The sequence below is a fragment of the Hyperoodon ampullatus genome (assembly GCF_949752795.1).
Source record: "Hyperoodon ampullatus genome assembly, chromosome: 2".
NCBI classification, from domain to species: Eukaryota; Metazoa; Chordata; class Mammalia; order Artiodactyla; family Ziphiidae; genus Hyperoodon; species Hyperoodon ampullatus.
In genome coordinates this window covers 47,101,290-47,173,082 of record NC_136915.1, presented here as the reverse complement: position 1 = coordinate 47,173,082, position 71,793 = coordinate 47,101,290, and the positions used below count along the sequence as shown (strand labels likewise).

Here is a 71,793-nt window from a genome sequence, read left to right as displayed (position 1 = left end):
TTCAAAAGCCAGTGTCCATAAATAATGCATTATTGGACACAACCATCCTCATTCATTAACATATTGTCCATAGCACGATGATGGCAGAGTTGAGTACCTGTGATAGAGACCATGTGGCCCACAAAGCCTAAAACCTTTACTCTCTGGACCTTTACAGAAAAAGTTTGCCAACCCCCATTCTGGACAGCCCGAACAATTACCATATTTTATTGACATTAAGATGTCATCAAACAGGGAGGGTGGGAGGGAGGGAGATGCATGAGGGAAGGGATGTGGGAACAGATATATATGTATGACTGATTCACTTTGTTATAAAGCAGAAACTAATACAAAATTAAAAATTTAAAAAAAAAGATGTCATCAATCATATGACACCATTTTTTTTTTATTAGTTTCTGCTTTATAACAAAGTGAATCAGTCATACATACACATCTGTTCCCACATCCCTTCCCTATTGCATCTCCCTCCCTCCCACCCTCCCGATCCCACCCCTCCAGGCGGTCACAAAGCACCGAGCTGATCTCCCTGTGCTCTGCGGCTGCTTCCCACTATCTATCTACCTTACGTTTGGTAGTGTATATACGTCCATGCCTCTCTTTCGCTTTGTCACAGCTTACCCTTCACCCTCCCCATATCCTCAAGTCCGTTCTCAAGTAGGTCTGTGTCTTTATTCCCGTTTTACCCCTAGGTTCTTCATGACATTTTTTTTTTAATTCAATATATATGTGTTAGCATACGGTATTTGTCTTTCTCTTTCTGACTTACTTCACTCTGTATGACAGACTCTAGGTCTATCCACCTCATTACAAATAGCTCAGTTTCATTCCTTTTTATGGCTGAGTAATATTCCATTGTATATATGTGCCACATCTTCTTTATCCATTCATCCGATGATGGACACTTAGGTTGTTTCCAGCTCCGGGCTATTGTGAATAGAGCTGCAATGAACATTTTGGTACATGTCTCTTTTTGAATTATGGTTTTCTCAGGGTATATGCCTAGTAGTGGGATTGCTGGGTCATATGGTAGTTCTATTTTTAGTTTTTTAAGGAACCTCCATACTGTTCTCCATAGTGGCTGTACCAATTCACATTCCCACCAGCAGTGCAAGAGTGTTCCCTTTTCTCCACACCCTCTCCAGCATTTATTGTTTCTAGATTTCTTGATGATGGCCATTCTGACTGGTGTGAGATGATATCTCATTGTAGTTTTGATTTGCATTTCTCTAATGATTAATGATGTTGAGCATTCTTTCATGTGTTTGTTGGCAGTCTGTATATCTTCTTTGGAGAAATGCCTATTTAAGTCTTCTGCCCATTTTTGGATTGGGTTGTTTGTTTTTTTGCTATTGAGCTGCATGAGCTGTTTATAAATTTTGGAGATTAATCCTTTGTCAGTTGCTTCATTTGCAAATATTTTCTCCCATTCTGAGGGTTGTCTTTTGGTCTTGTTTATGGTTTCCTTTGCTGTGCAAAAGCTTTGAAGTTTCATTAGGTCCCATTTGTTTATCTTTGTTTTTATTTCCATTTCTCTAGGAGGTGGGTCCAAAAGGATCTTGCTGTGATTTATGTCATAGAGTGTTCTACCTATGTTTTCCTCTAAGAGTTTGATAGTTTCTGGCCTTACATTTAGGTCTTTAATCCATTTTGAGCTTATTTTTGTGTATGGTGTTAGGGAATGATCTAATCTCATACTTCTACATGTCCCTGTCCAGTTTTCCCAGCACCACTTATTGAAGAGGCTGTCCTTTCTCCACTGTACATTCCTGCCTCCTTTATCAAAGATAAGTTGGCCATATGTGCGTGGGTTTATCTCTGGGCTTTCTATCCTGATCCACTGATCTATCTTTCTGTTTTTATGCCAGTACCACACTGTCTTAATTACTGTAGCTTTGTAGTATAGTCTGAAGTCAGGGAGCCTGATTCCTCCAGCTCCATTTTTCGTTCTCAAGATTGCTTTGGCTATTCGGGGTCTTTTGTTTTCCCAAACAAATTTTGAAATTTTTTGTTCTAGTTCTGTGAAAAATGCCAGTGGTAGTTTGATAGGGATTCATTGAATCTGTAGATTGCTTTGGGTAGTAGAGTCATTTTCACAATATTGATTCTTCCAATCCAGGAGCATGGTATATCTCTCCATCTATTTATATCCTCTTTAATTTCTTTCATCAGTGTCTTATAATTTTCTGCATACAGGTCTTTTGTCTCCTTAGGTAGGTTTATTCCTAGATATTTTATTCTTTTTTTTGCAATGGTAAATGGGAGTGTTTTCTTGATTTCATTTTCAGATTTTTCATCATTAGTGTACAGGAATGCCAGAGATTTCTGTGCATTAATTTTGTATCCTGCTACTTTACCACATTCATTGATTAGCTCTAGTAGTTTTTCGGTAGCATCTTTAGGATTCTCTATGTATAGTATCATGTCATCTGCAAACAGTGACAGCTTTACTTCTTCTTTTCCAATTTGGATTCCTTTTATTTCCTTTTCTTCTCTGATTGCTGAACTTCCAGAACTAGGTTGAATAAGAGTGGTGAGAGTGGGCAGCCTTGTCTTGTTCCTGATCTTAGTGGAAATGGTTTCAGTTTTTCACCATTGAGGACAATGTTGGCTGTGGGTTTGTCATATATGGCCTTTATTATGTTGAGGAAAGTTCCCTCTATGCCTACTTTCTGCAGGGTTTTTATCATAAATGGGTGTTGAATTTTGTCGAAAGCTTTCTCTGCATCTATTGAGATGATCATATGGTTTTTCTCCTTCAACTTGTTAATATGGTGTATCACATTGATTGATTTGCGTATATTGAAGAATCCTTGCATTCCTGGAATAAACCCCACTTGATCATGGTGTATGATCCTTTTAATGTGCTGTTGGATTCTGTTTGCTAGTATTTTGTTGAGGATTTTTGCATCTATGTTCATCAGTGATATTGGCCTGTAGTTTTCTTTCTTTGTGACATCCTTGCCTGGTTTTGGTATCAAGGTGATGGTGGCCTCATAGAATGAGCTTGGGAGTGTTCCTTCCTCTGATATTGTTTGGAAGAGTTTGAGAAGGATGGGTGTTAGCTCTTCTCTAAATGTTTGATAGAATTCGCCTGTGAAGCCATCTGGTCCTGGGCTTTTGTTTGATGGAAGATTTTTAATCACAGTTTCAATTTCAGTGCTTGTGATTGGTCTATTCATATTTTCTATTTCTTCCTGAGTCAGTCTTGGTAGGTTGTGCATTTCTAAGAATTTGTCCATTTCTTCCAGGTTGTCCATTTTATTGGCATAGAGTTGCTTGTAGTAATCTCTCATGATCTTTTGTATTTCTGCAGTGTCAGTTGTTACTTCTCCTTTTTCATTTCTAATTCTATTGATTTGAGTCTTCTCCCTTCTTTTCTTGATGAGTCTGGCTAATGGTTTGTCAATTTTGTTTATCTTCTCAAAGAACCAGCTTTTAGTTTGGTTGATCTTTGCTATTGTTTCCTTCATTTCTTTTTCATTTCTTTCTGATCTGATCTTTATGATTTCTTTCCTTCTGCTAACTTTGGGGGTTTTTTGTTCTTCTTTCTCTAATTGCTTTAGGTGCAGGGTCAGGTTGTTTACTCGAAATGTTTCTTGTTTCTTAAGGTGGGATTGTATTGCTATAAACTTCCCCCTTAGAACTGCTTTTGCTGCGTCCCATAGGTTTTGGGTCGTCGTGTCTCCATTGTCATTTGTTTCTAGGTATTTTTTAATTTCCTCTTTGATTTCTTCAGTGATCACTTCGTTATTGAGTAGTGTATTGTTTAGCCTCCATGTGTTTGTATTTTTTACAGATCTTTTCCTGTAATTGATGTCTAGTCTCATAGCATTGTGGTCGGAAAAGATACTTGATACAATTTCAATTTTCTTAAATTTACCAAGGCTTGATTTGTGACCCAAGATATGATCTATCCTGGAGAATGTTCCATGAGCACTTGAGAAAAATGTGTATTCTGTTGTTTTTGGATGGAATGTCCTATAAATATCAACTAAGTCCATCTTGTTTAATGTATCATTTAAAGCTTGTGTTTCCTTATTTATTTTCATTTTGGATGATCTGTCCATTGGTGAAAGTGGGGTGTTAAAGTCCCCTACTATGATTGTGTTACTGTCGATTTCCCCTTTTATGGCTGTTAGTATTTGCCTTATGTATTGAGGTGCTCCTATGTTGGGTGCATAAATATTTACAATTGTTATATCTTCTTCTTGGATCGATCCCTTTATCGTTATGTAGTGTCCTTCTTTGTCTCTTCTAATAGTCTTTATTTTAAAGTCTATTTTGTCTGATATAAGAATTGCTACTCCAGCTTTCTTTTGATTTCCATTTGCATGGAATATCTTTTTCCATCCCCTTACTTTCAATCTGTATGTGTCTCTAGGTCTGAAGTGGGTCTCTTGTAGACAGCATATATATGGGTCTTGTTTTTGTATCCATTCAGCCACTCTGTGTCTTTTGGTGGGAGCATTTAGTCCATTTACATTTAAGGTAATTATTGATATGTATGTTTCTATTCCCATTTCCTTAATTGCTTTGGGTTCGTTATTGTAGGTATATTCCTTCTGTTGTGTTTCTTGCCTAGAGAAGTTCCTTTAGCATTTGTTGTAAAGCTGGTTTGGTGGTGCTGAACTCTCTCAGCTTTTGCTTGTCTGTAAACGTTTTAATTTCTCCATCAAATCTGAATGAGATCCTTGCTGGGTAGAGTAATCTTGGTTGCAGGTTTCTCTCCTTCATCACTTTAATTATGTCCTGCCACTCCCTTCTGGCTTGTAGAGTTTCTGCTGAGAGATCAGCTGTTAACCTGATGGGGATTCCCTTGTGTGTTATTTGTTGTTTTTCCCTTGCTGCTTTTAATATGATTTCTTTGTGTTTAATTTTTGACAGTTTGATTAATATGTGTCTTGGCGTATTTCTCCTTGGATTTATTCTGTATGGGACTCTCTGTGCCTCCTGGACTTGATTAACTATTTCCTTTCCCATATTAGGGAAGTTTTCAACTATAATCTCTTCAAATATTTTCTCAGTCCCTTTCTTTTTCTCTTCTTCTTCTGGAACCCCTATAATTCGGATGTTGGTGCATTTAATGTTGTCCCAGAGGTCTCTGAGACTGTCCTCCATTCTTTTCATTCTTTTTTCTTTATTTTGCTCTGCATCAGTTATTTCCACTATTTTATCTTCCACCTCACTTATCCGTTCTTCTGCCTCAGTTATTCTGCTATTGATCCCATCTAGAGTATTTTTCATTTCATTTATTGTGTTTTTAATCGATGCTTGATTCATCTTTAGTTCTTCTAGGTCCTTGTTAACTGTTTCTTGCATTTTATCTATCCTATTTCCAAGATTTTGGATCATCTTTACTATCATTATTCTGAATTCTTTTTCAGGTAGACTGCCTATTACCTCTTCATTTGTTAGGTCTGGTAGGTTTTTATCTTGCTCCTTCACCTGCTGTGTGTTTTTCTGCTTTCTCATTTTGCTTATGTTACTGTGTTTGGGGTCTCCTTTTTGCAGGCTGCAGATTCGTAGTTCCCGTTGTTTTTGGTATCTGTCCCCCGTGGCTAAGGTTGTTTCAGTAGGTTGTGTAGGCTTCCTGGTGGGGGGGACTAATGCCTGTGTTCTGGTGGTTGAGGCTCGATCTTATCTTTCTGGTGGACAGGTCCACGTCTGGTGGTGTGTTTTGGGGTGCCTGTGGCCTTATTATGTTTTTAGGTAGCCTCTCTGCTAATGGGTGGGGTTGTGTTCCTGCCTTGCTAGTTGCTTGGCATAGGGTGACCAGCACTGTAGCTTGCTGGTCGTTGACTGAAGCTGGGTGCTGGTGTTGAGATGGAGATCCCTGGGAGATTTTCGCCGCTTGACATTATGTGGAGCTGGGAGGTCTCTTGTGGACCCGTGTCCTGAGGTTGGCTCTCCCACTTCAGAGGCACAGCACTGACTCCTGGCTGCAGCACCAAGAGCCTTTCATCCACCCGGCTCAGAATAACAGTGAGAAAAAGTAGAAAGAAAGAATTAGTAGAAGAAAGAAAGAGAGAGGGAAAGAAAGGAAGAAGGGAAGAAAGGAAGGAAGGAAGGAAGGAAGAAAGAAAGGAGGGAGGGAGGGAGGAAGGATGGAAAGAAAGAAGGAAAGAAAGGAGGGAGGGAGGGAGGAATGAAAGCAAAAGGAAGAGTGAATGGAAGAAGGGAGGGAGGGAGGAAGGAAGGAAAGAAAGAAAGAGAGGAGGGAGGGAGGGAGGAAGGAAAGAAAAAGAAAGTGGAAAGAAGAAGGGTGGGAGGGAGGGAGGAAAGAAAAAGAAAGAAGGAAAGGAGGAGCGGAGGGAGGGAGGGAGGAAGGGAAGGTAGGAAAAAAAGAAAGAGCAGGTAAAGTAAAATAGAACAAAGTATGAAATATAGTAGCGTTATTAAAATTAAAAAGTAATTATTGAAAAAAAAACACGGACCGATAGAACCCTGGGACATATGGTGGAAGCAAAGCTATACAGAGAGAATCTTACACAGAAGATTACACATACACATTCACAAAAAGAGAGCAGGGGGAAAAATCAAAAATCTTGCTCTCCAAGTCCACCTCCTCGATTTGGGATAATTCGTTGTAAAAAGAGGAAAAGGGCGAGAAGTCTGAAATCTTGCTAAGTCCACCTCCTTAATTTGGGATAATTCGTTGTAAAAAGGGGGAAAAGTCTTAAATCTTGTCCTCAAAGTCCACTTCCTCAATTTGGGATGATTCGCTGTCCATTCATACACTCCACAGACGCAGGGCACATCAAATGGACCGTGGAGCTTTAATCCACTGCCTCCGAGGCTGCACAGAGAGATTTCCCTGTCTCTGCTCTCACAACTCCCGGGTCTCAGCCTTGGACCCGGCCCCGCCTCTGCGCTTAGGTCGCTGGAGGGCGTCCGTTCTTCCGCTCAGACTGGACGGGTTTAAAGGAGCCGCTGATTCGGGGGCTCTGGCTCACTCAGGCAGAGGGGAGGGAGGGGAATGCCCTCTCCTCGCGCACCAGGCAACAAAAGGGAAAAAAAAGTCTCTTGCCTCTCAGGTAGCTCCAGACCCTTTCCCCGGACTCCCTCCGGGCTAGCAGTAACCCCTTCAGGCTCTCTTCCTGCCGCCAGCCCCAGTCCTCTCCCTGCGCTCCGACTGAAAGCCGATACCCGAGCCTCAGCTCCCAGCCCCGCCCGCCCCGGCGGCGAGCAGACAAGCCTCTCGGGCTGGTGTGTGCCTGAGGGCACCGATCCTCTGTGCCAAAATCTCTCCACTTTGCCCTCCGCACCCCTGTTGCTGTGCTCTCCTCCGCTACTCCGAAGCTTTCCCCCTCCTCCACCTGCAGTCTCCGCCCGCGAAGGGGCTTGTAGTGTGTAGAAACCTTCCCTCCTTCACGGCTCCCTCCCACTGGTGCAGGTCCCGTCCATATCCTATTGTCTCTGTTTATTCTTTTTTTCTTTTGACCTACCCAGGTATGTGGGGATTTTCTTGCCTTTTGGGGGGTCTGAGGTCTTCTGTCAGCGTTCAGTAGGTGTTCTGTTGGAGTTGTTCCACGTGTAGATGAATTTCTGATGTATCTGTGGGGAGGAAGGTGATCTCCGCGTCTTACTCTTCCGCCATCTTCCTCCGGCATATGACACCATTTGTTTGTGTATCACCAAGAAAGAGATGCTGTCAATTAGACCATTACAATGACTTCCGATATCAGAGATGTGAACATCTGGAGGGAAAATGCCTCTTGGAATTGATTAAATAAATTGTTCTTCAATGCTTATTACGTACCAGACAATGTGCTAGTTATTTTGTATTTATTTTTCCGATTAATAATTCTTAGTTATTCATTATCCTTAATGAAACTTTTCCCAAGAACAAAGAACTATTATCTCTATGTTATGGAAGAGAAAAATAGCTCAGAGAGGTGAAGTAACTCACCTAAGACCACACAGAGGAGTCAGAGCCGTCTGACTCAGAGCCTGACCTTTTCCACTCCACCAGGTGGCACTCTAAAACAATGCCTGTACAGACCCTCCATCCCTTCCCCCGAACTCTGTGCTTCAGCCATAATCATAGGGAATGGAATGCTCTCCTGCCTCTAAGCCTTTGCAAATGCTGTTCCCTCCACTGGCACACCCCTTGCCCTTCTCACTCTTTCCGTTCCAGCCAATGCATCACTTTCCAGAGGAAGCCTTTCCAGATTGGATGAGTGCCCTCTTTGGGGCTCCCAATAAAGTACCAGCTAATCTCTCTATTTTTCCATGACCAGACCACGTTCCTCAGAGACAGGAAATTTCCAACCCTACAACCCATACCTGGCACAGTGCTTCATGCAGAGTTGAGATCTGGTACGTGTGAACTGCATGACTGGAGGAGGAATGGATGGACTCCTACACCAAGCACAAGAGGATAAGCATTTTAAACTACACAACGGTCCACTTGGTCCTGGTTCTTAAAGCCAGCCTCACCCCCTATACCTCCCACACTTTGAAGACCCTAAAGGTGAGCACTGAGCACAGCTGGTGCTCCAGGCAATTGCTCAGGGCCCTTGTGTCTCCCTGAGCCACCTCAGTTGAATGTCATCTCCCCAACACTGCCCCCTTGGTCCCTGGGACTCACTCTGTTCTCCACTTCTTCTGTCCCTTGTTTGCCGGTCCAGCAGCACCTCACTTCCTGTCACTCAGACATTGCTGCCAAGATCCCAGGGGCCAATCACAGTGATGTTGTTAAACATTTCCTCTAATTCTCAGTCGTGCACTCAGAGATCCCTATTCTCCAGGATTATCTGCCCTCCGGTGGCCTGGGATCTTCTCCACTGCCCCTTGATTGGGCTCTGAGGATTTGGGGTCACAGGAATCTCCTGCTCACACCACCAGCCTTTCCCCTCAGGCTCCTGGAAATGTCCCCTCCCACCTCCAGCAAAAGGCAGCACCTGAGGGTTTTTTAATATTATATCACAACCAAGTTGGATTTATTTCCAAATTGCAAGGTTTATTTAACGTTCAAAAATTAATCAGTGTAATATCCAAAAAAAATTTGATTAAAAAAAAGTGAATAAATAAATGCTGCCATCTCACAAGTTAAAAAAAAATCACCTTGTCTAAAAAAAAAAATTAATCAGTGTAAATCAGGGTTTCTTAATCTTGGCACTATTGACCTTTTTGGTTGGATAATCCTTTGTTGTAAAGGGCAGTCCTGTGCATTGTAGCTTCTACTCACTACGTGCCAGTAACACACACACACACACACCAGTTGAGTCAATCAAAAATGTCTCTAGACATTGTCAAACGTTCCCTAGGGAGCAAAATTGCCCTCAGTTGAGAACCAATAATAAAATCATCTTATTAACAGAATAAACTAGAAAGTTTATAAAATTATCTTGGTAGGTATAGAAATACCATTTGATAAAATTCAATGCCAATTCATGTTTTTTAAAAAGTACTTGGCAAACTAGAATGGAAGGAAATAATTTGATAAATGGTATCTACTAAAATAATCTACAGTAAATATTATACTTGCTATGGTTGGAATTGTGTTCCCCAGAAGTTCATATGTTAAAACCCTAACCCTCAATATGGCTGTATATGGAGATAGAGCCCTTAGAAGGTAATTAAGGTTAAATGAGATCATAAAGGTGGGACCCTAATCCAATAGAACTGGTCACCTTATATGAAGAGACCTCTCTCTCTCTGGTCATGTGAAAACAGAGCAAGACAGCATTGCCTACAAGCCAAGAAAAGAGGTCTCAGAATAAAACCTATTTTTCCAGCACCTTGATCTTGGATTTCCCAGCTTCCAGAACTGTGAGAAATAAATTTCTGTTGTTTAAAACCACCCAGTCTATAGTATTTTGTTATGGCAGCCCAAGCTAATATAATTCTTAATGGTGAAAATTTGAAAGTTTTCCCCATGAGCTCAGGAAAGAGACAAGGCTGCTTGCCATCATTGATTCAGTTCCATTTTATTGGAGATCCTAGCCAGTGCAACAAGGTAAGGAAAAGAAATAAAATGTATAAGGATTATAGAGGAAGAAATAAAACTCATTATATGCACATGATATGATTGTGTTGCAAATCCAAAAGAATCTACAGGTGAATTGAGCAATTTCACTATACACAAGTTCAATAAACAAAATTCAAAAATTTTAAAGTAAACTGGCAATAAACAGTTAGACAATATAAGAAATGGGATCATAATTCCTCCTTCACTGGGCTGCTGTCAGGGTCAGGCTGAGTCATTCCAGGCTAAAATGGCCTGAACATCAGTGCTTCCAAGGACAGAGGGAGGCTCCCTATGTCCTAGAGTCCTGGAGAGGAGGCCTGGGGCTGGTACTTGAAGGATAGGAAACAATGAGGAATAAGAACCTTCAAACTCCAGCCCTGGTTACCTCTCTAGCCCCATCTCCCCTCCCCCCACCTCCCACTCTGTGACCCTGCCAGGCTGGCCCTTTACCTTTCCTATCCATGTGTCTTTGCACATGCTGTTCCACCCTGCCAGAATACTCTTCCCCTCCACCTTATCCAGAGACCTCCTGTTCATCCTTCAACACCCAACTCAGATGTGTCCTTTTTGGTGAACACTTCCCCACCTTTCCTGGGCAGAGTTAGGTGTCATCTAAGCTCCCCCATTTTGAGCCCCTCAGTTCAGCAAACATGTATTTCATGTGTCCTGGGTGGGGTGAGATTCAGATGAAGCAGACGTGGTCTCTACCTATAAAGCCCCTTTACACAATCGCTCTTCCTCTGTTGACTGACAAAATGCAGAGGATCCAGGGGGGGACTCTGAGCCCCTGGAGGGTGGCAAGGTCACTAAATGAAAGGTCCCTGGGTTCTTGAGTGGCTGTATGGAGCAGACCCCCTCACCATACCTGCCCTTCATTAAACTGTGATGTGAATAAAGAAATCTCCAGTGTGGTAAGTGTTGAGATTTGAGGGCTATTTGTTAGGCAGTCAGTGTTATTTACCCTAACGGCCCCCAGTGTCTTTCCTGACTCCTGGGTCAGACAGATTAGAGTGAGGGGGCACTGAGAGGCAGCTGAAGGCTGAGGGGGCTGGGCAAGAACATAAGGACAGAGAAGATGCCCCAGCTTAGGGGATGAAGATGTGGGTACTTCTTGGCAGCACAGGTGACCTAGTATTAGTCACTTCCCCACATGAACCTCTGTTTCCTCCTTGATCAAATGAGGGTGAGAGTTCCTACCTCTCATGGCTACTCAGAGCATCACAAATTACATACATAGAGTGCTTCAGCTATAATGCTGCTTTATAAATGTTTGTGTCCCTTACATGGGTGGACCTAGAGACTGTCATAGAGAGTGAAATAAGTCAGAAAGAGAAAAACAAATATTGTATATGAATGCATATATGTGGAACCTAAAAACATGGTATAGATGATCTAATTTGCAAAGCAGAAATGGAGACACAGACATAGAGAACAAACATATGGATACCAAGGGGGAAGGCGAGGGGGCGGTGGGATGAACTGGGAGATGGGGATTGACATATATACACTATTGATACTATGTATAAAATAGATAACTAATGAGAACCTACTGTATAGCACAGGGAACTCTACTCAATGCTCTGCGGTGACCTAAATGGGAAGGAAATCCAAAAAACAGGGGATAGTGTATACGTATAGCTGATTCACTTTGCTGTACAGTAGAAACTAACACAACATTGTAAAGCAACTACACTCCAATAAAAAAAATTACATAGAGCTACACACATACACACATATGCACACACACACATTCATGAATGCATATGTAACTGATGAAATCTGAATAAACTCTGTGAATTGTACCATCAAAAAAATTAAAAATAAAAAAACAAATGTTTGTGTCCCTTGCTCTCTATTGCATCCCCATCCACAGAGGGTGAAGCAAGGCAGGTAAAGAAGATACAAAATAGCTCACAGTTACATACAGCTTATTTTGTGACCAAGCACTTTACAGAAAGGGCTCATTTAATTCTCACAACAGCCCATTTCACAGATGGGGAAACTGAGCCACACTAAAGTTAAGTCACATGACCAAGCTAGTAAGTTGCAGAGCTGGGATGTGAACCCACACCATCTGGCTGCAGGGTCTGTGCTCCTAACCATAATGCTATACTTCTAAGTGAGCAGAGCCTACCGAAAAGGGACAGAAAGAGCCACTGATACCAGGCACCTACAAAGAGCTGGTGACAGCCAAATCCTACTCCCAGTCATTCCCTTGCTGAGCAGACATCAAAGAAAAGTCAGACTTACTTGGTGTTTCTTTCCTCAGAAAAGAAAGCAGACCAAACTGTCTGCACAGAGGGGAGCCCTTCCTGGGAACTTTATTCAGTGAGAAGCACATCCCGTGCTCCACCGTCCGGGAGGCCCTGAGTCACTGAGTGGACAATGGCTCCTATTATGGTTTTGCAAAGGTCCAGACCTGCAGGAAACCACGTCATTTCTGGAAGCAATCTGACTCTGCTTCCTTGTAAATCCCTTCACTGGAGTGCGAACTGGAACCTCACTCACCAGGACCTGCCAACCTAATGCCAATGTGTTAACAGGCATGGGGCAGGTATCAGAGGAATCTAGTTCCACCTGGGAGAGCTGAGGTTGCTGTTCTGAACACCTGTCACCTTGGGCAGGCAGTTAGGACACTCAGTCCAGCTCCGGATGGGCCTCAGTTAGTCTGTGAGACCACAGGGGCATCATTCACAATCCTGGGCCCAGGGAGGGCCCATCCTCATGGGAGACTCCCCCAGGCTGGGGGCCCCTGAGGGCGGCCACTGCCTCACATTCATCTCTGCTTCCCCAGCAGCCGGCACAGGGCCAGGGACCAAGTGGGGACTTTGTAAATGTTGGCTGGAAGAATCCAACTGAGGTAGTAGCACAGGGCGGGGTTTGAGGGATTCGGCTAAAAAAAATAATATAGTACTGCTTCCATGTGTGCTCACTTCCCACAACAGCTGTGTGTGAAAAGAATGATCATCGTCCCCATTCTTCATTCTAGGAAAGCTGGGGTTCCGAGAAGTTAAATGATGTGCCCAAGGTCACACAGCCAGTGGGAGTGTTGCATTATTGTGCCATTGGAGGCTGCCATCCAAACTGAGTTGTTGAATGAGGACCTTTATCTTGGTCTTGGAACCCTAGCCTGTATTCCCCAGGCTGGGGGTAGTTGCAACATGGTAGAATAGGAAACACCACAGCACTTGGGGTCAGCCTTATAACTTGTGAAGGCTAAGTCGGGCTTCTCTTTGTTCAGCAGCACAAGAAATCCCAAATTTGTCATGGGAGTTTGAAATTAAAACTAAAGAAAGCCTATGAGCGCCCCCTTGTGGCGAGCTCCACCATCATGCATGTAATCCGTGCTTCTTGGTTCTCAGGTCACATGGGCCACAGGAAAAGGAAGGGCTCCAGTGACCACCACACGGCCACATCCCCAGGGCCAGGAGCCCAGTCTGCCAGCCCCAGAGGGTTCACAAATAGTCTTTAATGGCTCAGGGCCTCTCAGGCACAATGGGGTCAATTGCCCATCCACTGGTCCCTGCTGTGCCATGTGTGGGGGCCCACAGCTTCAGTTTTACTCATTCCATGCACATCCACTGAGGCACTGTGCCAGGCTCTATGCTAGGTGCCTGCTGCCTGGTCATCTCCAAAGCCTGACCCCAGGGTGTCCCATGTCTTGTGCTCCTGCCAGAGCCACTTCTCCCCTCCCTGCCCCAGTCCCCCTCCTCCCAGCCCCACATGCCCATCAGTGGCACCCACCTCCACCCTAGGAATCCTTCCCAAGCCTCCCCTCATTCCAGTCATACCCCCAGTCACCACACCTCAATACTGTGGCATCCCTCTGCTTCTCTCCCCTCCCATCACTATCCTAGCCCAAGCCACCACCATCTCGGCCCTGGACAACCTCTAAGGCCCGCTCACTGGCCTCCCCACCTCCATTCTTGACCCCTACACTTACTCTCTGCACTATGACCTGAGTCAACTTTCTAGAAGGGAAATGTAGGCAATGGAAATTTCTCTGTAGAAACCCCCATGGCAAGCTCTCAGGTCTATAATGACTGAAATGGGAGGGGGAAGGACAAAAGTAGGGAAAATGTACAAAATGGATATAGAAAGGAGACGTAAAAATCAACATGTAAAGAGGTTATTTTTTAAAGGGCCCGGTGCTCAGCATATATCCACTAAACCTTGCTCCTCAAAGTTTGTCCACAACCAGCAGCTTTGTATCCCTGGGAGCTTGTTAGAAATGCAGCATCTGAGCCCCACCCAGATCCCTGAGTCAGGACCCACATTTTAACCCACTCCCAGGGCTTCATGCACTGGGGGACACCTGCTGCAGAGGGGGAGCCCCTGAGGGGAGGCCCTGCCTCAGCTATCCTGCAGCCCTCATTGCCAGCACTTGGCCTCCTGGCAGTACCCTGTCCCAACAATGCCACCACCAGGCTGATCCCTGCCACCCTCGGATGTGGAACAACCCTGCCTGGTGACATGGCCAGACTCAGAAGGGTCAGTTGTACGGACCTGATCACATTGACGGCCACTGTGTGCAGGGCTGAAGGGCGGATGGTGACAGCTGCAGACACACTGAGAAGTCGCCAGTTTGTTTTGAAAGCTTTCTCATTAAAAAGACAAGAATAGGGCTTCCCTGGTGGCACAGTGGTTGAGAGTCCGCCTGCCGATGCAGGGGACACGGGTTCGTGCCCCGGTCTGGGAAGATCCCACATGCCGCGGAGCAGCTGGGCCCATGAGCCATGGCTGCTGAGCCTGCGCGTCCGGAGCCTGTGCTCCGCAATGGGAGAGGCCACAACAGTGAGAGGGCCGCATACCGCCAAAAAAAAAAAAAAAAAAAAAAAAAAAAAGACAAGAATAAAAAACCCATCATTTGCTCTTTCCAGAAACCAGGGTAATGGTCGAACCCCTCTTGCATCGCTCCTACCAAGAACCCTTTTCACCCTCCAGGGTCTTTTCTCTGTTTTGTTCTGGTATTGGGCAAGGGCTCTTTTCACAGTTAAATGCATACAAAGTTCTTAATGACAATTGTCTAAAATCAGGAAATTGTGGTAGTTGAATGGGGCGTGTGGAGATCAGGGTGGGAGAGCGGAGTTAGCTGGCTGTGTGACCCCACAGGCCACTGGCCCTCTCTGGGCCTTGGTTAACTTTACAATAAAATGAGGGCAGGCAACGAGGGCGGGTGGACTTCTCTTCCTCTGGGAGGTCCCTGATGCTGAGCAGCCAGGCCCTGTGTTTGTTCTGTGGCTCTAGGCCAGCGGGGGTGATGGAAGAAGCACAGGTATTGGGGTCAGACAGACAGATGTGCATTTCCATGTGATTCAACCACCATCCAGCTGGGCCACCCTGCCAGCCGTGTACCTTAACCTATCTGTACCTCAAATTCCTCTTCTAAATTGGGCTTTAACAGAAACTACTTCTTAGGGTTGTGGGAGCTCTTTGTGTGTCCTTTTCTGCAGTGCTTACTCATAGGAGCCTGGAGTTTGCTTCTTTTCCCCTTCGTTTCCCTGAAATGAGCACTAAAGTGGCTTTGAAAACAAATCACCAAAGGCTCTCGGGGGGTTGAGGTGTGCGTGCAGAGTCCAGCCCCAGACGCCTGGAGGGCCAGAGCTCCAAACCTCCCCAGCCCAGTGAGGGAGGGCGGGGTGGTCTATGGATCGATTTGTGCATAAAGGAGTCGGCGGCTGCAGGTACTTTAGCTGAGTCACCACCCAGCCAGCTGCCAGCATCGCTGGTGTGGGTGGGAATGGGAGAGAAGAAAGGCGTGGAAGGGGTCGGAACTAGCCATATTTAGGTATCCAAGGTGGGCTGGATGCTTCACAGACCAAATTTATGATCACAACAATCGCATGACAGATATCATTTCCTTGCTGTACAGGAGAGGAAACTGAGGCCCAGAGAGGTGAAAGGACTTGCCCAAGGTCTCACAGCTCCGCTTCTTTTCCAACACAGTAAGTACATTTGTCCATCCTCCTGGGTTCCAGGAACGTAGACCTCATTCACCCCATTTTTCAAGCCTGGGACGGGTCTCATGAGCAGGAGGGAAAGAGCTTTGCTCTGTTCTGCCCTTCCCTGGAAAGTACTGGCTCAGGGCAAGGGCTACCAGAGGGAAGAACAGGGTCCATCCACCCAGAATTCATGCATGCATACAGACAGGCATCACTACTTAATGTTACCCAGGTACCTCCGTGTTGCAGGAAACCCCAGGAGGGTTCTAGTTCCTCCCTGGAATTTTTTTTTTTTTTTTTTTTTTTTTTTGCGGTACATGCGCCTCTCACCGTTGTGGCCTCTCCCATCGCGGAGCACAGGCTCCGGACGCGCAGGCTCCGCGGCCATGGCTCACGGGCCCAGCCGCTCTGCGGCATGTGGGATCTTCCCCGACTGCGGCACGAACCCGTGTCCCCTGCATCGGCAGGCGGACTCTCAACCACTGCGCCACCTAGGAAGCCCTCCCTAGAACTTTTGATTCCAGCCCCAGCTCCTCAGCCTGGGACTGACAATGTGTAATCTCATTGTTTTCTTGCTGGTCTCCCTACCCGACGCTGGCGGCCTGTCACTGTCCCTCCTCCTTATCTCTCAGAAGCCTCCCACAGGAAACAGTCCAGGTACCACCCGGAGTGTTCCCAGGACCTGGCCACTCCCATCGCCCCCTCACACTGCACAGCAGCCCTCCTGAACCCCTGGCTTCTCTCCCTCAGCCCTGTTTGCACAGGCAGTTTCTTTTGCCCAGACCACCTCCGCTCACCCACTCTCTATGACGTCCCCCGGACCACCGCTCACCCCCTGCCCCTCCCAATGACTCCTGTCCTACTCTGTGCCTCCTGCCCCTTTTGCAGGTGGTCAGTCAGAGCTTCTCACACTGTGTGGAGAGGGCAGGCCGGTCTGGTTCACCTGGGGCCCAGCCAGGCCTGGGAGTCTCCCGATGTTGGCTCAGAGATGAATGAATGAACAAATGGATGAATGAAATGAATGAATGAATGGTGAGGTAGGCTTCTTGGAAAGCGGCCGTCTGCAAGCCAGGAAGAGTCCTCACCAGAACCCGACCATGCCGGCACCTTGATCTCAGACTTCCAGCCTCCAGAAATGTGAGACATAAATTTCTGTTGTTTGGGGAATTCCCTGGTGGTCCGGTGGTTAGGGCTCTGCACTCTCACTGCTTAGGGCCCAGGTTCAATTTCTGGTTGGGGGACTAAGATCTTCACAAGCCGCACAGCACGGCCAATAAATAAATAAATAAATAAATAAATAAATAAATAAATAAATTTCTGTTGTTTCATCTCACCCAGTCTATGGGATTTTGTTATGACAGCTCAAGCAGACTAGGATTCACTGCATCTTTAACAGCCCTGGAGTTGGAGGAGTGGGGCAAGTAATTTAGTTGCTGGATTATTTCCATCTCCTGCTCTCTCTGGTCAAAGTCCACCCCGTGGGCACTAGCCCCCTGCACGGCCAGCTTGTACTACTTGGCCCCCCAGGAAGCTGCTGGGAAAGCCAGGGCCTCTGAAGTTTTGGTCCAGACCAGCTAGTGGGCAGGAGCAGCAGTCTCTCTTTGTCAGCTGGCGCTGACAAGGGGGCTTCTCGGTCTGTGACGAGTGTCCAGGCTTTAAGGCCAATGTAAGGTGGGACTTGTCACTAAGGCCACTCCGGACAGGAAGCAAGTCACGTGAGCTGAGCAGATGTAGGGGTGGGGACGCTTGAACTGGGTCTGGGGCCGTGCCTCTTCTCCCTTCGGAGCTGAGTGTTCCGTGAAGGCAGGGGCCATGGCTTGCTCCTCGCCCGCCCCTAGTGCCATCACAGAGCCTGGCACAACGTGGCTGTTAGTGAATGTTCATGGATGTGGCAAACATCTGTCACTTTGGTTGCTACAGAGCATATGAAAAATATCTGTGTGTTTCTGCACAATTAGGGCTTTCTGAACAAATTTTCCTGAAACCTGGGCCAGACCTAAGAGCAAAACTTAAAGTTATTTACAAAAGTTTAGATGAGAGAGCTCCAGAGAGATGTACCTAATCGTGGAGGAATGTGTTTACATTTCCAGGGAGAATGGAGTTTCTCAGGTACTCAGTCTCTGCCGGGCTGACTTACATACCACAGGGCTGCAGTGAGGACTCAGGCCCATCCAGTTTCCAAGGAGACCCTTCCAGGAGGGGTAGGGGACAGCTGCCTCCTTCCCCTCTGTAAGCAGAGAAACTTCATTTTTCATTCCTTCCTCATTATGAAACAGATTTTGTATACACAGGAGCTTTTTCTGACTTTCATTATATTACCCCAAGGGTGAGAATTGGGGTGTAGGGAGTCAAGTGATTATTATTTGTCTTTTAAGTGAATAATGATAATCTGATGTAGTCACCTTGTGTGCACATTCAGTATAAAATTAATAAGCATGAATACTAAAAATCCAACAGCTGTCCAGTATCTGAACATCCTTCCTATATTTTAAGGACTCCCAAACAGGGAGAAACAGACAGAAAACCTAAGGAGGAGAGAGTCCCATCCAGCCCTGTGGCACTGGAGTGTGGGCACACATTCTAAGTGTAGCTGATTAGCTGCTCCTTCCTGGCTTTGACCTTTGAAAGACATCTGGTCATTAGGGACTCTTGAAGATGGGGGTGAGGTCTTCAGTGGCCCGGCAGCAAGTGTCCAGACAGCAATACAAGAAGGCTTTATCCCTCAGCAGACACTTCGTGGGCAGCGTCTTCAGTGTGTTTGGCCTCCCTTACTTCCTGTCAAAGTCTGGCTCTCAAGCCATCCCATCATGTCTTACAGCTTCCTGATACCCTCCACAGATTCCTTTTCCTCTTGGATTAGCCAGGACCCATTTCTGAGTTTGAGAAAGAGAGAGAGAAGGAAGGAAGGGAGGGAGGGAGGGAGGAAGGAAGGAAGAGCCTTACTGACACAGCTGAATTTCACTTGCTGTTGAATGTGTATGATTAAATCTCAAGCCAGCTGTAAGGTTGAAAGGTTGAGGTCTATGTTTCTCTTTCTCTCTCTCTCTCTCTCACTCCAGTAGAGATAAATAGCAGCACCAGCCTTGGGCATGTCCTGACCTCTGGCCATCAGCCTTCTGGAATGCTGGAATGCCCAGCTGTGTTATCTGATAGTTGGTAACATTCTCTCTACCTTCAGGAGCAAACTATTATTTATGCCTGCAGGACCTCAGGAAATCAACTGGCTGAGATTAACACCATCATAGGGGGCTAACCTTGGAGAAGAGCTGAAATCTATTATTTGGGGCGATCAAGATTGGCCCCTCCCACCTGACCCCTGTCTTCATCAGTCTGGAGAGTTCACCACCCTCCCAGCCCCTCACACCTCTGCACCTTTGCTCAGGCAGGGCTCCTGGAAGCCGACCCCCTCCTCTGCCTAATGGGATTATGCCCTCCTACATGGCCCAGGTCACCTCTGCAAAACACCACCCATTCCCACTCCAGAATGAACACTTATCATTCACTCTTCTGTGTTCTATTTCAGTGTTTTTCGTACTGATTATACACACAATTGGTTCTGTGCCCTCTGATAACTTTATTGAACTGCAAGTCTGTTGAATCCTTAGCAACTATACACTACTGGTCACCTACTAATGCTCAATAAATGTTTGATGATAGAATAAATGAATGGATTCAGTTTAGTCCTCTCATTTGACAGATGAAGAAAGTGGGACTCAAAGAAAGAAGTATTAACTTGCTCCAAGTAATAGAGCAAGTAAATAGTGGAGCTGGGATTTAAAATCAGGTCAGTCTGAATCCTCAGTCCTGTGCTCTTCCCATTTCTGTGCCTTCACCATGATCATCATCATCACTGTGATTGCCATCGACATCACCACCTCCACCACCATCACACCACAATCATACAACCATCATAACTACTATCACAACATCACTACCACCAGTACCACCATCACCACCACCACCACAATTACCACAATCATCACCACAACCACCATCACCAGCATCACTGTAATCACCACCACAGTTACCACCATCATCACCACAACCACCATCAGCAGCATCACTGTAATCACCACCACAATTACCACCATCATCACCACAACCACCATCACCAGCATCACTGTAATCACCACCACAATTAAGACCATCATCACCACAACCACCATCACCAACATCACCATAATCACCACCACAATTACTACCATCATCACCACAACCACCATCACCATCACCGTAATCACCACCACAATTACTACCATCATCACCACAGCCACCATCACCAACATCACTGTAATCACCACCACAATTACCACCATCATCACCACAACCACCATCACCAGCATCACTGTAATCACCACCACAATTACGACCATCATCACCACAACCACCATCACCAACATCACCATAATCACCACCACAATTACTACCATCATCACCACAACCACCATCACCATCACCGTAATCACCACCACAATTACTACCATCATCACCACAGCCACCATCACCAACATCACTGTAATCACCACCACCTCCTCTACCGTCACCACTATCATCACAATCACAACCATTACCATTGCCACTATCGCCATCAACACAAACATCACTGCCACCGTCATCAGCACTGTCACCACCACCATCACCACCACTGCCGCCACTACCAACACTATCAGCATCACCATGAGCTTCACAACCACCACCAACATCACTACTACCAACACCTCCATTAACCTCTCAATTACCCCCATCATGACCATGACCACCACCACCATCATTACCACCGCCATCACTTCTACCACCAGTTCCACCACCATCATCATCATTGTCATTGTATCCAAAGCTCATTCAAAGAGTTTTAGAGTGCTGAGTCCTCCTCACTTTCTCAACTCCTGTTCAGTTGTTAACAAAGTCAGCTTCCCCAATGCAGTTTGTCCCCAGATGTGTCAATGCCAATCTTTCTCTGGTGGGTTTCCTACAGGACTTTCTGTGGCTGTATCAGCCAGACGGTCGGTACACATAGAGTGTTGTGTGGATACTAAACAGGGCTCCCTGTCCACAAGGACCACATTGAACAGCCAGGAAAGCGTGCTCAGAGCACATAGTTAGGCAGCATGGCTCCTCGCTTCACCTGAACTACCTGACGTCGTGAGTCCTAAAGTCAAAGTGGCCTGGTTTCAAATCCTGACTCTGCCTCTAAATGGCTCCATAACTCTGAGCCAGGCCTCTCCACACTTCATCCATAAAATTAGATGAGTGGCACCTATTCCTAGACTTGTTGGGAGAAGAAGCGAGATAACGCCTGTAATGTGGTAGCTCAGAGCTGCCAGGCGTCAAGTGTCTACTATTAGTGCTGTCTGCCCCGAGTCTAGCACAGAGCTTGGCCCGTTGGTCCTATTGATTGATCTCCCCTGAACTCCTCTCCCCAGGCGGTGTGATCAATCTCTTACAAAGGTAGAAAGAGCCACAAGTGTTGAAAGGAAGGAGTGACAGAACTCAGCTGGAAGCTGCAGGTGGGGCAGGAGGCACTGATCAAAGGGGACTTCACTGGTGATTGAGCTCACTTTGAGGAGCAGGCAGGGTTTCCCTTGGCCCAGATGGATGGGAAGGAAAGGCAGATTTATTGTCCCTTCTCTGCCTTATTTTTGAGCCTCGACCATTGTACCGTTCATGCTGCAGGATGCCCACCACAGAGCTGACTTGCAAAAAAGCTGTTGAATGAATAAATATAAGGTGACTTTATTTACATATTATGCTATGACCACCACTAAACTGGGCACCCCTGAGAGCAGGAACCGCACCTTCTTCCTCTCTGTACCCCAGCACCCAGCAGGGTCCAACACATTGGCAGTGAGCTGTGTTTGCAAGCAACGTAACACAACTCCAGATAATTAAGCAGAAAAGGAACACATTAAAGGATCTTGGGTATCTCACTGCATCTCTGGGAGGCCCGGAGAACCTGGCTTGGAGACTACACAGCCTTGAGCAAAGCCACAGAAGGTGCACAGGCTTCAGCAGTTGTGGCACGTGGGCTCAGTAGTTGTGGCTCGCGGGCTCTAGAGCGCGGGCTCAGTAGCTGTGGTGCACAGGCTTAGTTGCTCCGTGGCATGTGGGATCTTTCCGGACCAGGGCTTGAACCTGTGTCCCCTGCGTTGGCAGGTGGATTCCTAACCACTGTGCCACCAGGGAAGTCCCTGTGCTGAGCATTTTCCACACTTTCTCTCCCTTAACCACCAGCACATCCCTGTTAGGTTGTGTACTGTCCCATTTTACAGATGAAATCCTCCTTAGACTTGCTCAAAGCCACACAGGTAACAAGAGGAGGAGCTAGAATTTGAACCCAGATGTGCCTGTGCCCTGAACTAGAGTTCTCGCCTGCTAAGCTCTTTTTCAGAGCAGAGCTTAGCCTTAGGGATATGGCTGCAATGGCCATGAGTTAGCAGGATGGGCTGCAGAGGGAGACAGGGGCTGCAAGACCATTTAAGTAGCAGAGCATCCTCCAAGCTTTACGTGCCTCCTATCGTTTTGGTCTCACTTGCCCCTTACTCAATTCTGAATTCCTCAGGTTGGAGACTACTTTAATTTACCTTTGCCGCCCAGCCACTGGCTCAGGGCCCAGCCCCCAGTAGACCCTCCGTGATGTGAGTTGAGTGAATTGATTGGATGCCCTGTGTGTTTCCAAGACAACAGGCCTGTCCCATTCATCTCTGCAGCCCTAGAGCCTGGCACTGGGTCTGGCAGGTGGAGGGCCCTGAATGGCCACTTGGTGCTCACCAGGCTCCTCATAAACCTAAAACCTTCTCCAAGGAGACTTTAGGCCTCGACTCCCTCCCTGTCTTAACCTCGTCAGAAAATTACCTCCCATTTATCTCATCCTCGTGGACAATTTAACCTTCCTAGGTCACCATGTGCTTCTTGTTCTTCTCCGCTGGAACCTGATTAGAACATCGACTTGATCCCCTTTTAACAGCTTGTGTCCTGGCAGCTCTCCAAAACATGGTGTCAGCTCTTTGCCTGCATCATTTCTAATTCTAACAACCCAAAGGGGGGTATTACCTCCATTTTCCAGAGGAGGAAATGGAGAGGAAGTGCAAGCAATTTGTCTAATAATCGAAAAAGTCTGATTAGAAACCCAAATCCTGTTAATGCTAAAACCTGGACTTGAAGGCCTGTCTACGGGTCTCGCATTAAAAGAAAAGTGTGTAACAGCTTCATCCATTCTGTGTGTGTGTGTGCGCGTGTGTGCATGTGTGTATTTGCTGCTATGCCCACGCACTCACTCGGATAGACGCCAGACTCATCATAATGACCCAGTGGCTGCCCTCCAGGAATTCAGAATCTAGAGGGGATGTTTTGTTTATTTTTAAATTAATATATCATAGAGTATCTTGGCCAAGGTCCAGTTATTTTAACAGAGAGAGTTTAGTATAAAGAAATATAAGGTCAGTTAATGTTGTTGACTCGGTAGCTGAAGAGTCAAGAAGGAAACACTTAGGAGAGAGTAAGTGCAAGAAGCTGCCGACTCCGAGGGCTGGGGGACTAAGGGAAGAGGTTGGAATTATTCAAAGTAAACACTTGGGGGAGGGCCCTGTGGGCCTGGGACCCAACCCCTGGGGAAGGGGGGCTGGTTGCTGCTGCTGGTGCCTGTGAGGATGTTCTGCAAGGACTGGGAAAACTGCAGACTGGATCCAGCTGCTGCTACAGGGAGGAACTGCTTCTGCAATAGAAGCACTGCTGGGTTCTGCTCACAGGGAGAGGATGGCAGACACAAGTCCTCTGGAAGCAAATAGGAGGGAGCAAGTCCCTTCTTCCCCCTTCCCCTCCCCCACTCCAACTGACGGCTGAGCAGCCTTTCTCCCTCTCCCCCCGCCCCCGTCTCTCTCTTTCTCTCTCTGTCTCTGTCTCTCATCTCTTGAGCACATGCACAGATCCTAATGTAGAGCCAGTGGGCAAAGCGGAACAGGGTAGTTTGCAGAATCCCATCTCCAGTATCCAAAGCCAAGCGTAGAAAGACAGGGTTGGAGCCGAGAGGCGATAACTTACTAACGGACACACAGGATAGGAAAGGGTCTGGACTGGAAATCAGCGTTCCTGAACCTTCTCCTGCCCCTTCCACTAACTTGCCATGTGGCTTGAAGTATGTTGCTTTACTTCAAGCTTTGGTTTGTTCTGCTGCAGAATGAGAGGGGTGCTCTGAACTCCTGCTTCTCAAACTGTGGTCCTCAGACTAGAAGCTTTGGAATCCCTTGGGAGCTTGTTAGAAATGAAGACGTTCTGATCCCACCCCGGCATCCTGAATCAGAATCTGCATCTTGGCGAGATTCCCAGTGCACGGTCAAGTTTGACAAGCAGTGCTCAGAGTGCCCCTCCTAGCCAGGCCCAAGGCTGGCAAGCATAGCAAGGCCAGGGACAGGACCGAGGCTCGTGGTCAGACAGGTCTGACTCAAATTCTGCCATGGGAGCGGCAAGTTGCTTAGCTTCTCTCAACTTCAATTTCCTCATCTTAAAAAAAAAAAAAAAGAAGAAGGATTTAATGAAACTCATGGGATCACAGTAAGGATGAGACAAGGTGAAATATGCAAAGTCTCCAGACACCAGCAGGAGGGCCTTAAGAAGACTTTTATAGAATCTGTTACAGAAGCAGTGTAACAGTGTGGGTCAGTACATCAGGACAGTCAGTCTTCCTGGGAGCAACACTGAAACCGGACCTCAATGAATTCACAGGACATCAACAGATTAACCACACTCCAAGGAGACTGGCATCTGAAGAGACTTCTTAAAAAGCCAGAAATGTCAAACATTTGTTCTCGTCTCTAGAATAAACAGTGTGCACCTAGGAATGCCTCGTATTGGTTGTGTGCTCTTGAAGTCATGATGACTCTTCTCCTGGCCTCAGTTCCCACATCTGTAAAATGGGATCATTTTGTAATTTTCCCATGGTGGACATTACTTATATAATGAAAAGACATTTGCAGAGTCGTTTATTTTTTAAAGAGTGACTCCAATGCTTCCGGCTTGGGGACTGTACTGGTTGTGCCACATTCCGGGATAGGGCCTTTGGAAGGTTAAACAGCAAGAACTCCAGGCATGCTGAGGTTGGCGTTCCCGCAGGACTCCAAGAGGAGATGTCCAGTAGCATTGTCTATACAGGATGAGAATGGGGTATGTTTCTATATGTGTGCCCGATATGTCTCACTCACTTCCTCAGTGTACAAATGTGGTCACATCTTTGTTTTTCAAATTAACTGCTCAAGCCCCCACCTGCCCTTCTTAACAGAGAGTCCAGTATCTCTCTGTTAAGAGACCTGTTTCCTTCCCAAGGAGGATTGAAGTCCTTATGTCACTGTTGTAATGACTCACCACTGTCAGATGGTGTCACTGTTCAACACCACTCCAGCTGCAGCCCATAGAGGCCAACAGCCCTCTCCTTCATTTCCCCAAACAGAAGAGCAGAGCTAAGCACTGCCCCGAACCAGCCCTCCCCGTCCCTCGGTGGATGCTCGTCCACTGGATCCCTGTGGCAAGCTGTCGGTTGAAGCTTTTGCCCTTTCCACCAGCTCCAGGACCAGGGACAAGCTTGTGGGGTCCACCTGCTGGGTGTCTCTACCTTCAGATCTCAAGGAGAAGGGGCTGAGGAGGGGGCCCTCTTCTCCCCAGCGGTGCTGGATTCTTATGTAAATTGGCCCATGTTCCCCTCAGATCCTCTGCTTATCCGAGCCTGAGTCCAGAGACCCTGCACAGAGCCAAGGTCAGTGTCAAGGCGTCTTACTTGGGAATGGCATTTCTGTCTTGCCGGACACCTGGTGCCCAGAAAAGTTTAGGAGCCTCTGCGTATGGGTGAAGAGTGAGGTCACAGCAGGGCTGGGGGTTGAGCACTAGGAGAGCCATGGGCCAAGGAGGGGGCCCTGAGCCCCACCAAGGCTGGGAAGATGGAGGGAGGGGGCAGTGCCAGGTGGGAGGCTGAGCAGACTGGTGGAAGGAGGGCATGGGTCACAGGCCAGGGGGGACAGGGTTTCAAGGAGAGAGGACCAAGAGGGCAGGGAGGAGGCCTGAAAGGACCCTCTGGGTCAGGCAATTCTAAAGTCATGGGTGGTCTCGATGCAAGCGTTAGGAGGGGGTCACAGCAGCCTAAGTGAGGTTGCAGTGGGATTAGGAATGAGGAAATGGGCAGAAGTATGTGTAACTTACCCAAGGAGTGTGTCTGTAAAGAGAAGCCAGAGTCGGGGTAGGGAAGGGGGCAGGTCCGGAGAAGGCTTTGCTATCACAGGGGGGTGCTGTGAAGATAGCACACAGAAGGGGTAATTGACTTGACTGAGGGAGGAGAGAGAGGGATTGAGGGCAAATGTTGGGAGGAGACAGAGAGGAACAAGAAGGGTAGGTTGGCCCCATCTTGGGTCATCATGTGATACCAGCTTAAGGAACCTGCTTGTAGCCAGCAGGGAGCCATGGAGTTGGTAGAGCAGGGGCTGTGCTTGGAGAAGATCATGAGGCTGGATGTTTACTTCACATTTAACCAAGCTGGAGATCTCTGGGGTTGACGTTATGTTTTAAGCCAACTTACCGAATGAATACCAGTGATCTAATTAAGACATATATTTCTACACTCTGACTTCTCAACCCTATCATCTCCACAACAATCTGCGCCACATTTCTGTGCTGGTGAAGAAAGGCAGGACTTGACTTGGGCTAAGGTATTCATTCACTTGACCTTTATTACAAAGATAAAGTTGTCAGTTTCTTCTGGGGAATCAAAATGTTCTAATTCGATTAGATATGATGATGGTTGCACAACTCTGTAAATATACTAAAAAACCATTGAAGTGTACACTTTAAACAGGGAAGTTTTATCATATGTAAATTCTATCTCAGTAAAGCCGTTAAAAATGTTTTCATACCCAACTAATGGGCAGCCGCCTGTGAAGCACCAAGTCAAGGAGAACAATAGGTTTTCCAAGCTATGATGAAAGAGTACTATCTTCCTGGAGGCTCCGGCTCTCCCAAGCTGCCTACACACATTGCTCTCTGCTACTGACATCTGCGGCCCGGCACTGCTAGCCCACACTCCACCGGTCCACAGCCAGCACTAGGCTGAGTTTTCATTCCTGTGGACCAGAGTTCTAATTATAGAACCTCTGACCTTCCCCATGGCATCCCCACAGCCTAGCAGATTGTCTAACACATTGTAAGTGCTCAGTAGATATTTACTGAATGAACGAAAGAATGGCATAGCTGGAAGGAACATAAAGATTTCTTTTTAATATCACTAACTTTAGGGACAAGAGTACTGATGCTCAGAGAGGTTAAGTGAACTGACCCCTTAGCGAATAAGAGGCAGTGGGTTCAGTTCAGCATGTCCTTAGTGAGCATCTGTCTATAAAGATTTATTCTGAGGACTGTGAGTGATACCAACACAGTGAAGGTGAAGTCCTCGGTCTCCACAAATAGGGGATTTAAACTGCGTCGTGCCCGTACAGGAGAAGGAAAGAGACGCTGAAAAAGTCCTTGAATCAGGCTCTGAGCCAGAGCCGTATATTCGCTAGTCTCCTTCAGTCTCCTTCAGGCTCCATAATTTTATTTTCCCCAATTTACAGATGAAGACAGTTAATCTCAGGGACATGAGACACTAGAGGAAGATTCAAAATTGGAACGCAGGTCTATCTGGTGGCAAAATCTAAGCTCTTTTCCTAACACTATTATAATTCAAGAAATAAAGGCCAAATTAGTTCAAACGAAGAAGTTGCCTGCATCCCTTGGAGATGAGAGAGTACTTGATTGAAAACTTTGACAGAAAGCCATGAGGTGGAGGGAGGGTAAGGAGATGGGTGGCCATTTTGGATGGAGAAAATGCAGAAGGAACTTCATGTATGAAGAAAGGCCCATAAATCAGTTTAGCTGGAACTAGAGTCCATGTCAGGCAATAGTGGGGACAAGGGGGGAGTGGGAACTTAGGGCCATATCATATGCAGACCCTTGAAAGCCAGGAAGAGAAACTTGGACTTACTTTGAAGATAGTGTTTCAACAGGGAGATGGCACACATAATCAGAGCTGGACTTTGGGAAGAGTAACATATCAGTGTATGCAGGCCAGCTTACAAAAGTGAGAAACTGGAGGGAGGGAATCAGGAAGTTGTTGAAATCATGCAGGGCCAGAAATAAATGGGTGTTCGGTGGAGTTGGAAAGGAGACAATGGTTTATATTGCTATAATGTACACGTGTGTGGATGTGATCCATCTGTGCTATAATTATATAATTGCTGAGTACATCTACTCAGTAACAATAAGAGATATTTACTGAGTACTTACAGTGTACCGGGCACTTTGCTAAGTGCTTTATAAGCACAAATTCATTTACTACTCATAGCAGACTTAAATGGATGCTGTTATTATCCCCATTGTACAGATGAAGAAATTGAGGCTTACACAGAATAGGAAACACACGCCAGGTCATATAATTAGCAACTGCAGAAAAAGTAACTCAACCCAGATCTGTGTGACTCCAGAGTCCATACTGTTACCCACCTGTTACATACTCAGTCCTCATGGCTACCTCTTCCTGGCTCAGCACCCCCTAAAATAAGAAGATTTTGATGGAAATTTAAGGGCAACCTCATACAGTGGAAAGAACATGAGACCAGGAGTGCCACAGGCCTAAGTGTGGTAGAATCCTGGCTCAGCTACTCACCAGCTGAGGGATATTGGACAGTTACTTGACCTCTCTGAACTTACTCTTTCTGTAAAATGGAGATAAGAGACCAACTTCCCAGGGTTGTTGAGAACTTTAAAAATGAGGAGATATGGAATATCCCTAGGCAGTGTGTGGCACATAGTATCAAGTGTTCAATAAATGGTGGTTGTTAATAATGAGAATAAAGGGGCCTTCACATGAGGACAATCAGGCTGATGAGAGGACTAGAGATCGAGCCATGTGAGGACCACTGATGAGCAGTGGCTGTGCTCACCTGGAGAAGGGAGCTATAATCGTCACCTTCAAATGTAGACAGTGTGTTGTCAAGTGCCAGGAGACAGGGAAGAATCATTCTGGGTGGCTCAAGAGGGTAGAACTGGGACCAGCGAGACCCATCCAGGAGTTTCGAACCACCTGAGCTGACTCACATTGAAACAGGCTTCTTTGCGAGGTGGTTGGGATCCTGTCATTGGAGGGTTTCCAGAGAGCATCTGTGCCATCCATCTAGAAGGGATGCTTTGGGGAACATCCCTGGCTGTCCAGTGGTTAAGGCTCCATGATCCCAATGCAGGGGGCACAGGTTCAATCCCTGGTCAGGGAACTAAGATCCTGCATGCCACAAGGCACAGCCAAAGGAAAAAAAAAATAGAAGGGATGCTTTGCAACCGTGGTTCTTCTCAAACTTGGGTGTGTCAGCATCCCATGGAGGGCTTGTGAAAGTACAGGTTGCTGGGCCTGCTTCCAGAATTTTTGCTTCACTAGGCCTGGGGTGGGGCCTGAGAATGTGCCTCTGTAACCAGTTCCCAGGGGTGCTACTGCTGGTCCGGGCCCAGGCTTGGAGAACCTCCACTCGAGAAAGCAGTAGTTTCTAAATCCCAGGCCCATTTGGTCGGTACATAGCAACACTTCCAGAAGGTGCAGCAAAGTCAGAAAAGTCATGAAATGCAGCAAGTGTTTTGCAATGCCAAATGTGTTCAGTTTGAAGGACTGTCCTTTATTCTGAGACTGTGACTTTCCTACTTTCTCCAACGTTAAGATTTCCTTCCTTTCGTGGAAAGATGATAACAGATGGCGGTTCTCTCGTTAGTTTCTTGGTTTCTTTACATGGCAAAATAACAAGCTGGCAGCCCTGTCATGGTCTTCAATTTTTTAAAACATCTTTTTGGTCCATGTACTTCTAAAATTGAGGACACGCTGCTCCTGGGCATGTAAGAGTTTAGACTGAGTTTCTCTAAGAGATGCCATCCAAAGTTAAGCTAGGGGTCTTTTAAAAAGGCATTACACACCTCTTTGCCTGGCTGAGCTGCTTACTCGGAATATATGTGACCTTTTATTGATGCTTCAATGTATTATTATGCACATCTATTACTATAAAGCCCTGTCAAACCCACAAACATGCCCTCAGGGAGGCTACTTAGCAAAGGACTGTTTGTCCCTCATTAAACCACCCAGACTGCTTTCCAGTTGTGAGTAGCAATCCTGCTGCCTCTGCAATTCACTCTCACCCCATCCGCTGTTGTCTATTCTTCCACCCATCACCCACAGAATGTCAGGCCGCCAAGCTTATTAAATCAGTGGTTTCATTTTACACATTTTTAAGTCAGTAGTCTGTGACTTTGGGACTGTTTATCTCTGCCAAGGAATGAGGCCATAGGCCCAGTACATGATCAAAGAGATTTGCCCCTTTCTTCTGGGAAATGATGACAGATAATATTCACTGGGAATTTACCACCTGCCAGGACTTCTCTAGGGTAGATAAGTAACTTGCCCAAGGTTCATATATGGAGGAGTCAGGATTCAAATCAGAGCTACGGGAATGAGATTGGTACAGCTAACCTGTACTCCACCTGCCTTCAGGGGTGTTTGCAATGCTGAGCAGCTGGAGGTCTGAGCACTGAATAAATGAAGGTTCATAGATGTTATTGTTTGTATGTGATGCTTAGTCAGTGATAATTTTTTAAGGGATGTACTGATTTTGTTGGGAGAAATTGAAATTATTCTGATTTCAAGAATCAAGATGGAGAACAGCTAACTTCCGGACACTGGCCCTGTGCTGGGCACTGGGCAACTAGGAGACAGCTCTTTTGTCCCCAGGAGCTCACAGCGCAGCTGCAAGAGAGGAAAGCAGGACTGGGTATGGGAAGGGAGGAGCAGGAGACTGCTATTTTTGTGAAAAAACCTCTTATTGTGCTTTGGCCTGTTGAACTATATATATGCTTGTGGCCTTCGCTGAAATTGAACAAAGCCCGGACCCATACCACTTGTGTGTGCCTGGTACATGATAGCTTTCTTAGGAGGTCAATGCCCAACATCTTATTCTCTTTGTCCAGCTCCCTAACCTCTCCAAACACTGACATATCAAGGGCACATCAATGCCTACATTACAGTGTTGTTTTGAAGGTTATATTAAGATGATGGATGAGTCATGCCTGGTACAACAGGTGCTCAATTCTTCTCCTTATGATGATATGCCAGAAAAATTTCCCTCCCTGTTAAGTATTCTGCATAATTGGACCACTCATGAGGTATTTAGCATATTCTACTTTGTACTGTTATATTGTATTTAATTGTATTATGATATTGTATTTAAATGTAGAGCATTGAGAATTGTGCCTGACAAAGAATCATGTTCCATAAATATTAGCTGCTATGATTATTATGATTGGCATTGCTTTTTCTGCATATATATCTTACCTACCACACTATGACCCATGGGACAGAGGTCCTGTTGGATGTATCCATCTTTGCTCTCCCAACCTGTTCCCGGCAGTGATAGGCACATAGTAGGCATTTGACCAATATTTTTGAAATGGACTATGGCCTATCTTATATAGTTATGAATATGTATATAACATTCCCAGAATTTCACTAACAGTTGTGTTTGTCTCTCAGTTGTATAGTACTCACATTCTGCCTTACTTTATAGTTAGCTTTTGTCATGTCTCCCCATTAACCCATGATCTTCCCATGGACAAGGACTGTGTCTCTATAACCTAAGAACCAGTTCAGTTTGCTGTATGGAGTTAAAGGTGGATACACAGAAAAGTGTTTATATAAAATAAATGAAACTTAAGCTTCAGGGACCCTCACTTACCGGAGCACCTCCTGAATCCCTGGTTAATGAGTGTCCTCAATTCAAAAAGTAGAGATTATTCACTGCATGAGAAAATTCGAAATGTTTTGAAAACTTACAGCTCATAATTGAAAGAAACTTAATAGAAATTTTTCCGAATTTGATAATGATCCGAAAAAATTTGCCATGACATTGACAATAGCTACTTATATACCAAAACGTTTCCAAACTATCAATAATAAAAAGCAAATGTTGGGCTTCCCTGGTGGCGCAGTGGTTGAGAGTCCGCCTGCTGATGCAGGGGACACGGGTTCGTGCCCCGGTCCAGGAAGATCCCATATGCCGTGGAGCAGCTGGGCCCGTGAGCCATGGCCTCTGAGCCTGTGCGTCTGGAGCCTGTGCTCCGCAACGGGAGAGGCCATAATAGTGAGAGGCCCGCGTACCACAAAAAAAAAAAAAAAAAAAAAAAAGCAAATGTTGATCAGCCATGTTGGAAGAAGTACTGAATTATCATTTTATTCTCTCTGCTTATAAAATGATACTATAAAATTGTTTTCACATGAAGAAATGATAAAAGAGAATTGAGCCCCAAAAATATAAGAAAAAAGTATTAGAGAGGTGTATCCAGCAGTTTAATAAAAATTTTGTTATTTTTCTAGATTTTGTTTGTTTGTTTGTTTGTTTGTTTTTGTTTGCGGTACGCGGGCCTCTCACTGTTGTGGTCTCTCCCGTTGCGGAGCACGGGCTCTGGACGCGCAGGCTCAGTGGCCATGGCTCACGGGCCTAGCTGCTCCTCAGCATGTGGGGTCTTCCCAGACCGGGACACGAACCTGTGTCCCCTGCATCGGCAAGCAGACTCTCAACCACTGCGCCACCAGGGAAGCCCATTTTTCTAGATTTTGTGATATTTGTGGTAACTGTCAGCTTCTTAAAATGTATAATTTGTGATCTCTTTTCTCATTCTAAATAAGTAACCACATTGATGCTTCATAATTTTGTGGTCTTTTCCTTAAAAAGAGCATCCTGAATTGTATAAAACTTAGACTCTGGGAATTCTTTGGTGGTCCAGTGGTTGGGACTCCACGCATTCACTGCAGAGGGTGTGGGTTCGGCCCTGGTCGGGGAGTTAAGATCTTGAGAGCTGCACGGCGCAGCCAAAACAAACAAACAAACAAACAAACAAACAAGCTTAGATGCCATAAAACCTGGAAATATCCTTGTTGATACAGGTTGCTTGTTAAAATAATAATCTGACTGTATTACTCTGAAATTTTTAATGTTTTTTCTGGCCCCCAAATGAAGTCCAGAATCATTACTGTGGCCTAGCTCCTGCCTGTCTCCTCCACTCTTCTCCTTGTTCCTTAAGCTCCAGCCACACAGGACTTCTTCCTGTGGGTCCTCCCAGGCCCAGAGCCTTCCTTCCAGGAGGCTATTTCCTCCATCTTGACCAAGTCTCACCCCTAGTCGTTGCCCAGATGATGCCTGTTCACTTTTCAGGTTTCTCAGGCAAACTGTCCCTTCTCCCCCAGACAAGATCTTGTTTAAATGAAGATTCTGATTCTGTAGGTCTGGGGTGGAGCTGAGATTCTGCATTTCTACCAAGTTCCCGGGTGAATCAGGTGCTGCCAGTCCAAGGACCACATTTTGAGAGAGGCTCTGGAGCTCATGAAGTCCCTTGCTTTACTACCCTATGTTCCTCTACTGTGCAACTTGTGTACTGTGTTCAAAAACATGTATGATAACGAAAATTCACTGGAACTTTGCCCATCATAACAAAACTTTGAAAATAAATGTCCTTCAATAGAGGACTGATTGAATAAATTAAGCCACACACATATACCCCCGTACACATACATACAAACACACACTGGAATACAAGGAAACTATTAAAAATGTCTATAGCCTATGGCTCAGTTTTTATAAAGCAAACTGTAAAGCTCATGTTGAGTTGATCTTGTTTGGGAAATTATGTACATATATGCACGTGGGCCCAGAGGTATGTCTAGGAGGATGTTCATGAATATGGGAACTTTAGTTGTCTCTGGATGATGAACCATTTGAGGTGATTTTTTACTTTCTTTTCTGGCTTTTTTTGTATAGTTTGAATTGTTTAGAAGAATATACCCCACATTTCAAAAGCAGTAAAGCTACTTTTACACAAAATATAATAAGTTATAGTATTATTAATCTGCTTTTTAAAAATATTGCTCCTGGGGCTTCCCTGGTGGCGCAGTGGTTGAGAGTCCGCCTGCCGATGCAGGGGACATGGGTTCATGCCCCGGTCCGGGAAGATCCCACATGCCTCAGAGCGGCTGGGCCCGTGAGCCATGGCCGCTGAGCTTGCGCATCCGGAGCCTGTGCTCCGCAACGGGAGAGGCCACAACAGTGAGAGGCCCGCGTTCCGCAAAAAAAAAAAAAAAAAAAAAAAAAAAAAAAAATATTGCTCCTTCTAAAACAGCCATGCCTTTAAAATAGCCACGACAAATTAGTAAGGGCTAATTTGCTAGATTGATTCATTAACATCTTGGAAAGAAGACAACAGTGCCCTAAAGGCAAAGAATCAGAAAATGGACTCTGATGGCTTGTCCACTACTTACCCCAATCATGTCCAGTTATCATTTCTTTGCCCCAGACCCAACGACCATAGACTCACTCTCTCAGTCAGTATAACAGAATACTGTAGAGTGGGGAGCTTAAACAACAGACATTTATTTCTCACAGTTCTGGAGGCTGGAAGTCTGAGATCAGGGTGCCAACACGGTAGGGTTCTTGGTGAGGGCCTTCCTCTTGGTCCACAGGTGGCTGCCTTCTCACTGCACCCTCACATGGCAGAGAGAAAGAGTTCTGGTCCTATCACCTCCTTATAGGGGCACTAATCGCACCATGATTAGCTCTTCCCTCATGACCTCATCTAACCCCAATTACCTCCCAAAGCCCTCACCTCCTAATACCATCACATTGGGGATTAGGGTTTCAACTTATGAATCTGAGGGGACACAAACATGCAGTCCATAGCACTCATCTTTTCTCCTACTCTGCCCCCAACCTATCACTTTACAGTTGGCCCTCCATGTGTGCAGTTCTGCATCCGCAGATTCAACCCCCTGGGAATCAGGTGATACTGTAGTATGTATCTAGTGAAAGAAATCCACACATAAGTGGACTCGTGCAGTTCAAACCCATGTTGTTCAAGGGTCAACTGTATAGACATATATATATAATGTACACAGCTCTTCATGTGCTTCCATAGTACCCTATAATTCCTTATCATAGTACTTAACACAGTGACTCATAATTGCCTATTCATTTGTCCAGATCCCCCACAATGATCTGTCAGGACAATGATTGTGTCTAGTTCACTACTGTATCCCCAGTACCTTGCACGATTCCTGCACATCAATAATCACTGAAGACTGCAGACATGGTTAATTTCCATCTAAAATTGATTCCCCTTCTCCTCCAGGATGTTGCTGTATCTGATGGAGCCCCTGGAACCGTGGCCACTCTGGCCATTATCAGGGAAGCTAACCCGGGAAAGACAGAATAAGCAGAAGACAGGAAGAACCGGGTCTTTCAAGAAGTCATTGAGGGGCTTCCCTGGTGGCGCAGTGGTCAAGAATCTGCCTGCCAATGCAGGGGACACGGGTTCGAGCCCTGGTCTGGGAAGATCCCACATGCCGTGGAGCAACTAAGCCCATGCGCCACAACTACTGAGCCTGCGCTCTAGAGCCCGTGAGCCACAACTACTGAAGCCCACGTGCCTAGAGCCTGTGCTCTGCAACAAGAGAAGCCACCACAATGAGAAGCCTACGCACTGCAATGAAGAGTAGCCCCCGCTGGTCGCAACTAGAGAAAAGCCCTCGCGCAGCAATGAAGAACCAACGCAGCCAAAAATAAATTAAAAAAAAAAAAAAAGTCATTGAGCTAATGACGTAACCAACTCTGGGTCAAACTACACTCAGACTTCTGGCTATATGAGAGAATAAACACCCTTATTGTTGCTGCTGTTTGAGTTATAAAGCATCACCAGTGAGAGGTTGAGGGAACAAATGAATTACTTTGACCACGAGCATAAGAAAGCCAACTCCCCTAGAATGGAGTTAAAGTCTTGTCCTAGAGACTTCAAAAACTGCTTACTGTTCTTAAGATGCACAAGGTGATAAGACAACAAAGGCTTGATTATCTGGAAGTTAGCTTATTATGATTTTCCAGATAAACTGGGCTTTTAGGCAAAAGCTGCACTTTGCAAGGGAAAAGAATCTCTTATTAGGGCTTCATTTAAAAACAAAGATAATATTCTTAGAGATGTTTCAGAGTCAGTACACATTCAGTCCAATCTCCTAAATGTTAGCACGTGTAATCATATCTTGGAGACCTGTTAAAAAGCTGACTCCTGGGCCTCACCTGGGGAGATTCTGATTCAGTGGGATGTGGTGGGGTCCTGGAATCTGCATTTTAGCCAGCAATCTGATGTGGATGGTCTCAGACCACACTTCCAGAAACACTATTCTTTTTTTTTTTTTAATAAATTTATTTAATTTATTTTTTTGGCTGTGCTGGGTCTCCGTTGCTGTGTGCGGGCTTTCTCTAGTTGTGGTGAGCAGGGGCTACTCTTCATCGCGGCGCGTGGGCTTCTCATTGCGGCGGCTTCTCTTGTTGCGGAGCACGGGCTCTGGGCACACGGGCTTCAGTAGTTGTGGCACGCGGGCTCAGTAGTTGTGGCTCACGGGCCTAGTTGCTCTGCGGCATGTGGGATCTTCCCAGATCAGGGCTCGAATCTGTATCCCCTGCATTGGCAGGTGGATTCTTAACCACTGCGCCACCAGAGAAGCCCAAGAAGCCCTATTCTAAAGTTTGCACTTCGTATCTCTAGAACCTAACCACAAGATATGGTGTTTCACACAATAATCAAGGGAGCAGATTCAAGTGATGGAAAGATCCAGAAAATGGGAACCATATCTGGGCTTCTCTATTCACCAGAATAAGGCACTGATCAGGCAAGTCTCTCAAGCTCTCTCTGTCTGAATGACCCCATTTATTAGAAACAACTCAGATTAATAGTTCTCTGTATTGCCACCCCTCAGACTGGTTGTGAAGACCAGATGATCTCAGCAGCTGTACTGTACAAATATAATAAAATGCTCTTTGTTAGGACTCTGGTGTTTACTGAGCTCCTTAGTAAGTAAAATTATTTGTGTTCCTTAGGCTCTATTCATTAAGCAAGAAATGGGGACTCACATTTTAGAAAGATTGTTTCATGGTCAAACTGTAAAAGGGATTTTGCTTAATTTCCAGTTAACCTGAGTACTTGTTAACCAGAACATCCTATTCCTAAGCATTCTAACTAGGTTTTTATGTAAATAATATACATTTATTAACAGTAATTCATGAGTAGACTCCCTATCAAAGGGAGCTTCCTTGACTTGTGCAAAAAATTAATGGGCCCAACAACCCACAGAATTGGAGAAAATATTTGCAAATCATGTATCTGGTAAGGGATAATATCCAGAGTACACAGAGAACACCTAAAACTCAACAACAACAACAAAAAGCCCCAATTCAAAAATAGGCAAAGGATTTCAACAGACATTTCTCCAAAGAAGATATAGGTATGGCCAAAAAGCACATGAAAAGACGTTCAACATCATTAATCAACAGGTAAATGCAAATCAAAACTACAATGAGATACCACCTTACAACCATTAGGATGACTACTGTCAAAAAATCAAAATAGAAAGCAACAGTACTGGTACAGCCACTGTGGAGCAATATGGCAACTCAAAAATTAAACACAGAATTACCATACAATCCAGCAATTTCACTTCTGGGTATATGCCAAAAGAATTAAAAGGGTCTCAGAAAGATATTGGTACACCCATGTTTATAGCAGAATTATTCACAATAGCTAAAACATAGAAGCCACTCAAGGGTCCATGGATGGATAAATGGATAAGCAAAATGTGGTACATAAAATGGAATATTATTCAGACTTAAAAAGGAAAAGTAATCAATATCAAAATTATTAATGAGGTATTCTGCATTCTCTTTTTTGTACTGTCTTTGAAATCCAGTGTGTGTTTTACACTTAAAGTATGTCTCAGTTTGGACTAGCCACATACCAGTAGCTAGAAGCTATTGTGTAAGAGAGTACAAGTCTAGACAATTCATTTTTGAAGCCTAATGCAAACAGCCTCTATTTTGACTTTTACGTTTACTTGAATGTTTGAGCCTCTGCCTACATTCTTCCTTCATTCATTGGTCAGCAAACACTGGCGCGCCCACTATGCACCAAGCATTATGCTAGAAACTAGAAATACAAAAATGGACATTTTATCCTAAAGCTCAGTCTGTGAGGGTGAGAGACACCCAGAGATGATTATGAAATAATGCAAAAGAATCATGACATAGACACCCTCTATTTTATGAGCACCTGAAAGGAGAAGGAAGTGCCATAAATGTAGTTTTAGAGGCGTCCCTGAGTTGACTTCAAGGACCTGTAATGTCAGCTCTATGAAGAGGATGGGAAATGGCATTCCAGAGGTGTCAGCTTGAGCAAAGGCCTGAAATGAGAGATAGTGGAGCCCTGGGAACGTCCAAAGAGTGCCTGTTAGGGCAGAGACGAAAGAGAGGAAAGTGCGGAGGCAAGCAAGGCCACTGAAGGGCCTGGTAAGTCATGTTTGGCTTCTAAAATAAAAAATCTACACTTCCTAAAATTTCATAAGAAGTAACCGTCTCTCTACAGGATTGCGGTGGAATGCAAATGACACTGGATTTAAGCTTTTGCTGGTAACAGTCACGCTCCTCTGGACTGGCTGCTCCTTGAGCGCTGGGCCGTCTGCTTTGCTCACTACCCTGTCCCAGCGCCTGCAACGCTGCCTGGCAGAGCGGGAACTATAAGTTTACAGAGCCGGTACCTTCCTTCAGTCCTTTTCCCCAGTCCTCCCCTCCCCCTCAGTACAGAGGGAGAGGGGGAAGAGCGCCAACCCTAGCCTACGCGTCTTAAGTCCTCGGGAGTTCAGAGGCAGGCCTTCACCCTTCTAGAATGTTTCCTCATCTATAAAACGGGCTCACAGACCCGCCGCGCTGGACTGTTGCGTAACTCAAATGAATTTACAGAAAGCGCCTCGAAAAACGAAAAGGTGCATCTCGTGGTCATGAGGGCATAGAGTGACACGACCTGTGGAGGTCGAGGCCAGGTTTCCACCCTCCCTGGCCGGTACGGGCATCCTCGGCCAAGCTGCAGGGTGACTGACCCAAGGCGTGGGGCGCCCCGACCCGACCCCCCGGAAGGTAACCGAACGCGTGACCGCTTAACGCGCCTCACGAGAAGGCGCCACCTAAGGAGGAGGGGAGGAGGTTGCAGCCGCGCCCCTCAGCTGCGGGGCGACTCCTCAGTCCTCAGGGCCGGGAAACCTGAATCCCGGAGCCGCAGAGTGCCGTAGACCCCTCCAGCGCCAGGGTCCCCGGCCACCCCCTCCCAGCGTGTCTGAGAGGAGAAGAGGGTGGAGCGGCCTGACTCCCGCAGCCAATAAAAGCAGCAGGTTCCTGGTCCGATCTCCGGCGCGGCTCGCCATTGGTCACCACCCGGGTCTCGGCCCACCGAACCTTTGCGACCCGAGCCAATCGCGAGGCGGCGAGGGTGTCCTCGGGCTCGCGGGGAGCGGGCCGCGGATAGCAGCGATCGCAGGCCGGCGAAGAGCGGGTGGCGGTGACCAGCGGCGCGAGCCGGCATCCCCTCCCCCGCGCGGTGAGCCGCTGGCTCCACCATGGAGCCCGCCGTGTCGCTGGCAGTGTGCGCTCTGCTCTTCCTGCTCTGGGTCCGCGTGAAGGGGCTGGAGTTCGTGCTCATCCACCAGCGCTGGGTGTTCGTGTGCCTCTTCCTCCTGCCGCTCTCGCTCATCTTCGACATCTACTACTACGTGCGCGCCTGGGTGGTGTTCAAGCTCAGCAGCGCGCCGCGGCTGCACGAGCAGCGCGTGCGGGACATCCAGAAGCAGGTGAGCGGAGCCGGGTGGGGCGGGAGACTGGCGCGAAGTGGTGCGCGGCGCAGGGGAGCCAGGGCTTCGCGGAGGAGGTGGCGTCTGAGCGGGATTTGAACTAAACAAAAATGTAACTGGGGGGAGGGGTGCTTCCGGAGAGGGAACGGAGTAAGCAAAAGAGTAGAACAGAGCATTGCTCCGACATTTATGGAGTGCCTACTATGTGCAGAGTACGTGCGGGGATCTGCAGGGATGTAAAGAATCATAAGAGAGGGTAGGTGAGCCATGCTCAAGTAGTTCTCACCGGGCCCAATCGATTTCAGAGGAGGAGGGGGTCTTCAGGAAGGTTCACCTGGCGCTGGAGACTGGGAATCAGGGGGAGTGATTGGGGGAAAGTGTGAGCATAGGAGAAGAGAGGCAGAAGGTTGGAAAGTCAGTTTGGAACTAGGTTGGGGAGGGCCCTTCAGTTTGGAGTTTACTCCTTAGCAAGAAGGAGCTTTCCACCTTCTTATAATAGAGGACTAAAGAGAGAAGGTAGCCCCACACCAGGGTGGGGAGCCTCACAGACCCTGCGCCAGGCGCTCACTCTTGACAAGGCAGTGTCACGTCCCAGTAACTCTGTACGTCCTCCCCTGTGTCAGCACCCACAGAACCCCTGCCCCTGCTGCCGCTCACAGCCGCGCCTCGTTCTTCATGGCCACAGCTGGCATGGGCATCAGGCCTGGGCATCAGGCCTGGGCAGTTTCTTGGCTCCCTCTGCCCCTCCTTATGTTCCTCTCTTACTGGCGTCAAGTTGCAAAGAGCTTCTGTTTCCTGCTGCCACCCTCGCCGCAGGTGTAGCAGCCTCCATGTTCTGTTTGCTGCTGGCTGGGTTCTGCCTCCAAGAGCATGAAGATGGATGCGGAGAGCCATCCCTGTGAGGGATAGACCTTGGGCCAGGTGGGAGCAGGCAACATCTGGAAGCGCTTTACTTGGGCTGCCATGGGTTGCGCTGGTCACAGTCACAGCTCCAGAGCCCAGCCTACCCTCCCTCCCAAATGCACCCTGTTGCCTAGTTCTTTCTATGTGTTCAGATTCTTGATTTACCTGCTTGTCTGCCCCATCAGAGTGTGAGCTCCTTGAAGGCAGAGACTGCTGTCTGACTCCCCTCTATCCCAAGGGCCCTGGCCCAAAGCAGCGCAGTGAGTGCTTAGGAACCTAAGCTAAACCAAAGGGCTCACTAGGGACAGAAAGACAACGGGCCTTGCCAGTCCGGCCCACCGCTGAGGACCTGCCCTGTGCCACCCCCCCATGCCATTGATGACCATTATTTCTCATCCTCACAGCAACACTGATAAGTCTTTTTTTTTTAAACTTTTATTTGCTTTTTTCTTTTTTTTTTGCAGTACGCGGGCCTCTCACTGTTGTGGCCTCTCCCATTGTGGAGCACAGGCTCCGGATGCGCAGGCTCAGCGGCCATGGCTCACGGGCCCAGCCGCTCCACGGCATGTGGGATCTTCCCGGACCGGGGCACGAACCCGTGTCCCGAACCCGTGTCCCCTGCATCGGCAGGCGGACTCTCAACCACTGCGCCACCAGGGAAGCCCTGCATTTTTGTGTGTGTGGCATTTATTCCCAGGCCATAAGTTTTTTTGTTGTTGTTTTGTTTAATTAATTAATTAATTTTTGGCTGCATTGGGTCTTCGTTGCTGCACGCAGGCTTTTCTCTAGTTGCGGCGTGCGGGGGCTACTCTTTGTTCCTGTGCGGGGACTTCTCATTGTGGTGGCTTCTCTTATTGTGGAGCATGGGCTCTAGGCGCACGGGCTTCAGTTGTTGTGGCACATGGGTTCAGTAGTTGTGGTGCATGGGCTCAGTAGTTGTGGCTCATGGCCTCTAAAGCGCAGGCTCAGTAGTTGTGGTGCATGGGCCTAGTTGCTCCGCGGCATGTGGGATCTTCCCGGACCAGGGCTCGAACCCATGTCCCCTGCATTGGCAGGCGGATTCTTAACCACTGTGCCACCAGGGAAGTCCCGTAGGGCATAAGTTTTTATTTCTTCAGTTTCTTCTGGAATATCTTTTTCTTCCGTGCAACCTCTTCTTCTGGTTTAGTAACAATCTGCTCTTTTTCAGTAAAGATCATCTCAGTGTGGCAGGGAGAGCTCGTGTATGGGTTGATCTGACCATGAGCTCTGTTAAGTCCTGTGCCGCATCTTGGGAGCTTTATTCACTTGGATGTGCTCAATGACCAGAGAATCTGCATTTAAGCCCTTAAGTTCAGCATTACTCTCTGCATTTTTGAGCATGTGCTGTCAAAATTCAGCACTCTTTTTGGGCCACTGACCCCGCGTCCAGCCCCACTGTTTGGCCTGGGCACACCTACTAACTCCACCATTGTAACAACGGAATGGCACACATTGCTTCTGTAAAGTGATATCCTTCAGATACTTGGTGGCTTTTTGGATATACATACCCTTAACGGCCTGGACAGTTTCACCCGTGTTCTTAAAGTGAACACGAAGATTCGAACCTCTTGATTTGCATGGTTTTGTGGGGTTTTCTGGGTCAAGTGAATACCGAATCATTTTTAGAGGTCACCTCAGGCAGCGTACCGGAAAAGGACCACCCTGGTAGGTCTTTTACCTGTTCTACAGGTGGGAGATATTGAGGTTCAAACTGTAAGTCATGTTCCCAAGATGGTATACCTAGTAAATGGGTCTGGAACTCAGGTCAGCTTGATGTCAGAGCCTGAACTGTGACATTTCTTCTTTCCCAGCCCATTTCATTCCACCCTGGAGGTCTGGTTCTGTTGCCTCACACCTGGAATGTGATAATAGCTACCTGACCAGTTGCCTGTTCCCTGGGCCCTCCCCACCTCTCCTTGGCCTGCCCTTAGTCATAAGGGCAACACTCCACAGGATTGCCTCCCTGCCCAAAATCTTGGTTGGCTCTGGTCAGGATCCAACCCAACCAATGTTTCAGGCGTGATGGCCTCCGCATTCAGTGTTTCAGGCTTGATGGTCTCCACATTCACGTCATGCCCCACTGCCCCCCTTCCCATTCCAGGCTGCATGCAGCTCTCCCAATCCATCCTCCACACCTCTGATCTTGTATTAAGTCTTGCGACTGCAGAGTCAGGCAGGGGCAAGGTCTGCCTGGTCATCCCTTTACCCCCTACTCACGGGAATCCCTTCCTCAGTAACACCCCTCTGCGCGAACACCTCTGCTTCATGTGGCACCCTGGCCTCTCCGATCGCAGAACAGTTCTTCCCCACGTTGAACTGTTTGCCTGACCAGCTTCAGTCCAGCTTCTTCCAAGGACTCTTGGTTGCAAGTGATAGAAAATCAACTCCAACTGGCTTGAGCAAAAAGGGACTTCGTTGACCCAGGTCTTGAAAAGTCCAGGAGTAAAAGTGGCTCAGACATCACTGGATCCAGGATTCATCTCCAGCTGCCATCCCTTGGCTCTGCTTTCCTCTGAGTTGACTTTACTCTCAGGGAGGCCGTCTCCCTGCGGAGGCCCCAACAGTTTCTGGCTTACATCCAACCAGCCTAGCAACCCAAGTGAAGTGAGAGGGCCTCTCCCAGGATCGGTCTTAACTGGCTTCACTTGGATCACAGGCCCATCCCTGAACCAGTCACTGTGGCCAGGAGGATAGAATCAGACCTCAGTCATGTGCCCACCTCCTGGGGCAGGAGGGGAATCAGCTTCACCTGGACCAAAGGAAGATGGGAGTGTTACAAGCAGATGAAGAGGACATGGATGGTCGCAGGTCACAGCAACAGATATGCACCTCCCTGCCCTTGTCCAACAGCAGGAAGGGAATGCTTCCTCCCATGTTCCTGATGGGCTTGTCATTTCCTGGGCCATTTCTTCTCTGTATTTTGTGCTCTGGTCACTTACAGAAGGGTTTTGCAAAAGTCCTTCCTTCCATTGGCTTGGTGGGCCTCCCCTGCCTGTTCTCGCCCCCTGTGAGTGATGCGTGAGTTAATATGCGCAAATGCTTGGAACAGGGCTTGGCACCTAATAAGCCTCAGTCAATGTTAGCTGTTACTCTGTTGACTATTAATTCAAGCCCATTTATCCTTCCAGGCCTAAAGTTCGTTAGCTCTGATGGTGAATCTGGGCTCTGCCCTTCAGTGGTTGTGTGACCTTGGACAAGTTATTTTGCCTCTCATTTTCTTCGTCTGCAAAAGGAGGCAGGTCATCCCAACCCCCTGGGGTTGTTGTGAGAATTAAGTGAGACGAGATACAGCAGTGCTTGGTACAATGGTGGCAGCTAGTAAATAGTTATAATTTGTGCGGTTGTTATTACTACCATTACGAAACCTTTCCTGAACTTTGCAGTGAGAATCAATGTTTTCAGAGTGCTTTGATCCTGTTCTCTTGCTCTTTTTTCATTCTGTTTTGTGATGTGGCAGCACTTTGGCTTTTCTGTCGGCCTCACTAGCCAGGGAGAGTCCAGAGGATAGGGCCAGTGGGTGTTTCATCATCCCACTCCTCCTGGTACCTGGAAGGATTCAGGGTCTCGGTAAATTCCCAGCTCCCTCTCCTGAAAGCAAGGCTGTGAGCTGCCCAGGGCATCTCTGGCAGGCCCAGCTCAGCCTCTTCTCATGTCTGCAGGTGCGGGACTGGAAGGAGCAGGGCAGCAAGACCTTCATGTGTACAGGGCGCCCTGGCTGGCTCACCGTCTCACTGCGGGTTGGGAAGTATAAGAAGACACACAAAAACATCATGATCAACCTGATGGACATTCTGGAGGTGGACACCAAGAAACAGGTGAGAGTGCCATGGTTCCCTGGCTCTGGGAGTGGGTGGGGCACTGCCCCTGGTGCAGATGACTCACGGGGAGATGATTTTAGCCAAAGGCGTCCCAGAGTGGACAGGACCAAGGCCCTTGGTCATCACAGAAGGCTCTGCCCACCATTGCCATCCTCTAGAGCCTCACAGCTTTGGAAAAGAATGGTCATAGCCCCATCTCACAGGTGGGCAAAGTGAGAGCTCAGGGGGATTCTTTGATTATCTGCAATTCTACAGGAAGACAGGGATGGGGAAATCATGGGCAAAAATGAGAGACAAAAAGGAACCTATTTACCTCTTCCCAGTAAGGAAGAGTGCTGGTAAAAATTGGGCTGTGGAGGTGGCTCAGAGGGTGGGCCTCGTTCCAAGCTTTCTGGGGACCCACTTGTTAATAGCCTTAGATGTGTGCATACTCTTTGGCCTATCTAGCATTTCTACTTCTTGAAACCGGGCTCAAGGAAAAGGGAAATGAACTTAAATCAAAAACAACTCAGAGAGAGAGATTGTATCACGGCTTTGTTTTTAATCAAAGACAACACAATATCGAATAGTAGTGAGTTGTTAAATATGGTATATCCACGCGATGGCATTTTGTTGTGACACCTTGGCCAAGTTGCTTAATTTCCCTGTGCCTTTTTTTTCCTTAACAGCTTTCTTGACATATACCTGACATACAATAAACTGCACGTAAAATGTACAATTGATAATAAATTTTGACATTTGTATGCACCTGTGAAACCATTACCACAATCAAGACAATGAACCATCACCCCAAAAGTTTCTTCATGACACTTTGTAATCCCTTCCTCAGGTTCCTCCCTGCCTCTTTTCCCCACATCCCTAAGCAAATAATGACCTGCTTTTCATCACTATAGATTGCTTTGTATTTAGAGTTTTATATAAATAGAATCATGCATTATGTACTCTCTTTTATTTTGTCTGGCTTCTTTCACTCAGCGTAATTATTCTGAGATTCATCCATGTTGAAGCATGTATCAGAAGCACATTCTGTTTTTATATATATTATATATATATATATATATCAATCACAGTTTGTTTATTCTTTCACTTATTGATGGATATTTGGGTTGTTTCCAGTTTGGGGCTGTTACAAGTAAAGTGGCAAGGAGCATTTGTATATAGTCATTGGGTGGACATATGCTCTTTTTTCTTTTGGGTAAATACCTGGCAGTGGAATAGCTGGGTCATATGGTAGGTGTATGGTTAACTTTTTAAGAAACTGCCAAATTATTTTCCGAGGTAGTTGTAGCATTTACATTCCCGCAAGTATTCCAGTTGTTCCATATCACCGTAAACTTGCTATGGTTAGTCTTAATTTTAGCCATTCAGTTGGTGTATAGTAGGTATCTCAGTGTGGTTTTAACTTGCATTTTCCTAATGACTAATGAATGATATTGGGCATCTTTTCATGTGCATATTTGCCCTTTGTATATCTTTGATGAAGTGCTTGTTCAAGTCTTTTGCTAAAAATTTTTAATTGGGTTGTTTGTTTTCTTACTAGAAACAAGACCTTCATCATATATACAATTTGTCAATATTTTCTCCCAGGCTTTGGCTTGTCTTTTAAAAACCAGAAATTTTTAATTTTGAGGAAGTCGGATTTAGTACTTTCTTTTATAGCTTGTGCTTTTGACATTTTATTTAAGAAATCTTGCCCTACTCCGTGTCACAAAGGTTTTCTCTTCTGTTTTCTTCTAGCAGTATTATATTTTTTAGGGTTTACATTTAGAACTATGATCCATTTTGAGTTAATTTTTGCATATGATGTGAGATATGGGTCCAAAAAACTTTTTTTTGCACGTGGATTTCCAATTGTCCCAGCCTCTTTTGTTGAAAAGACAACCCTTTCTCCACTGAATTGCCTTTGCACCTTTGTTGAAATCAGTTGTCCATATACACAGGTCTGTTTCTGGACTCTGCTGTTCTATTGATCTATTCGCCCATCTGTATGCCAAGAACACACTGTCTTGATTACTGTAGCTTTATAATAAAAAGTCCAAAAGAATGAGTTGGGAAGTATTCCTTCCTTTTCACTTTTCTGAAGGAGTGTGTATAGAATTTGTATTACTTCTTTAATAATTAGTGGAATTAACCAGTGAAGCCATCTGGGCCTGGAGTTCTGTTTGTGAGCAAGTTTTTAACAACAAGTTAATTTTTTTTAATAGATATAGGGCTCCTCAATTTATTTGTTTCTTCTCAGTGAGCTTTGGCAGTTTGTGTCTCTAAAGGTATTTGTCCATTTCACTAAGTTGTATAATTGATTGACATAAAGTTATTCATAATATTCCCTTACTGTCCTGTGAACATCTGTAGAATCTGTAGTGATGTCATATCTTTCATTCCTGATACTGGTCATTTTGTGTCTGCTTTCTTTTCTTCCTGAGCAGTCTGGCTAGAGGTTAATCAGTTTTACTGATCTCAGAGAACTAGCTTTTGGTTTCATTGATTGATCTTTCTTTTTGTTTGTTTGTTTTCTATTTCACTGACTTCTACTTTGATTTTTGTTAATTTCTTTCTTTGGCTGACTTTGGGTTTAATTTTACTCTTCTTTGTCTAGTTTTTTTTTGTTTTTTTTTTTTTTTGGTATGCGGGCCTCTCACTGTTGTGGCCTCTCCCGTTGTGGAGCACAGGCTTTGGATGCACAGGCTCAGCGGCCATGGCTCATGGGCCCAGCCGCTCCGCGGCATGTGGGATCTTCCCGGACAGGGGCACGAACCCGTGTCCCCTGCATCAGCAGGCGGACTCTCAACCACTGCGCCACCAGGGAAGCCCCATCATTTTCCTTTTAATCTATTTGTATCTTTATAGTTAAAGTGTTTCTTGTAGGCAGCATATAATTAGGTCTTGCTTTTTTATCCAATCTGACAATTTCTGCCTTTTAATTCAGATTTAAGACCATTTACATTTAATGTTATTATTGACACGGTTTGGTTTAAACTTGTTGCCTTGCTCTTTGTTTTCTATTTGTCTCATTTGTTCTTTGTTCCTTTTTTCTTTTTTTCTGTCTGCTTTTGGATTACTGAATAATTTTTATGATTCTGCCGTAGCTCTTTTGTTGACTTACTAGCTATAAGCCTTTGTTTTGTTATTTTAGCAGTTGTTTTAGGATTTATGGTATACACTTTCCTTGTCACCCTCTACCTTCAAGTGATGGTATCCCATTTCATGTACAGTATAAGAATCTTAGAATAACATGCTTCCATTTCTCTTCTTTCCACCTTTGTGCTATTGCTGTCATCCTTTTACTTTTATATATGTTATAGACTCCACACTACATTATTGTTGTTATTAATAGTTATCTTTTAAAGAAATTTAAATAATAAGAAAAATCTTATATACTTACCCATATAGTTACCATTTCTTCATTCCGTTTTGTAGATATGTATTTCCATCTGTTTCATATTCCTTCTGCCTGAAGAACCTCCTTTGACATTTCTTATATGGTGATTTTGCTGGTGATGAATCTTTCAGCTGTTGTATGTCTGAAATAATTTATTTTGTCTTCATTTCTTTTCCAGCTTGTGTTGTGGTAAGATACACATAACAATTACCATCTTAACCACTTTTAAGTGTGCAGTTCAGTGGTATTAAATATATGCACCTTGTCATTCAGCCATCACCACCACCCATCCCCATGACTCTTTTCTTCTTGTAAAACTGAAACTCTATATCCATTAAACAATAACTCCCCATTCTTCCCTCCCCCCAGACCCTGGCAACCATATTCTACTATCTTTCTATGATTTTAACCACTCTAAGTAACTCATGTAAATGGAATCATACAGTATTTGTCTTTTTGTGACTGGCTTATTTGACTTAGCATAATGCCTTCAAGGTTCATCCATGTTGTAGCATATTGCAGAATTTTCTTACTTTTTAAGGCTGAATAATATTCCATTGTATGTACATAGCACATTTTGCTTATCCACTCATTCATCCATGGACACTTGGGCTGCTTCTATGTTTTAGCTATTGTGAATAATGCTACTATGAACATGGGTGTACACATAGCATCTCAAGACGCTGCTTTCAATTATTTTGGGTATATACCCAGAAGTGGAATTGCTGGATCACATGGTAGTTCTATTTTTAATTTTTTGAGGAACAGCCATACTGTTTTGCATAGTGGCTGCACCATTTTAACATCCCCACCAACAGTGCACAAGGGTTTTAATTTTTCCAAATCCTCACCAACACCTGTTATTTTCTGTTTTTGTTTTGTTTTTAATAATAGCCATCTGAATGGGTATGAGGTTGCCTTCATTTTTGAAAGATATTTTCAGAGGGCATGGAACTCCAGGTTGACAGTTTTTTTCCTTCAGTACTTTAAAGATGCTCCAGTGTCTTTTTTTAAAAAAAAATAAATTTATTTATTTATTTTATTTTTGGCTGCGTTGAGTCTTTGTCGCTTCATGCGGGCTTTCTCTAGTTGCGAGCAGGGGCTACTCTTCATTGCAGTACGAGGGCTTCTCATTGTGGTGGCTTCTCTTGTTGCGGAGCACAGGCTCTAGGTGCGTGGGCTTCAGTAGTTGTGGTACACAGGCTCAGTAGTTGTGGCTCCTGGGCTCTAGAGCACAGGCTCAGTAGTTGTGGTGCACGAGCTTAGTTGCTCTGTGGCACATGGGATCTTCCTGGACTAGGGCGTGAACCCGTGTCCCCTGTGTTGCCAGGCAGATTCTCAACCACTGTGCCACCAGGGAAGCCCTCCAGTGTCTTCTTGCTTGCGTTATTTCTAACAAGAAATCTCTCATCCTTATCTTTGTCCCTCTGTATGTAACTTATCTTTTTCCTCTGGCTACTTTTAAGATTTTATCTTTATAACTAGTTTTGAGCAATTATTACAATGTGCTGTGGTATAGTTTTCTTCATAATTCTTGTGCTCGGGAGTCATAATTTTTCATCAAATTTGAAATTTTGGGGGTCATTATTTCTTCAAATATTTTTCTTTCCCTTCCTCTCTCTCCTTTGAGGACTGCTGTTACACATATGTTGGGCCACTTGAAGTAGTTCTACAGCTCAGCTCACTGAGCTGAATGAACAGCAGTTCATTAAAGGTTTTTTTCCTCTGTGTGTTTCATCTTGGATAGTTTCTATTGCTGTGTATTTAAATTCATCACTCTTCTTCTGCAGTGTCTAATTTGCTGTCAGTTCCAACCAGTGTATTTTTCATCTCTAACATTGTGGTTTTCATTTCTAGAAGTTTGATTTGGATCCTTTTACTGCCTTTTAAATGTCTGTACTTAACTTTCTGAACATGGGGAATACAGTATCAATAATTATTTTAATGTCCTTGTTTGCTGATTTTAATATCTGTGTCAATTCTGGGTCTGTTTTATCAAAACAGATTGATTGATTATTCTCATTATGGGTTGAATTTTCCTGCCTCTTTGCATGCCTGGTGAACTTTGATTGGATTCTAGGCATCATGAATTTTACCTTGTGTGGGGTGCTGGATATTTTTATACCCCTGTAAACCTTAGTGAGCTTTGTTCTAAGATAGAGCCGAGTTACTGAGAAACAGTTTGATCCTGTTTGGTGTTGATTTTTCAGGTGGGCCTGGAGCAGCATGTAATCTAGGGGCAATTATTCCCCGCTGCTCAGGCAAGAATATTCTGAGTACTCTACCCAGTGCCCTGGGAGTCATGAAGTTTTCCAGTCTGGCTTGTGGGAACAGATACTATTTCCTGCCCTGTGTGAGCCCCTGGCACTGTTACCTGCCAGGCTCTTCCCCTGGCCTCAGCCTCTGATAATTTCGTCCTGTGTATGCACCAATCAGTACTCAGTTGAATACTCAACGGGCACTCTTCGCAGTACTTCAGAGTTTTCTCTCTGCAGTTCTCTCCTCTCCAGTACTCTGTCCTGCAGACTCTATTCACCTTGGTCTTCTAGGGCCCTCGACTCAGAGTCGACTGGGCTCTCCCTTCCTGCACTGCCTAACTCCAGGCAGTTAGCTGGGGCATTCATAGAGCTCACCCTGTTTGTTTCCTGTCAGCAATCATTAACTTCGCTGCCTGATGTTTACTGTGTTGAAAACTCCTGTTTCATATATTTTGTCCTTTTTTTCTCCAGGCAGCAGGTTAAACTAGTTCTTTTCGCTCCATCTTGACTGAAAGCAGAAGTCCTCTTGATGGCGTATTTGTGTGTCCATTAAAAATCATGTTTTGGGCTTCCCTCATGGCGCAGTGGTTGAGAGTCCACCTGCCGATGCAGGGGACACGGGTTCGTGCCCCGGTCCGGGAAGATCCCACATGCCATGGAGCAGCTGGGCCCGTGAGCCATGGCCGCTGAGCCTGCGCGTCCGGAGCCTGTGCTCCGCAATGAGAGAGGCCACAACAGGGAGAGGCCCGCGTACCACAAAAAAAAAAAAAAAAAAAAAAGTCATGTTTTTTTTTTAAGCGTAAACTTTTTTTAAAATTATTATGTGTAACATAGGCAAAATTATTTAAGTCAATAAATTTTTAAGGATTTCCTTCTACTGCTGGTCACCTCAGTTCCTCCAGTGTTTGGGTCATAATCTTCAAGATAGCCCTTTCAAAAAGAATTTTTGCTCAATACACAGTTGTCTTGTCAGTCAGTCCACAATTCTTTTAGTTGGGCTTCTTTGATCTACAGTGGAATATGGACACACTACAAAATTCCCCACCTGTAATCTTTGGGATCCAATTTCCCCAAGCAGTTTACTTTAGGACCGTGTTTAGGGTCAGAGGGGATGAATCTTCCTGGTTCTGAATTTTACACACCCTAGAAAAAGAGAAGCATTAGTTCCTATTGAAGATTATGTCAAATCGAATAGTATGAGAAAATACAGGAATACTGTATCGGTAGAAATACCAGGTCTAACATGCACAAAGCCAAGAAAACCAATGACGCCAGATACTGAATTAATATTGCCCTGTCCTTTGAACAAAAATCATGTTTTCCAGCAGGATTTAATGACAAGGGATCATGTCACAGTATAGCATTAAATTTTTTTTAAAAAGTCTGTGTTATGTGTGTTTGCATTTGTGTGTGTGTGTGTGTGTTGTATTAAAACATAAAAGTAGTAATATAGATATGCATGGGAAAAGACTGAAAGGAGATATACTCCAGTATTAACATTGATAACTTGGAAGAACTAGGATTAATGATTTTTGTCTTCTTCGTATATGCTGTTTCTTCCAAATAAATGAGTATTTCTTCTTCTAGAAGAAGAATAAACTAAGTATTAAATATAAAGGTATTTGAAAGAACAAGATTAAACACTATCTAACCCAGCACCAGAAACCCCATTCACTGTAACTAAAGGTGGTGGAATGCTCTGGAAAGAGGCTGTAAAGCCCATATAGGAATCCCCATGTTGATTGTTTGGGAAGGTCTGGGATAACACCTTCTGCAGACAGAAGCCCCCATTAGGCCTGGCAGCCTCCTTGTGACCCAGGGTCTCTCTTCTGTGTCAGCAGATTGTCCGCGTGGAGCCCTTGGTGACCATGGGTCAGGTGACTGCCCTGCTGACCTCCATTGGCTGGACTCTGCCTGTGTTGCCCGAGTTGGATGACCTCACAGTGGGTGAGAAATCAGACAGATTTCATCAGAGCTGAGGAACCTCGGCCCACCTTCCTTCAGGTCCAGGAGTCACCACTGTCCCATCTGTGACGGATGTCACCCTGTCTCGTCCAGCACCAAAGACAGGGCACTCACTGCCTGTCAGTCCATGTCTGAACAGCTTACGTTATCAGCATGCACTTTTCAATCGGTGGTTGGAACCTGCTTCCCTGTGACTTGCATCCATCGCTCCAGTTCTGCCCCGTGAAACACACAGAATAAGTCTAGTCTCTCCTTCCGTAGGATTCAAGGTCCCAGAGCCTTTTCTTCTCCAGGGGAAACACCTTCAGGTCCTTTAACTGTTCCCAAGGGACACGGCTTCCCCCACCCAACCAACCCTCTTTTCATCAATGTCCCTGTTGAAATGAATGTGCACAGACAGGTTTCTAGGTTGGGTCTGGCCAGAGGTGATGGCGCAAGCGCCCTTGACGGGGTCTCCCACCCATCTTCCACCTCTAAGCAAGCCCTCATGCCCACATCTTAGGCCCTCCTTCTCTCTACATCCATAGAGATGGGAAATCTCCCCTAAGATCTGCCAGCCCTGTCATGCCGCCTTCATGCTCTGAGTTTCCCCAGCTCCAGCAAGGTGTCCTTTTCCCAGCTCTCCCCAACCCCCTTCCAGCTCTGCCTGGCTAATGCACATGTCTCTGCAGGGGGATTGATCATGGGCACAGGCATCGAGTCTTCATCCCACAAGTATGGCCTGTTCCAGCACATCTGCACTGCCTACGAGCTGGTCCTGGCCGATGGCAGCTTTGTGCGATGCACACCGGTGAGTTCAGAGTTGGGGGATGCCCCCACCAGCCTGCTCTGGGCATTAAAGACCCCTGGGAGGTGGCTCCCCTGGGGGTGCTTCATTTCAAATACACCTGTCCAGACTGGGTCTGTATCCATAATAATAACAGATTTATGTAGCCCCTGATATGTGCTCAGATACTGTTGTAAATGCCTCATGTATATTAAGGCATTTAATTGTTAAACAACTTTATGAGGTGGGTACTATTATTAGACACATTTTACAGATAGGAAACTAAAGCACAGAGAGGTTAATGAACTTGCCCAAGATCACACAGCTAGTAAATCCCACACGGCTGGGATTCAAACCCAGCTTATCGGGCTCCCAAGTCAATGCCCTTAGCAGTTCATGTCACCATACTGTCTTGAAGTCAGGCCCAAGCATCAACATTCTATGCCAGTGGTGAGGTGTAACCAACAGTAATCAGAGGGGCCGTTTTGGAGAAATAAAAGGCAATTCCACAGCCCAAAGTAGGATGCAAACAGTTACGGAGCAGGACAGATGGAAACTTTAAATAAACTCAGATCTCACTGAGCATATCTAAGGAGCCCCTGGGATGGGAGGAACAGTGTGATCCTTTAGAAGTGAATGTTTCCGGGCTTCCCTGGTGGCGCAGTGGTTGAGAGTCCACCTGCCGATGCAGGGGATGCGGGTTCGTGCCCCGGTCCGGGAGGATCCCGCGTGCCACAGAGCATCTGGGCCCGTGGGCCGTGGCTGCTGGGCCTGCACATCCAGAGCCTGTGCTCCACGGCGGGAGAGGCCGCGGCGGTGGGAGGCCCACGTACCGCAAAAAAAAAAAAAAAAAAAAAAAGTGAATGTTTCTGAGAGCCACCAGAGTTGTTGGCCTCACAGAGTCCAGGGCAGGACTGCAGGCTTGAGAGCTCTGGTCTGGACAAGATAGACCTCTTTCAGGATTCACACCAGTTCAGCACCTTTCCCGAAACGCTCGCTGGGCCCTGCCTTCTAACCTGTTTATTATGAGCAGAGAAAGGAGACAGGCATTCATGAATTACTTCCCTGCTCTGAGGTCCAGTTTCCTCATCTGGCAAATGCGTTGTCAGGAGGAGAACGTAGATGCCGTATATTAAGCTCCTAGCACAGAGCCGGGCGTGCGGCGGACACCTGGTTATTACTGCTGTGAGCTGACGGTGTGATCAGGCGGTGGCCCAGATGGGCATCGGGTGGCCCATGTCTGCTGTTGCAGAGACTTCTGCCAGCCTGCTGCAGAGCGCCCCTGCTCCATCATGGCCCTCACCCCACCACCTCGCTGCACCCACCACACCAGCACCAAGGGCGTTCAGCGTGAGCAGAGACCATGCAGGACTGTCCTCTCCGTAAAGCCTGGACAAGGCTAGACTTCTTCACAAGGAGCTTTATTAGAATCAAAGAAGCTGCCTTAGAACGGCCAGATGAAAAGTTGTTTGTCTCCAAGACAAATACCAAAACAAGAAAATCATGAGGTTAGAAGGAGGATCGCTGGATCAGGTGTCAGGCGGCCTTGCCTGAGCCCGACATCGCTGCACTGAATTGGGGGGAAGCCTTGCGTGAGCCATTGTCCCCTCTTGGAGCCTCACTCTCCTTAGCCATTCAAGCAGGAATGTTAATGCTCTCCCTGGACTGTGGTTGGGGAGGGGGGAATTCACAGCTAACGGAATGGGAAAGGCTTTGTAAGTTTCAGTAATGGCCCATTTTAATGTCCCCTGGCTACCTTGACCCTCATTAAGGGTTCATCTCTCTCTAGCCTGGCCTGGGACCCCTGGCCCTTGGTCCCTCATTTTAGGACTCTGGGCAGAGCTGGTCCTGGCCTCTTCCTGGGTAGCCTGTGGTCCAGGGGCTGTGCCCAGGTGGAGGAGAGAGGATGTACTCTCCCTGAGCATCCCTGATACAGAGGGCAGTGTAAGGTCAAATGTCATGCTGAAGCTGCAGGGGGAGGACTGAGGCCCAGAAAGTGCAGTTGCGAGGTCCTTGTTCAGGTTGACACAGATAGTGCCAGGACAGGGATTTAGCCCAGGCCCCGCGTCCTCTGCGCCCCGCTGATGACTCACTGCAGCGCGGGGTTTGGGGGTCAAACATTCAGCATGTGTCCACTCCGCCTCACAGTCGGAAAACTCAGACCTGTTCTACGCCGTGCCCTGGTCCTGTGGGACCCTGGGCTTCCTGGTGGCCGCCGAAATCCGCATCATCCCCGCCAAGAAGTACGTCAAGCTGCGGTTTGAGCCGGTGTGCGGCCTGGAGGCCATCTGTGACAGGTTCACCCGTGAGTCCCAGCGGCAGGAGAACCACTTCGTGGAAGGGCTGCTCTATTCCCTAGAGGAGGCCGTAATCATGACGGGGGTCATGACGGATGAGGCAGAGCCTGGCAAGGTAGGCCTGGAGGAGGAGGGCCTGGACGGGCTGGGATGGAGCCTCATTCCCCACCCTGACCCTGGCAGCCACGCTCTTTGAGGCTGCGACCTGGGTCAGCCCACCTGGGCAGCAGGAGCTATGGTCGGCCGTCTTAGGCTGTGACCAAAGTATCCATTTACTCTGCCCCTACCATCTGCCTGGTGACGTGTGTGTCTCTTGATAGGCGTAATCTTTGATCCTCACAGTAACCCCATTTTATAGATGAAGAAACCAAGGCTCCAAGAGGCCATGTAAACTTCCACAAGGTGACAAAGCCAAGATTTGAGTCATGGATTTGATGCCTCAGAATCCAGATTCACACCCCTTCAGCGTACACTGTGTAATTTTTAATAGCCGTTCTTTCTCCATTGAGAAAGGATTTGTGCTTATTATGAGAGGCTTGGAAAGTGTACAGAAGTAAAAGGAAAGAAAAGACTCCACCTATAAATATGACCCAATCCAGCTCTTGCTAATGTGTTTGATAGATTTATTTCCTCTCTTCAATGCACAGATTTTTTTAAAGCTTTTACAAAAGTAGTATAACAATGTTGAAATATATAAAGAAAAAGTTAAAGTGCATCTCTTCACCCAAGCATGCTCCCAGGGTAACCACTTGTAACACTGCACTCTTCAAGGCCTGTGCCTGTGCGTGCGCATGTACGCGTGTGTACATGCCCACGCCCTCGTTTTATCCCATGCTTTCTGTTGTTGCCTGTAATTAGCCTAACCCATTGCTTCCCGATGAGCATTTATTTTGCTTAAAATGTTTTGCTCTTACAAGTAATATTGCATTGAAGATTCTCTTGCATCTATCCTTGGCCTCTTGTGCATGCATTTCTGTAGGATTGAGTCCAAAAAAAGGAATTCCTGACCCAAGGGGTTTGAATATATTAAATATTGATAGATATGACCAGTGACCTGCCAGAAATGTGTGCTTGTGTCCACTTCCAGCGACGCAGTGGTGTGTGAGAATACCTTTCCCCCACCTCCTTGCCAGTGCTGGATAGCATCACTCTTTCATTTTTGCCAATCTGATAGGGTTAAAAATAGTAGCTCGTTTTATTTTGCAGTTCTCAGGTACTTTCAAGGTTACCATCTCTTTGCACAGCGTTTCGGTTTGTTTGTCTTCAGCTGTGATCACCTGTTCAAATTTGTAGTTTCTGGTTTAGTGTGATAAGCATTTCTACATATTGTTACATTACCTTCATGTTTAATGACTGCAGAAACATTGCAGTGAGCAAATGCCCTATCATCTACTAAACCACTGCCCCATAGTTGGAAATTAAAGTTGCATCCAGTTTTTCATCATTTTAATTAATGTAGCAGTAGACATCTTTTGTCTATAATTTGAATAACACCTTCAAGTAGAATTCGTACAACAAAGGATAGGCACTTTTAAGGCTCTTGATCTATCCCTATATACTTAAAGCATTTTAAAGTCAAAAAGGACTCAAAAATCATCTGATACAATTCCCTCTCCAAATAAGGAACGGAGGCCCAGAAGGGGAAAGAGGCTCCTCTGAGGATCCACAGCAAGCATGGGGCAGATTGAAGTTTGGGTCTCTGACTCCTGGTTGGGTGTTTGTTCCCCGCCATACCAGCTTCTAGAATTTGGCATCATCTGCAAACTTTGATCGAGCACCATTCTTTATGGGTCATTAGTGAGCACTGGAGGATGGGGATCCTGGAGCAGGAGTGGGACTTCAGACACTAAGCCCAAATGTTCTGGTGTCCCCGGGCCCTGGCTCTGCCTGAGCTCAGGTCGGGCCAAAGCCCAGGCAGAGTGTCACTCTGAACCTAGTCACCTGGCAAGGAGGTCTCGTCCAGAGGTTTTCCGCCTTGTCTGAGATGTTCCTCTGGAGGCTGCCAGTGATGATAAGCTAAGGGCCGGGACCAAGGGGTATCACCACCCGCTTTGTACTGAAAGTCATCTCTTTGATGTATTAGATGCCACCTAAGGTTGCAGTTGGGCAAAAGGGATTGTACAGCTTTTAAATTGTTTGAACACTCTGACCAGTTCCCTTATTTCCCAGGAAGACCAAGGTTTTCCCCAGAGGCTTGCCTGGTATCAGTGGCAGAGGGGCCAGGCCTCGAGCCACAGACTTTTGCAAAGTGTTCCCATGATGCCGGATGAGAACAGGGCCTGGGGCCGCGGGAGAGTGATGGGTGCCAGAGGCCTGTGCATGTTTCATCAGAAGAGCATTTCTCCCAAACATGCCTGTTTGGCAGGCTGCTCAGGCATTTGTCCCTGCGTGCCCAGGCACTGTCCACCCTGGGAGAAGGCAGCCACCCCCGTTTTACAGGGGAGCCCAGAGATAGGAAGTGGCTTGTTATCTAGGTGCTTGGATTGGAACTGGAACTCCTGCCGCCTCTTGGCTGCCACGGCTGCCATATGCCCCAGGAGAGACGTGCCATCCAGGTTCTTTATCATGTCCCAGGCTTCTCTGGCACAAAGAGTTACCGATGAGTCCATGAACACCAAGAGTGCCTGTATCCAGGTTCCCCCGAGTCTCGGGTTCATCGGGCAGCTGGTGCCACTGCCGGTGTGTGACCAGGTCCACCTGGGGTTAGATCACGTTGCTCTGTTCCTGTTAGATCTGACTCCCCTTTGCATTCGCAGGTGGAGGCCAGCCTGTGGTGGCTTCTTCCCTGCCCTGCACTATCCACACTCTAACTGACTTGGACAAGCAGGCTCTTTAGCCCATTTCCTGGTACTTTGTGGCCTGGTTTCCCCACTGCAGAGTGGCCTAGCAGCAGAGTGGCCTGCACACAGCGGTGACCCCCAGATGGGCTGCAAGTGTTGGCTGCCAGAGGTGGAGGGCAGAGGTTGCCTGGCTCCAGGGTGGAGGGAGCTGCCGAGGGGCTGGGTGCAGTGAGAGGGCCGGGAACTGAATACCGTGCCCCTGTTGTGGGCAGGCCCTGTGCTTGGCACTTCCTGCATTATCTCTTTTAGTCTCTCTAACCATTTTGCCTGTACTGAAAATGAGGCTCAGAGAGGCTAAGTAACCTGCCAGGATCAGCCTAGTGCATTAAAAGTGGAGACAGCAAATCAGTAAACAGTAGGCACACAGCAGTCTCATTTATATAAATCTGTGTGTGTGTGAAAATAAAACCTAATGAATACACATCAGTTTTTAGTAGTTCCCTCTGGAGGGTGAGGCTGCAGGGGCATCTCTCAGGTTATACATTACTGCAGTGTCTGAAGTTTTCACAAGGAGCGTACGTTGCTTTTAGAATCAGGAAAAAAATTAATAGTTTTTTTTTTTTTTTTTATAATGCCCACATTCTAGAACCCACCATTCAAAGTTCTCTGCCATCCGCCTTGGCCTTCTTTTGCAACATGGAATGTACTTGAGTCCTTGCCTTGCCTCTTGCCAGCCTTGTGACCTCGGGTAGTCCCTTCAACTTTGATGATTCTTTCTCCTGGTTAGTGAAGCAGGGACAGCCCTGCTGTGCAAGGTCGTGGAGGAGATAAAGAAGGGATGTGTGCAAGGTCATGGAAGAGATAATGAATGTATGCAAAGTCATGGAGGGGACAAAGAGTGAATACGTTGGGTACTGGTGCTGCCTCCCTGGAGTGTGGGCACTTAGCCTGTGCTGTGATTTTTCTCCAGCCACTCTGGGCTTGCTTACTTCTTGCCTCTGCTCCTGTCTTTCCCTCCCTGATGGTCCCCTGGCAACATTCTACCTCTCCTACGTGGCCTCCACTCTCCGCTTCCTCCTGTCCCTTTGCTGGGTGTGATCTCACCTGCCCCACAAAAGTCGGGTGCCTCTCCCACCCCAAGAGAAGCTGGTATGACATGGGCCCGAGCGTCTGCAGTGTGTGTGTATGTAATTTCTAATAGGCCCAAAGATCTCCCACAAAGTATTTATTTTTATTGCCATTTTACATGTGAAGAAACAAGCTCAGAGTGTCCTGCGCCAGGTCACACAGCTAGTGGGTGACGGCCAGGGTCTGGCCTCAGCCGCCCAACCTGAAGCCCGTGACCCTTCCGGGTTGCTGCCCTGCCTGTCTCCAAAAGCATCGGCCCACAGTTCCTTTCATGGGTGAGGAAGCTGAGGCTCAGAGAAGCTAAGTCATCCCAGGGCACACAGTAGATAGAGTCCTGAACCATTTAGGGCTGAAGAAAACACCAGCTAAATATATGATTTAGGCTTGGAGACCACGGGGCCCAGTGCCAGGGAAGACTGTAGCTTTACTGTGAGCTTCCTCCGTTGATGGTGGCTGCGTGGGGGGAGCGCTGTGGCCAGAGGATGTGGAGCTTGGTCCAGGGCAGCAGGGAAAGCACCGTGGTCAGTTAGTGCTGTCGGCTGTGGGACCCAGTGGGGAGGATGACCCACGCTCAGTGTTCGTGCCGACGCTGGCCTTGTGGGAGGGAGGTGGGGAGGAACACGCCTGTATGGAGCGCTGCACTGTGGCCTACGGCGACAGACACCGGCACTTCAGTTCTCTCACCGAGGAGGAGTAGCAGGCTGAGCTCTCGAGCCTGTCAGGAGTTCGCTGTCGGGCCCTGGGCTCACCACTTAACCTCTGTGAGCTTCTCTCTCTGCTAGAGAATGCTGGCTCTGCGCATTAACCTCGCCCGGCTTTCAAGAGCCTCCAAGGCAATAATAGACATGAAAGAGCTCTGGAGAGGCCAGGAGTGCGGAACAGAAGCCAGGTATCACTGTTACACCCCGATGGCATTGGGACTTGCCTGTGGCCTGACACAGTGCCCTCTGTCATTGCAGCTGAATAGCATTGGCAACTACTACAAGCCGTGGTTCTTCAAGCACGTGGAGAACTACCTGAAGACAAACCGCGAGGGCCTGGAGTACATCCCCTTGAGACACTACTACCATCGCCACACGCGCAGCATCTTCTGGGAGCTCCAGGTGAGGCTAGGATTTCCTGGTAGTCCTGGCTCCCGGCCAGGCTGGCAACCAGGATGGTTTCCCCTCCCTTGGGGGAAAAGAGTGGCTTTGTCCTAGGGACCAGAACAGCCTCTTAACCCAGCAGCACAGTGCTTCCTTCTTCAGGAGCAGCCACCTTGCCTTAAAGCAGCAGGCTCTCCCCACACACCTGCCTGTGCCAGAAGGTGGGGCGCGGGGCCCAGTGCTTTGGGGAACACAGACCTGTCCTTGAGGAGCTGTAGCCTAGCCAAGCAGACAGACTGCAGCCTGAGAAGAGGAAGTGGCTGGTCCTGCCCAGGGCTGGAGGTAGCTGTCAAGCATGGCCTTGACGTGTGAGCAAGAATTTGCTGTTGTGTGATGAGCGATGGGGAGCAGTGACATTTTAAATAAGCGGTCAGGGAAGGCCTCTCAGGAGATGCCTTGTGAGCGGGACCTGAACATAGGGAGGACACGCCAGGCAGAGGAAGAGCCAGAGCACAGGTCCTCAGATGGGCTGAGTGGGTAGCTTTTTATTTTTTTTTTTTAATTGAAGTGAAAACATAAAATGAAACATTTTAACGTGTACAGTTCAGTGGTATTTGGTACATTCATGATGTTGTGTGTCTACTATATCTAGTTTCAAAATATTTTCATCACCCTAAAAGGAAATCCTGTACCCATTAAGCAGTTACTCCCCATTCCCTTTCCCCAGACTCTGGCAACCATCAGTCTGCATTCTGTCTCTATGGATTTACCTATTCTAGACATTTTATATAAATGGAATCATACAACATGTGGCCTTTTGTGCCTGGCTTCTTTCACTAAGCCTGTTTTCAAGGTTCATCCACGCTGTAGCATGTATCAGTACATCATTGCTTTTTGTGGCTGAATAATTCTCCATTGTATGGTTGGACCACAGTTTGTTTTTCCGCTCATCTGCTGGTGGACATTTGAGTTGTTTCCACCTATTGGCACTGTGAACAATGCTGCTGCAAACATTCATGTACAAGAATTTGTTTGAGTACTAGTTTTCAGTTTTGGAGGATACATGCCTAGGAGTGGAACTGCTGGGTCGTGTGATGATTCTGTGTATAACCTATTGAGGAACTGCCAAACGTTTTCCATGGTGGCTGAGCCATTTTACATTCTCAACAGCAGCATGTGTAGGTTCCAGTTTCTCGACATTCTCACCAGCACTTGTTGTTTTCTGGTTTTTTGCTATAGCTATCCTAGTGGGTAAGAAGTGGAATCTCACTGTGATTTTGACTTGCATTTTCCTAATGACTAGCAATGTTCAGTATCCTTCCATGTGCCTATTGGCCATTTGTATATTTCTTGGAGAAGTATCTGTTCAGATCCTATGCCCAATTTTAATTGAGTTATTGATCTTTGTTGTTGAGTTGTAAGAGTTCTATATATATTCTGGATATTAGGCCCTTATCAAATACATGATTTACAAATATTTCCTCTCATTCTGTAGGTTGTCTTTCACTTCCTTGATAATGTCTTTTTTTTTTTTTTAGATTTTTTTTGACGTGGACCATTTTTAAAGTCTTTATTGAATTTGTTACAGTATTGCTTCTGTTTTGGTTTTTTGGCCATGAGGCATGTGGAATCTTACTCCCCGACCAGGGATGGAACCCGCACCCCCTGTATTGTAAGGTGAAGTCTTAACCACTAGACCGCCAGGGAAGTCCCGATAATGTCTTTTTTTTTTTTTAACTTTATTGAAATATAGTTGATTTACAATGTTGTGATAGTTTCGGATGTACAGCAAAGTGATTCATATTCATATATATACACATATATATTCTTTTTGTACATTCTCTTCCATTATAGGTTATTACAAGATATTGAATATAGTTCCCTGTCCGATAATGTCTTGATTCACAGAAGTTTTTGGTTTTGATGAAGTCCAGTTGATCTATTTTTCCTTTTGTTACTCGTGCTTTTAGTGTCGTATCTAAGAATCCATTGCTAAATCCAAAGTCATGAAGATTTCTTCCTGCGTTATCTTCTAAAAGCTTTATGGTTTTAGCTCTTATATTTAGCTTCTTGATCCATTTTAAGTTAAGTTTTGTATATGGTGTGAGGTGGGGGTCCAACTCTACTCTTTTGCATCACAGCAAGTGCAAGTTGTCACAGCAAGGCTGCGTGTTTCTGAAAACAGCAAGAAGGCCCTTGAGCTAGACCCATGGTGGAGAATGCTGTCAAACAGCAGCCATAGCCTAGATCATGTGGGCCCTTGTAGGTCAGGGGAAGACTTTGTATTTTACCTTGTGTGATAAGGAAGCCAGTGGAGGACTTGGTGCAGAAAAGTGACATGACCTGATGTTTGTTTTAAAAGGATAATTTTGACAGCTAGGTGGAGAGTGGACGGGGTGGGGGTGGCAAGAGTGGGATAGCGGAAGAAAGAAGATTCTGTCGTCCAGGGTGGTAGCGGTGGAGGAGGAAAGGGGTCTCAGACCTGGGAGGTGCTGTGAAGGTTGGACCAACCAACAGGATTCCCCACAGATTGCCCTTGGGTGTGATTCCGAGGTTAGGGACCCAAGCAACTGGGTGACCCGAGGTGCCATTGACTGCTAGGGACAACATGGGGGAGGGGTCTGGGAAGGAAAATCAGAAGTTTGGTTTGGGACATTGTCAGCGTGAGATGCTTTTCAGACATCCAGGTGAGACGTTGAGTGGGCGGCTGGCACATATGTCAGATCTTCAGGGCAGAGGTCGAAGAAATCCATATCACTGTGGGTATCATCAGCAGAGAAATGTTAATTAACACCGGGGGACTAGATGAGTGAGGGAGGTTAGAGAAGAGAAGTCCCAGAGCCAAGCCCTGCAAGTTGAGGGAGGAGGAACCAGCCAGGAGAGGAGAGGACGCCGTCAGCCCGAGGGGAGGAGAAACCCAGGAGGACTGGCATCCCGGAAGCTACTTGAGGACAGCATGTCAAGAAGGAAGATGAACAGCTGTGTCAAATGCCCCTGAGGGAGATGACGACAAAGCATCGACCCCTGGTCTTAGTCGTGAGAAGGTCACTGATGACCTTGAGCCATGGGGCTGAAAGCCTGACGTGGGTTCAAGAGAAAACAGAGATAGGCAAGTGGAGACAGTGAAAATGGAAATCTGAGAAGGCTCAGTATAAGGGAAAGCAGAAAAGTAGGGTGGGAGCCAGAGGGGGATGTAGGATCGAGGGGAAATATTTTGTGTGACTGTTTTATTTTATATATTTTTTTTTTTTTTTGACTGTGCCGCACGGCACATGGGATCTTAGTTCCCCAACCAGGGATCAAACCCGTGCCCCCTGCAATGGAAGTGCAGAGTGTTAACCACTGGACCGCCAGGGAAGTCCATGTGTGACTTTCAAGAAGGGAGAGGTTACAGCATGTTGACATGCTGGCAGTGCAGGGGAGAGGGTGTGCTCGCAGGGTGAACCTTGAGGATGGATGGATCCTGTGCTCAGGTGGAGAGGTTGCCTTTAGGTGAGAGCATGGAGATTCACCCACTGGACAGGAGGGAGGAAGTGTTAATGGAACAGTTGCTACAAACAGGTGGACCATTTGGTGGGGGGAGGGTGTGGGAGTTCTTCTATTTTCTCAACGAAATAGGAAGCAAGGATTTTAGCCAAGATGGGGGGGTGAGGGGTTGTCGAAGGACTGAGGAGAGAGGAGATGGGAAATTGTCCCTTGGAGAGTGGGAATGAATTAACTGGGAAAATGTCATAGGATTGCTGGGCAACACTGGGCCTGCCAAAGATTCATGACCATGAGTTTACAGTGAGACCAGCCCTGGTGGTTGTGGATTTTCACACGTTCAGCTCTGTGGACGGGGTACAGCCTAGGGAGAAAGTTAGATTTAACCATGGTTGAGGTTTTGCAAATGAGTATGACAAGTGGGGCGGGGTTGGAAAAGCCAGGACATGATCAGGATGAAATCTGAGCCAGCTGAGGGGGGCCAGTGAGGATGTGCGGGGCTGAAGGGACTGATATGGTGGCCTGGGTGCCCCGTGGGGTGAAGAATTGACGTCAGAGCACTGGAGGGCATGAGCAGCAGGAAGGAGAGTTAGTGGTGGTCAGAGGGCGCACGCTCAGAATTGAAACTATGGAGATGCCAAATGAAGAATGTTGCCTACCATCCAGTTCTGCAGGAATGAAATCATTAGGCCTTGCGGTCACCGTCAACCGCCCCTGAAAGAAATTCAGGGCAAAGGTCAGTAATGAGGCACTCTGTGCTATGGGAAAACTGGCAGATAAAGATAGCCTTCAGATAGGTAGATATTTTGGGGAGAAAACTTTATGAACCCAAATTCTTGGATCTTCCCATACTTAGAAAAGTACCAAAACCATTAATAAGACGGCTGTGCCTCATAACTAGCAACAACCTTCGACCGAGACCTGTGCTTGATTACACGTACGCTTCGCCAGAATCACATACATACTGATCTGGCCTTTACCTCTTTGGAACGGTTTCTCAGAGCCGTTTGAGAGCGGGTCTCCCAGGCTATAGTCAGTGAGACACTGAATAAACTCAACTCACAGCTCTGACGTGCTTTGTTTTTTTCCAAGTCAGCAGAGGCAATGAATACAGACAATAGGACAACATCGAGAGGTCAGCAAACTTTCTTAAAGGGCCAAATAGCAAAAGCTTTAGGCTCTGTGGGTCCTACGCCCTGTCGCAGCCGCTCAGCCCTGCCCTTGTAGCACAAAAGCAGCCACAGGCAGTGCACAAACAGACGTGCATGGCTGTGCTCCAGTGATACTATGTATAAACACAGGCAGGGGGCCAGATTTGGCCAGCAGGCTGGATCCGCTTGCAGACGGATTCCCACGGGCTGTAGTTCCTCATCCCCTGCTCTGGAGTGTGACAAGAGAGTCAGGGCAGAGGCCAGGTGGAAGGTAAGATCGCTGGAGGACAGAGAGGAGGCTGGGGCGTGGGAAAGATCATAGAGGTGGATATTAAATCACATCAGTGATAAGATGGATGTTGAAGAAGGTGGCAGTGACCTGGGAATGAGGGAGATGATGGGGGTGGAGATGATGGGCAGGTGGCTTCAAAGCCGCTGAGGGTTTTCAGGGAATGGGAGGGGCAGAGACCTAGAAGCAGTAATGAGGAACCCACCTCACCTCCGTCTACCCCAGAGGGTCATGGAGAGAAAATGATACCACCTCAGAGGGCTGCAGGGGCCAGCCAGGTTCCAGCTAAGAGCAAGGAGAGGACACGACAGTCGAGAGAAGAGCTTGAGGATGGAGGGGGTTTGCTGCTGTCTAGACCACGAGAGAGCACAGGGGAGGGGTTTGGCAGATGAGGGGACAGTGGCCAGTGGGGTCAGGTTAAAAGACATTGCATCGCTGTAGCACATCAAGGGTGCTAGTGGGAGGCACCCAAAAGTCCACCGTGACTGAGATAAATAAGGATGTCAGGCATAAAGGAATTACACCTGGTGGTCTCCTAGGAGGAGGTGTCGGGTCCCTTCTAGTCGTGGGCTAGGTGTCTCAGGCAGGATGTGATGGGGCAGTGGTAAGGGGTGGAGGAGTGGCCAGCAGAGGCTTCATCAAGGCCTGGGGAGCTCTGGACTTCCCCCATCCCTGTTAATCCTCTGGGCAGTGTCCAGGCCCAGAGCGTTTGGTGGAAAGTTTTGCCAAAGGCAGAAGACCCCCGAGTCCCTCTTTATCCCTGCCAAGAGCAGTGTTAAGGATGTGGGAGGTGTGGTTTTGTCAAGAGCAGGGATATTTAAGAGACAGGAAAGGAAAGAGGGGCCAGCAAAGTACGTGAGGGCACATTAGAATGATAACAGCAGCAATGAACATGAATCACTCCTTACATGTTAGTTCTTAGGCCAGACACTTCACATGCATTCTCTCCATCTTCCTAACAGCCCTGTGAGGGTAGGTGCTAGTGCTGTTTCCACTTTACAGATGAAGAAACTGGTTTAGGTTATCTAAAGTAACACAACTCAGTAAGAGATACGAGTGTATTGGTTACCTATTGCTGCATAATGAATTAACCCCAAATTGTGAGGATTACAACAACTGCCCTCTGTTATCTCAGTTTCGAGGCTCAGGGATTGGAGAGCGATGACGTGGGTGTTTCTGGCTCAGGGCTGCAGTCAAGGTGTCGGCAGGGCTGGTGTGCTGGAGGCTCTAGTAGGGCTGGAGAGTCTGCTTCCTGGAAGGGTCCCTCACGTGGCTGTTGACAAGAGGCCTCCGTCCCTTGCCACCTGGGCTGCTCAAGTGTCTTCACAACAGGGCAGCTGGCTTCCCCCAGAGTAGGTGATCCAAGAGAGAGACCAAGGAGGGGTCCTCAGTGCCTTCCATGACCCAGTCTTGGCACCTCGCCACTCCCGCCCCGTACTCTCTTATTAGAATGGAGTCACCAAGTCTGGCCCACACCCAAGGAGGGGGGAATTAAGCTCTACCTCTTGAAGAAAGGAGTAGCAGAGAACTCCTGGATGGGTTTTAAAACCACAGAGCTAGACCACCTGGAGGGGTGGGATAGGGAGGGTGGGAGGGAGGGAGATGCAAGAGGGAAGGGATATGGGAACAGATGTATATGTATAACTGATTCACTTTGTTATAAAGCAGAAACTAAAAAACAAAACAAAACAAACAAAAAAAAACCCCACAGAGCTAGGTTTCAAAATGAGGTTTGTCTTATATTTTTGTGCTGTTAAACACTAGCCTGTACTGCCTGAAGTTAAAGGAAGAATCTGGAAGGATGGGTATTTTACTACCAAGATGTGCGCACAGGAAGTTTGTTCAGGAGAACTCTGGTGATCCTCAGCTGCGAGGGGAAAGGGAAGCAGGGCCGGGCAGAGGGAAAAGGGGAGGTGTGAGGCAGTCACAACAAAGACCTCAGCCAACCCACAGGGAGCTCTGGGGCTGGATGGCCCTCCAGAGCTGTCCCACCTTGAGGCCAGGGGGCTAGGACTTTGCAGCCCCACCCCGTGAAGGGTGACCTTGGAGGTATTGTATGTTGGGTTCCAGACCACTGCAATAAAGCAACTATCACAATAAAGTGAGTTACACAAATTTTTTGGTTTCCCAGTGCATATTTTTTTTTTAATTTAATATTTTTATTAGGCTATAATTGCTTTACAGTGTTGTCCCAGCGCACATAAAAGTTATGTTTACACTATACTGTAGTCTATTAAGTGGGCACTAGCATTATGTCTAAAAAAAAAGGGGGGGCATACCTTAATTTAAAAATACTTTATTGCTAAAAAATGCTAACCATTATCTGAGCTGTCAGCAAGTCAGAGTAGTGACATCAAAGATCACTGATCACAAATCAGAAGTGCAATAAAACAAGATCTGTCTGTACAGTGTCAGGCATCCAGGACAAAGAATGCAGTAGTGTTGTGTGCCGACGCCCAGGATACAGTGATAAGCAGGAGGACGCTGCCATTTGTGACATGTATTTTTTTTTAAGCCCATGGACTTGTCTGTGCATCGAATGTCTCTAGAAGGGTCCACAAATAATTCCTCAGAATGGTTGCCTTTGTGGAGGGGAAAGAGATTGGGATGGAGGAGGAATGATGAGTGGTCAGGGCTGTGAGGGAAATGGGGTCAGGGCTTAGCCTTTGAGGGGGATTTCTGCTATGGGCCTGTGTGGCTTTTCCAAGGACAACCAAGGGAACAATAAAAGCCACGCTATTTCCTGAGCTTCTGCTGTGAGCCAGGAACTGGTGTAGGAGCTGGAATCTAACAGAGCAGAGAGCAGACAGGCCCCTCCCTCCCTCATGGGAGTGGGCTGGTGATCAGAGGAGATGATTCCAGGGGAGGGGAGGGGAGGGGAGAGGAAGAGTCATGCAGCCTCTGAAGCTTAGCCTGGGGGCTTCTTTGGGCAGCCACCACTGACCCTAGTCTGACGTGGACCCTTTTATGAGCTGCCTCTGCATCTCTCTGTTGCAGCTCTTCACACCTGAGGTCAGGGACCACGGCTCGATGATCTGGGTATCCCCAGCACCCAGCACAGAACCTGGCACCTGAGCGCATAGGCGCCTCGTAATTGTCTAACGAATGAAGGAATGTCCTTGGCTTCTAGGGCCCAGGAGCTATGGGGATGGGGTATCAGGTGCACGCTGGCAGCCCTCAGGAAGACGGCAGACTGGGGGCAGGGAGGACGATCGTGAATGGGGGGCTCCTCCCTTGTGGAGGTTTGAGGCGTGGGAGAGGAAGGACAGCCCTGCTCAGGGGGGTTTCCCAAGAGGCCAGCTTGGGGGAGGCAGGCGGGGTAGCACTGTGCAGGGCCACAGGAGCAAGAGAAAGTGGCTAGCTCTGCCTAGGACTGAAGGTAGCTGTCAAGCTTGGCCTTGACAGGTGAGCAAAAATTTGCTGTTGTGTGTATGGAGGGATGGGAAGCAGTGACATTTTAATAGGGGCGTCAGAGAAGGCCTCTCAGGAGATGCTGTAAACCGAAGGGCTCATCGTTGAACCTGAGCAAGACCTTCCCCACCTCGGTGGGAGCCGTCTCTGGCGGTGTGACCTTAGGGAAATGGCTTAAGCTCTCTGAGTATCCATCCCTCTTGCCATTCAACAGCATTCTCAAACATTTATGGAGTGCCTGCTCTGTGCCAGCCACACTGACCTCAGCCACTAGAACAGCAATGATAGCTTCGTTGTTATTTTGCTTCAGGCAATGAGCTGAGTGCCTTCCATTTGGTATCTTACCATTCATTCTCACGAGCCCCATTTTGCAGATCAGGAAACTGAGCTCAGGGAGGTTAAGTCCCCAGCCCAAGATCATCATCAGAGCTGGTAAATGCCGGAGCTGGGAATCAAACCCAGATCCAACTGGGTAAATCCTGGGTACCACCACTCCCCCCCAGATAGGAGTGGACCCGTCGCATTTCTGTCCAGCACCAGAGGAGGACCCGGCCCCTGGCACCTGGGGACACTGGGCCCTGCTGAGTTCCTTCTCTCCATCCCCAACCCTTGTCTTTCAGGACATCATCCCCTTTGGCAACAACCCCGTCTTCCGCTACCTCTTTGGTTGGATGGTGCCTCCCAAGATCTCCCTCCTGAAGCTGACCCAGGGCGAGACGCTGCGCAAGCTGTACGAGCAGCACCACGTGGTGCAGGACATGCTGGTGCCCATGAAGTGCCTGCCGCGGGCCCTGCACACCTTCCACAGCGACATCCACGTGAGCCGGGCCGGGAGCTCAGCGGGGACGCGGGGTGAGGGTGGCCTGTGAGCAGCAGAGAGAGGGGAGTGCTGCAGAGCCTGCCTCCTGGGGGAGGAAAAGCACCAACACGCCCTCCCTGGCCCCCCAGGTCTACCCCATCTGGCTGTGCCCATTCATCCTGCCCAGCCAGCCGGGCCTGGTACACCCCAAGGGAGACGAGGCCGAGCTCTATGTCGACATTGGTGCCTACGGGGAGCCGCGTGTGAAGCACTTTGAAGCCCGGTCCTGCATGAGGCAGTTGGAGAAGTTCGTCCGAAGTGTGCACGGGTGAGCGAGTGCCCAGAGTGTGGCCGTCAGCCACAGAGCGCTGATGGGGGTGCTTTAGACGTGTCCAGGGGCTCCCACTCCAGGTTGGAGGCCAAAGCTGAGGTTGGGGGGTGGGACTCAGGACCATGAAAACCACACAGAGGCCTGGACAGAGCATTGCTCAGAAACATCCTGGAACAAACCATGGATGTGCAAAATCCACGTGGACGAATCTCAAAATAATTATGCTGATGGAAAGAAGCCAGGAAAAAAGAGTACTGTATGATTCTATTTATATATATATATTTTATTTATATAAAATTCTGGAAAATGCAGATGAACCCATGCTGACAGAAGGCAGTTCTGCCTGGGATGGTGGAGGGTGATGGACAGACAACACAGGAATTTGGGGCATGAAGAAAGTTTGGGGGTGATGGATATGGCCATTATCTGGACTGAGGTGACAGTTTCAAGGTTACAGACATACATCAAACTTATCAAGCAGTATGTTTCTTTTTTTTAATTCATTAAAAAAATTTTTTTTGCTTATTTTATTTATTTATGTTATTGAAGTGTAGTTGCTGTACAATATTATGTTACAGGTGTACAATTTAGTGATTCGCAATTTTTAAAGGTCATAGTCTATTTATAGTTATTATAAAATATTGGCTGTATTCCCTGTGTTGTGACATACATCCTTGTAGCTTCAAGTTGTACACTTTCCTTATGTGCAGTTTATTGAACATCAAAAAAGAGAGAGAAAGCAGCCTGGCCACCGTATCGGGGAGACGGGCATTCAGTGCACTGCATTCTGCTCCTGACTCTGCCTCCACTGCCACTTAAAGCCCTGAGCCCAGATTCCACCCCCCGCCCGCCGTCTGTAAAATGGGGATAAAAATTCCTGCACCAGCCTCAAGCACTAGCTCATTAGGGGGATTAAACAAGAGAAATCCTCCAAAAGCGCGTCCTGCCCCGCAGAGCAGGCGGTGCATTAGGGGCGCATTAGGGATGGTTGGGGTTCTTTGCGCCCCTTTCCCCTCCCCGCCCCTCTTACCCCCGTCCCCGAGTCCTCACCCTTGTGTCTGCGCTGCAGGTTCCAGATGCTGTATGCCGACTGCTACATGGACCGGGAGGAGTTCTGGGAGATGTTTGACGGCTCCCTGTACCATAGGCTGCGGAAACAGCTCGGCTGCCAGGATGCCTTCCCGGAGGTCTATGACAAGATCTGCAAGGCTGCCAGGCACTGAGCCGGAGCCCACTCGGAAGAAGGCGGACGCGAGGGCGGACCCTGTCCCCAGGGCCAGAAGGCATCTATCTTCCCTTCACTCAAGCTTGGCTGCTCTGCCAGATCCACACTTTCAGAAAGAAACCCCTCCAGAAACCCCACCCAGATGGCCCCGACAGCTTGCTCCCAGCTTCCAGGGGCAGCCAAGTAGAGTGGACAGGACATGAGGTTTGGAGTTAGACAAACCCGAATCTAGTTCCCAGTTCTGCCGCTCATTAGCTGTGTGACTCTGAGTGAGTCACTCAGCCACTCTGAGCCCTGCTTCTCATCTGTTAAAAGGGGGTAATGCTGTCTGCCTGCTGTTGTCATCTAAGTCAAGACCTGTCGCAGCAGAGATGCCGGAGAAGGGGCCGCTTCTGTTAGCACGGCTTCCCACTCAGCGTCACGTCGGACTAAAGTGCTTTGGATTCAGTGGTTGAGTCCGGGAAGGCTCCATGTTAGGTCACCTGGGCTCGGGTTTGGCTGAAGTGGGTGCCCTCGAGTTGCGCTGCCATCACTTGTCAGCTGCAAGACCTCCTCGCGGAGGGAAGGAAGGAAGGAAGGTTCCTCTCCATCCCTGGGGTCTTGGGAGGACAACAGATGGGGCGGGCGGGCGGGCGGGCGGGCCCAAGATGTGCTGTGCCAAAGCCAGGTCTGATTCCAAAGTTCTCCCTGCCGTGCTCGGTGGCGCCTTGCCCCTTCCTCCTTCATGCTCAGGCTTGCAGGCCCACTGCAGCCATTGCCCAAGTCCACTCAGAGGGGACTGTGTCCTTGGAGAAGACACTTCAGGGTTGAATCCTGTCCGGGCCCAGGCCTGGGACACCTGCCCAGGTTGGGTGAGTGGTCTCTGCTCTGAATTGAATCCAGAGGACCTGGGCTCATTCTTGGCTGTCCACCCTCCACGGCTCTTGTTCCCAGGACCCGCTTTGCCATGGTGGGGCTGTGTCCTCTGCTCTGCAGTAGGGGTGGGAGTTGAGGGGTGGGACCGCGCCAAGCAGGAAAATGGAGCCCACCGTCACCTGGTT

The 71,793-nt window shown here is 47.2% G+C and overlaps 1 protein-coding gene and 1 pseudogene across 2 annotated transcripts; one reads left to right on the top strand and one right to left on the bottom strand.

The window, feature by feature from the left end:
• Window positions 1-39,433: 39,433 nt before the first annotated feature.
• Window positions 39,434-70,899, top strand: DHCR24 (24-dehydrocholesterol reductase; the record flags this gene model as incomplete). Its single annotated transcript, XM_079725499.1, has 9 exons — window positions 39,434-39,664; window positions 44,248-44,403; window positions 51,885-51,990; window positions 52,680-52,798; window positions 54,923-55,186; window positions 59,939-60,082; window positions 69,019-69,216; window positions 69,347-69,525; window positions 70,598-70,899. The coding sequence occupies 9 exons, from the start codon at window positions 39,434-39,436 to the stop codon at window positions 70,749-70,751; spliced, it is 1,551 nt and encodes a 516-aa protein (XP_079581625.1). The 3' UTR covers window positions 70,752-70,899.
• On the bottom strand, window positions 41,674-42,208 carry LOC307049095 (large ribosomal subunit protein uL22-like; annotated as a pseudogene). The gene has a single exon. The product of its transcript is annotated as a large ribosomal subunit protein uL22-like (transcript).
• Window positions 70,900-71,793: the final 894 nt, after the last annotated feature.